The sequence below is a fragment of the Microtus pennsylvanicus genome, chromosome X (assembly GCF_037038515.1).
Source record: "Microtus pennsylvanicus isolate mMicPen1 chromosome X, mMicPen1.hap1, whole genome shotgun sequence".
Classification (NCBI taxonomy): domain Eukaryota; kingdom Metazoa; phylum Chordata; class Mammalia; order Rodentia; family Cricetidae; genus Microtus; species Microtus pennsylvanicus.
Genome location: NC_134601.1, coordinates 30134612 through 30205817, shown reverse-complemented (window position 1 = coordinate 30205817; position 71206 = coordinate 30134612). Strand labels below are relative to the sequence as shown.

Genomic DNA, 71206 nt, shown 5'->3' with positions numbered 1-71206 from the left:
GTACACTATTTCAGTTCAATGACATATTTTCATTGGCTCGATTATTTTTTGCATATTTCCTTTAAAAGATCTCATTTTCTACTTCTTTAAATAAATAAAGCAAATGATTTGAGAAAGTAAAAAAAAATTCTCATGAGTTTTTATCTCTTCACATAGACAATCTGTGGTAATAATCTGAACTGATTTTGGTAATTAACCAGTGCCACAGGAAGATATATATCAGTATCATGGGCAATTCTTCATATGTTTATTGGCTACATGTATGTATTCCTTTATTCAAGAATTGTCTGTTGAGAGCTATTCACTTGAAAACTGGGTCATTTGTTATCCTGCAACTGCGTTGTTTTTTTTTTTTCACTCTTGATTTTTTCAGACAGGGTTTCTTTGTGTAACAGCCCTGGTGTCCTGGAACTTAGAGAGACCCACCTGCCTCTGTCTCCCGAGTGCTGGGATAAAGGCATGCACCACCACTGCCCTGTGCAACTGGGTTCTTTATAGATTTTCCGCCCCGGTCTCTTAGGTGATGTGTGGCTTCCTCCTGACCCAGATGTTGTCTTTTTATCCTGCTTCGCTGTGCTCTAGGGTTGTTCCTTTGCTGCACTCCCATTTCTCTCTGCGACTTCTTGGTCAGCTTATTGGTTTTTTGGTTTTGTTTTTATTAAATCCTCCCCCTAAAATAACGTCATGCTTTTCTCCAACCATTTTAGGTCTCTTTTTTCAGTTCCTGGTATTTATTTGACTGTACTAGAGTGGAATTGTTTGTGATGTCCTTGTGTATGCTTGGATGGTAGAACAAAGCTGGTCTTCTTAGATGAAACAGAGGACTTTTCCTTCAGGTTTGCCTGTACCAGACAAGTTTTTTTTTTTTTTCTTTTCGAGACAGGGTTTCTCTGTGGTTTTGGAGCCTGTCCTGGAACTAGCTCTTGTAGACCAGGCTGGTCTCAAACTCACAGAGATCCGCCTGCCTCTGCCTCCCAAGTGCTGGGATTAAAGGCGTGCGCCACCACCGCCCGGCCCAGACAAGTTTAAGATGAGCAATTTTCCATTTTTAATTAAAATCCCTTTCTGGGTTGTCATTTACAGCGGGACTCGTTCCCATCAACAACATGAAATTTCTAATTTCGGGTAAATTATGTAGGAAAATAAATTTGTGACAGACTAATTGACGGAAAGGTTAATTATAAAAAGGAAGGATGGAGAAGTGTGGTAGGCAGTGTTTTTCCTACCTGCAGTAAACTCTCCCAGAAGATAGAATCATTTTTTTTTTTAACTCAGGGACACAGAATCAGAAATGCAATTGCAGCTGATCTTTATTTGGCATCTCCTTTCACAGATTGGCCTTCACCAGTTTCCTAGAAGGAGGCAGCGCACAATTACACCAGCCCCTGGAACCTTCCCACCAGGGGACATTTTCATTAATTGTAGACTTCCATCGGCTCCCTGCCAAATCTCTCCCCAGACAGATGGCGAAACAAATGAAACTCAGCCCCAAACACATCGATACACCAAAAACAAGCAAAGCAAAACAGCAACAACAGAAGAACATAAACCAGAACATCCAGACTGGCCTACGTACCTGTCCTGCCTCTGTCTACGGAGCAGGAAAATGCTAAGATTGAAGCCATGCCTCAAGAACTGAGAACCTCCCCGGAAATGCCAGGTTGGGAGTGAAAAACGCCCTGGTAGAAGAGCGCTGGTATTCGGCACTAGGAGAGGTATGGGTATTTTCCTCTTCAGGTAACTGGAGGCCTCTGGGCTAAATCTTCACTTGCATAGTTCCCGATGTTTGCTTCATCTTTTTTTTTCAGGTAATATATTTAATTTAGGGTCTCATACCTGCTATGTAACCACTTTACCACAAAGTTGTAGTGGTATGGTAAACCAACTATGGTTTAATCTCTTCTGTAAGTTGTAGTGGTATGGTAAACCAACTATGCTTTAATCTCTTCTGTAAGTTGTAGTGGTATGGTAAACCAACTATGCTTTAATCTCTTCTGTAAGTTGTAGTGGTATGGTAAACCAACTATGCTTTAATCTCTTCTGTAAGTTGTAGTGGTATGGTAGGTAAACCAACTATGCTTTAATCTCTTCTGTAAGTTGTAGTGGTATGGTAAAGCAACTATGCTTTAATCTCTTCTGTAAGTTGTAGCACAAGGGCAAGGCAAAGAAATTGAGAATTTCTTTCTCCTCAGCTTTGGTCAAAATTCCAAATAAATTAATTTGCTTGTTTTACATAGATTGATTTTTTTTTATTAATACAAGCAAGCATTTGGCCCCAAAGCCAGGCTTTATAGCTGAATGCATCATCTGGATGGACAGTAGCTTGGAGGGTTTAGATTCTAGTGTGCGGAATAAGCAGTCAGCAAGACAGACAGGCAGGCACGCACATGCGCGTGCACACGCACACATTTGAAAAGCGAGTGATTTCCCACGATGAGTGATTGCCCTTTTCCTCTGACATTGATCTCTCTCTGTCCTAGTCCTTGGCCTAGTGCACACCTACTCCATAGACTGTGAGGAGATAAAGCAAACTTGGGGCAAGTTTTGACTTTGCAACGCTTTCTTCTGAAAGTAGCTGTCAGGTAGGAATGATTGATTCTTACAGAAACATATGTCTCAGGGCACATATCTGTCATGACATTCGGCTCTTCAATTTTCTTTCGTCACGGTGCTCATTTGCTAGAAGTATATTTACTAGAAGACAAGGGAGTGTCTGCTTATTTTATCATTATTTGTGAGGAAAATATAATAATATAATAAAAGTTCCTATAGTGAGTATGGGAGTTTCATTCCTTTAATGTGGTAGAATTCAGATAGTGTGCGTGCGTGTGTGTGTGTGTGTGTGTGTGTGTGTGTGTGTGTGTTGGATATAAGATCTTTCAGAGTTTGATTGTGCATGTCTGATTTGGAGCCCTGAGTAGCTGACAAGCTCTCAGATGCTTCGGCTGCTACTGCTGCAAGTCCTTGGACATCATTTTCAGAGTGTATACTCAGGAGTGATGTGGAATCCTTGTAGCCCAGGCTGTCCCGAACTCACTATATTCCTGCTTCTGCCTCCCCTGTGCTGAAATTATAGGCATGTGCCACCATACTTGATTTCAGTTTCCTTTTATTTTATAATTTGTATTTATCAATAGCTTTTGTGGGTACATCATCATTTCTGTTAATAAGAAGGTTCCTAGTGCTGTTGTTGGAATTGTTTCGTTAATGAGCACTCAAAGATATCGGCTATAGAGTGCCACTACCAACTGACCTCGCCATGATGGGCCACAGTGGCTCTTGTTTCATTCATTGTAAAAGTCCGTGTCAGTTTCTAAGCTTACAGAGATTTACACTTGTACTTCCTTCTTTTCCAGGTAGATATCCTGTGCTGGCAGCATCTAGTTTCCACGGCTTATAAGGTTTTCAAGAGTGACCAGGAGATTGGAGTATTGGACTAAGGAATGGTAAAAGGCCATAAAGATCAGTGCTTTTTTAAAAATTGTTTTCTTGATTATTAGATTATTTTAATATTTTCCAGAACATTGAAAATGTTGATTTCAACACTTTTGCTAGTATTGTGACTGCTGAATGTGTGTGTGTGCGTGCACTCGTGTGGTGTGTGTATACACGTGCGCATGCACACAGTACTGAAAATTGGCTCAGCCCATAGTGCTTGCTTGGCAAGTGCTTCATTAGCAACATACACCTCCATACAGCTCAGTCATTGCTGTTTGGGGAGGTTGTTATTCTGCCATTCAGAAAGTTCCTATGCATAGGTTTTATTCTATTTAGGGTGCAGTCAGTCTCTGCATGCAATAATAATCTTGCTTTGCATAGATGTTTGAGTCAGAACTTCTTAGCAGTAGTAAGGATTTAAACTGATAAAAATGAACAGTATGGCTTCTTGTGTCTGGAAATGTCTACAGTACTGTTGTAGAGCAGCGGCTGAATTGTGTTCATGAGTAGGCTACAGGATGAGTATCATTGGCACTGAATGGGTCCATGAGGGTTTTGCTTTTAACAGATAATTTCTTTTTCCATGGATATGGAATAATAGCTAAGCCATTCCACAAACCCCATAAATAAAGAATTTCAACCCTCAATTATAAGTACCATTTTTGATCCTCAGAAAAACTCTGTAAGATATGAGGAAGTATATGATTGCCTTTAAAAGCCTCACTTAACATTTCACTCAGAGGCTTTATGCCCTTTCCAGATTTTTAACAACTAGAGTTCTCGGAACAGAATGTATAAAGCAACTCAATGCAATAATGCCAAGTAGCCACCAGGTGGCGAAATTGCTTACGGATTTAAGCAGCATAGGCTAAGAAGGGCCTTCTTCCAGCCTAGAGGCCATATTTGTGCCTACATCAGGTTTTCTGCCCTGGCTACAGAGATTCTAATGGTGATTTTATTTCTTTGTTTTCCGTTTGTTTTAGAATACTTCCATTCCTGTCTGAGACTGCTTTGGGAGCCCTGTGGTGCTGTACCTCCTGTGACATTACCAGGTAGAAGAGAGATGCGGTGCGCGGGATAGTTCTTCAGCTGTTGAGATTCTAGTTCCCACACCACTGGTCCTCCCTGGATTTGCCACCAGAGGGCTGGATGTTTACATCCTTTAGGATGGGGAGAAAAAGCAAAACTAACAGTTTTGAGACATTAGATGTTCTAATCAGAAATATATTGTAATTTAGCTAAATTGCTATGAAAATATGAGGCCCTGAAAGATCAATTTGTTGTTTTGTCTAAGTTTGATTTAGCAATGATTTACTAGGCATTGCCGGCATTGTTTCAAGTATGACTCCCCTAACTCCACAGCCTTGTGCAATTTTTCAGGCACCTTCATGGTGACATTCATTTTAGAATACTTTCTTCCACACCTCTAGAAGATCAGGAAGTTGAAAATGGCAGTACTGATAGGAAACCTAAAATCCAATCAGATATCTGGCCCACGTTCAGACTTACTTGGTTGTGTTATTTAAATCACAATCCAGACAAAGTTTATACATTGGATTCAATTGAAGTGTGCACTGTGAGACATTTTATGTACAGGGAAGCTCACGAGCAGAGAAGAGCATATGGTCAGGATTCAGGGAAAATTCTCTGCTGAATCAGTCCTGTTGGGGTTACATATTTTAGGAAGCCATAGTCTTTGTCCTCAAGGAGTTCCGTCTTCTGTTCCTATAACGCTCTATGAGTACATCCATCACAAGCCTTACATTATTAGTTTTTCTGCATCTGCCTCAGTTAAAGGCGGGGAGCATTTTGTCTTCAACATTGCATTTGTTATACACAGCTCAGTTACTGGTACGCAGTAGGAAGCGGTGTCCTTTGTCTAACTTTGCATTGGGAACCAATGAGATTTTTATAGCATGGCTGTGCCTTGATAAGGTTTTCATTGGAGGTAGATAAAGGTTGCTAGTTTTGGAAACATGGACGATTGGAAGCAGGGAGGAGTCTATTGCAGAGTTCATGCTAGAGAGGATGAAGATGAGAACTAGGGTGAAGACAGTAGGTATGAAGAAAAGACGAATGGAGAGTTGCTGAGAAGGCAAGTTAGCACGATTTGGGAACCTTTCCTTTGTGGAGAATGAAGAGCTTCAGGCTTGGGGAACAGTGATGCCCCTTGAAGATTCAGAGCAAAATGGGGAAGCTGGTTTGAGGGAGGGGAGATCGATTCAGTTTTGACCATGCTGAGGTTGAGGTGACTGCTAGGAATTTGCCGTCTGTCAGGATTTGGGAGGTCAAAATGTAAGAGAGAAGTCAGGAGTTAAAACCAGAGAGTCCTAAGTACATAGGTGGTGCTTAAAATTAGATGCCATCCTTCACGGACAGAATATGTAGTGAAACAGGAAGGGAAACGTTAAGAAACCCTTACAGATTTTAGCAAGTAATTAAAAAATGATAAACTCTGGAGGAAGATAGGAAAGGAATAGCTACAGAGATTAGAGGAAACCAAACAGCCAAAGGAGGAGAGACTTGAGGAAGGCCTGACCAGGAGCACCTTATACGCAGCTAGGGGGCGATGGTGAGGAAAAGTGCCATGTGGCCGAGATGTACAGTGTGTTGGCAGGAGGTGGGCCCAGAAAGACTAGTTAGGTCCTTGTACTGTCTGCTTGCGTGTGTCAACTTGACCTCATCTAGCGTCATCAAAGAGGAAGGTGCCTCAGTTGAGAAAATGCCCCGGTGAGATCCAGTTGTAAGGCATTTTCTCAATTAGTGATCAATAGGAGAGGGCCCAGCCTGTGGTAGGTGCTGCCATTCCTGGACTGGGTTCTGTAAGGAAGCAGGCTGAGCAAGCCATGTGAATCAAGCCAATAAACAGCACCCCTCCATGACCTCTGCATCAGCTCCTGCCTCTGGGTTCCTCTCCTGTTTGAGTTCCTGTCCTGGCTTCTTTCGATTATGAACAGAAATATAGAAGTCTAAGTCAAATAAAACCTTTCATCCCCAACTTGCTTTTTGGTCATGGTATTTTGTTTCAGCTGTAAACCCTAACTAAGACAGTCCTAATCCTAAAGGAGCTTGGTTATCAGGCCAGAGGACTCTGAACTTTTGTAAATGATGGAGAGTTATCAATAATTTTCAGATAAGAAGGACCTGTTCAGAGCAAGGGTTACAAAGATCAAGCTGAGGCAGCATAGGGACTCCTATGGAGGAATGGGACTGGAGACAGAAACCCATCAAAATGAAGTGAAGGGGCACTTAAGTTGTGGGGAACAGTACCGTCTTTGAAGATCCTTAGCAGATGAAATTTGCAAGCCCTAAAAGCAGTAGGAACGCCCTGAACCATAGAGTAAGCATTATTAATAACAATGTGAGTTATCTTGTTAAGTCCTCACAGCAAGCCTGAGATAGATAAGCATCATTAATGTCATTTCATGCATGATAAAACAGGAACATAGAGATAAAGACATTTGCTGAACAGAATTGGTAATTGGAAGAACCTATTTTCCAAACTCTGGTGGTTTGGCTAACCATCGCCTTCCCCCCTCTCCTGCTCCCCTCCGTAGATTAAACCTATGGCTTTCCACAAGCACTCTACTACTAACCATATCTAAATGATCCCATTACCTACCAAAGGCTGACCTCGAACCTAAGCAGGTCTTCAGCTTGCTCTCCTCCTGCCTCAGCCCTCCAAGTAGCTGAAATTACAGGCCTGTACTCCCAGGCCTGGCTCTAACATCCATTCTTAAGGATTTCATTGTTTTTTTTTTAATTAGAAAATGTGTGTTGTGGTACATTGGCCCCTAAACACTACTGCGGTGGTACCCAGTGGTGTTGGCATCAGCTGCCAGTGACAGAGTGGTGGTCACTCTTACCAGCAGTCTGCCAAGTGGGAAAGCACAAAGGGAACATCTTCAGTCCTGGGTGTGTCCTGGGCGGTCATTGGAGCTTACACAAATAAATGCTCCAAATACACGTGGAAGACATGGATGTAGTGCTACAGCACCCTGAGTAAGTAGCCCCTGAGGAGTGTTGCCACACTTCTGCTCTTGTTGACAACAGGGTTTTTTTCTGCTTTAGATGTCAGTTAATTGAACTTCTTTTAAATAATGTGGTTCTCTTCTCTGCTTTCACACATGTGACAGCGTTTACAGCAGAACTTAACAGCGGAGTTCATTGGTGACCCTTTTTTTAATTGATATTTATTGAGCTCTCCATTTTTCTCTGCTCCCTTCCCTTCCTCTCTCCTCCCCCCTTCCATCCTCCCCCAAGGTCCCCATGATCCCAATTTACTCAGGAGATCTTTTCTTTTTCTACTTTCTACTTCCCATGTAGATTATATCTCTGGAAGTCTTTCTTAGTGTCCTCATTGCTGTTTAAGATCTCTGGGATTGTGGTTTGTAGGCTGGCTTTCTTTGCTTTATGTTTAAAATCCACCTATGAGTGAGTACATGTGACATTTGTCTTCCTGTGTCTGGGTTACCTCACTCAAAACAATGTTTTCTAGCTCCATCCATTTCCTGCAAAATTCAAGCTGTCGTTATTTTTTTCTGCTGTGTAGTACTCCATTGTGTAAACGAACCACATTTTTCTTATCCATTCTTTGGTTGAGGGGCATTTAGGTTGTTTGCAGGTTCTGACTATGACAGACAAAGCTGCCATGAACATAGTTGAGCACATAAGGACTTCATTGTTTTGCTTGATTAGCTGTGGGAAATGAAAATGGCAAGAGTTAGCAAGCTCAGGTGGGAGTTTCCAGACATCCAAATAATCACAGTGGGTTGAACAGGATTGTACTTATTCCTAATGGTCCTCAGCATTTTAGAGACAACTGCAGCCTGCAAATTCATACTGTATGCATGAAAATGCAAGATGGAGACAAAGAACAGATATCAGGGACGGGGGTAGCTAGCTATCTCTGTTGTAAAAGACAATCCAGGACTCTGACATTATCTGGATGATTGCCTGGAGTATGTACTTGCTCCCAATTAAAGTTGACAACACAGGACGCCAGTTAGACTCCATTTTTTTTGCTATATTTTATTGATGTGGAGGTCAGAGTACATCTTGTGGAAGTTGGTGATTCCTTTTACCATTGCAGTTGTCTCTTTCCTTCCACCGTGTGGTCAGGCTTGGAGTAGGTACCTCTACCCACTGAGCTATCTCAGGGACTAGAAATCAGTTGTTCTGTTGGTTGTCCTGCCATTTTTCTCTCCAGCCATGCAGTTCTAGTGGGGTCTTCCATTCACAGTCTTACCTCCCAAGCCACGGTGGATTTGATTGTGTAATGTATGGCTATGTGACCTAGGTCAAATGGGCAGTCAGAATCTAGTGGGGTCTTCCATTCACAGTGTCTTACCTCCCAAGCCATGGTGAATTTGATTGCTTAATGTATGGCTATGTGACCTAGATCAAATGGGCAGTCAGAATCTAGTGGGGTCTTCCATTTACAGTGTCTTACCTCCCAAGCCACGGTGGATTTGATTGCTTAATGTATGGCTATGTGACCTAGGTTGGATGGGCAGTCAGAATTCTTCTTTTTCATTGTTTTTCTCTGGTTTAACTGGGGAGAAATAGTGTGTTCCAGTGTTATATTATAATCTAAGTAATCTCTCTCTCTCTCTCTCTCTCTCTCTCTCTCTCTCTCTCTCTCTCTCGCACACACACACATACACACACACACACACACACACCCAAGGCTGCTGTAGCTCTGGCTAGGTTTGCTGTGCCCACTCTTCTAAATATTTAAGCAGCTGCCCACATCTACAGGCTGGTCATATTTATGTTGTTGTTGCAGGATTACTGTTCACTATTCGAATGAGCATATTTTCCTTTCTGTCATTTGGCATAGTTACAAAGCTACTTAAAAACCCTTATCTGACCAACGGGGCAGCCTGGGTTCTTGTGGCCTGGGCTGCCTGAAGCATCCTCATGCAGATACTGGGCGGTTGGGTGGCAATATGATGAGCAAGTAGATGGTGGAGAAACGAGAGAGAAAGAGCAGAGTGGTTCATGTGCTATGGTAAGAGGCAGGTCTGAAGAGGGAGGGCAGTGAGGAATGAGCTGATGTTGGCAGCCTCCTTGCCACCTGGGACCAGGGTGATGCCCAGGCCTGAGCTGATGCCTACAGCCATATCTGCTTCTCTTACAGCCAGGGTCCATGTTGATGTTCATGACCCATGTTGCCACCAAAGCCATGGGGATGCCTGGGGTGTGGGATACCATCTGTGGTCATTTTGACGTCCAGGGGCTATGCTGCTACTGTGGCCACATTGATCTGTGTAGTCTGTGCTACTACTGGGAGTCACGATGACATCTGGGCCTGGGCTGCTGCTGGGGTGTGTGTGTGTGTGTGTGTGTCTATGACACTGTAACACCCAGGGTCTGTGTTAATGTCTATGGCTTTAGTAACCACTAAAGGCTGGGGAGATGACTGGGATCTGGTCAAACATGCAAGTCCATATTGGTCTTCTAGGGCCACGCTTCTATTGGGGCCTGTGCTGCCACCCTGGACCATGGTGACATCCAGGCCCAGGCTGTGATGAAGGGCCATGTTTGGGTTTGTGGCATTCCTACAGCCAGGGTCTGTGTTGATATCCATGGCTTCTGATACCACCAAAGGCCAAGCAAATGCCTGGGGTCTGGGCTGTCTCCTAAAGCCAGGTAAGAATCTGAGGCTATGGGGCCATACAGATCTGAGTGGCCTGAACTGCCACAGTGTGCCGTGGTGGCATGCAGACCCAGGCTGCAGCTGAGGGCCATGACTCGGTCTGTGGCCTTATAGCAGCAAGGGTCTGTGTGGATGTCTGTAGTTCATGATACCATTGAGGGCCTTGCTGATGCTAGGGGTCTGCCACCTGGAGTCATGTTGGTATCCAAGTGCTACATTGTCTCTGGAGTCTTACTGATCAGAGTGGCCTGCGCTGACACCTTGGGCCGAGGTGACATCTAAGTCCAGACCATTCTGGAACCTGAGAGCCTATGCTGCCACCTGGGGCCATGGTGACATCCAGGTCAGGATTGCTGCCAAGGGCCCTGTCTGTGCCTGTGGCCCTACTGCAGTCAGGGTCTAAGTCGATGGCCGTGGCTCCAGGTACTATCGAAGGCCATGCTGGTGTCAGGGTTCTGGGCTGCCACCTGGGGCCATGTTGGTGTCCTAGGGCTACTCTGCTGCAGGGGCCCTGATGATCTAGGTGGCCTACACTGCCTCCTGGGGCCACGGAGACATCTGAGCCTAGGCTGCTGCCTGGGACCAGAATCAGAGTCTGTGATGTCTGTAGCCCATGGTGCCACCAAAAGCCACATGGATGCCCAGAGTCTAGCCATATCCTGTGGCCATGTTGGCATCCAAGGGCTGTGCTGCCACTGTCATCTGAGCTGCCATGGTGTCATCTGGGCCAGAGCAGCTGCCGTTGTTGGCTGCTTTCGGGTCCCCAGCAGTCCTGGAGACTTGCAGCATCTGTGCCTCCAACCCACCGCCTGCCCACACCGCTCGCCAGGGGCCAGCCAGCTGCCACACGGCTGGGGATCAGCCACCTTCGTTTGGGGACCTGCCGCGCATGGTCTCAACCCAGCAGTCCCAGGCACCCACAGTAAATCCATTTCATTGGTGCCCTGATGAAACTCCTGAACCAGGTTTTTTTTCCCTACTGTTGTTCCTTTTGAAAACTACAGCTCCCAGCATCCCCCTGGACTGGAAGCCGCAAAGGCACAGGGCATTTCTCCCAGATGCCCTTGCATTCCCCATTAAAAGCGGGGGTCGCCACGAGCCCCCCTCTCTCCCTCTCTCTTTCCCTCTCTCCTTTTGTCTCTGCACACCCGTCCCTTACTTGTTACCCCTCCCCCATTAAAGTGCACCCACGTGGGACCGCCACGTGTCCATGTCTCCTTCCTAACCCCGCGTCGCCGTGTGTCTTGCGTAATGTCTTCACTCTCTAACCCGGCAGACAAGAAAGGCAGAAACAAGAATAACAATTGGTGCCGTTGTCGACTCGGGAACCTTTCCGTCCTGGTGCCTGAGGCCTTGACTCTGGGCTTTCTGGCGCCTCCTGGAGCTCGGGGCCTCACGAGGACAAGGTCAGGACCGACAACCTGCGACTGCCCCCATGTGTTCAACGTGGCCATCTGTAACCAACAGCAACTAATTCGTGAGTTCACCTGGGTTGGATCGCCTTCCTATTACGCCCAGAGATTGGCCGGCCGAGCTCCCGGCTCTCTTTGGCGCATCCTGGGTAAGGTTGCCGACTCCTCCCCCCTTCTCCCGGGCTTCCGCCCTCGGCTAGAACTTGTTTTGGTCCGCGCCTGGAAGTTTGGTGCTTCCAGTTCTCACTCCTCTTTTTCTGATCTTTTTCTGTCCTCTTTACGGGCTCATTACGGAGCCAGCACCTCTCGGCTGCATGGGCAGCCCCCCAAAAGCTTAACTGTCTCCTCCTAGCCGGGATTGGTTCCCGTTGGAAGCTAGGTTCGGGTCAGTTGGGCTAATAGCACGGCCCTCTCATTGCACGGACGCCTGTAATTAGAGCTGCTGTGTTCGAGGCACCTCAGGTGCCTTCTGCGAATAGTTTCACGGTTCTAGCCATGGGTGCTAAGCCTTCTAAAACAGTTACCCTGGCCTCCCCATTGGGGCAGCTTCTGGAAGCTCTGAAACCTCACACCCTGATTCCCTCCATAAAACTATCTACATTAATCTGTCTTTGCTCTAAAACTTGGCCAAAGTACAATTTATAGGAAAACCTCTAATGGCCTTCTCAGGGTTCATTCGACCCCGATATCTTGCGGGAATTAGCTAATTTCTGTCACCATTCAGCTAAATGGAACATTATGGCATTTTTTTACATGGCCATTAAGATTGACCCCTCCGTTGCCTCTCACTGTTCACCTGCACACATGTTCTTGTCAATGCCATCCCTCCAGGAACCCTCTGCTCCCGCCATGGATCCCGCGGACAAACCTTCACACACACACACACACACACACACACACACACACACACCCGGCCTCGAGGGGCCACTCGCTCTGCCCAGCCGAGCGACAGCGATGGCTCACCCATTCCTCTTTCCTCCAAGGTCTCTTCTAGGCACAGGAAGGACTCACCTAACGCCTCTAAACATTCCACTCCCAGATCCCCAAGAAAGTCCCGTTCCAGATCTGCGAGGACTTCGCCTAGCCCCTCCGACAGAGTCCCTCCCAGGTAGCGCAAGCAGCTGGAGACTTTCCCCCACCACAGGTCACACAGGCAGCTGGAAGTGTCTTGGGACTCCTCTCTGTCTCCTCCCCGCCCTACTCCACCCCCTCCATCTTCCAAAGCCCCTCTAGGCTCCCGCAGTAACTAATCACCATTCTCCCATTGTTAAAACACCCACATCTAAGGATATCAGGTTCCTAAAAGCCACAGCGGCCCCCTGTCAGATCTGCCAAAAGATAACGGCCCAGAGTTTACTTCCCAGATTTCTCAAAATCTGTCTAAAGTACTTGGAATCCCCTGGAACTTCCACATACTGTACCACCCTCAGTCTTCAGGTAAGGTAGAACGGGACTAACCACTCTTTAAAGGAAGCCCTGGTCAAAATGTCACAGGAACTCCACCTCGACTGGCTGCCAAGCTTGAAGGAATTCCTCATTGGATTCACCTGTCACATCTTAAACCGTTCATCTCCATGGCTCAAGATAATCCTTCATACACGGTAACTCAGAGAGGACCTTGTTCTCTTAAGTTCCAAAGGGCACCAGGTTCAGCCCCCTCTACTCCAGTCTAAGGAAAACAGTGGTCCCATCCATCGCTTAATCCTCCTGTGTTAACACACCCTCCCTCCTTTAAATTCCTAAATAACCATCCAGCTGTCATTACAGATATCATCAAATACGGAGTCAATGGCTCAGGCGGTAAGCAGATTCTTAACAAAGTTCCTTGACATAACAGGTCAGTCGCTGACTGCAGCAGTGACCCCTGAAATGTTAAGGAATATATGGTTAAAAATCTATTTTCTTTTAAGACACTTTCTTTAAGCTCCAGGACGCCAGCCCAACCCACCTAAACAAATCAAACACAAGCGGATCATTAACGGAATAAGTATCATTTAATTTTTTATCATTCTTAACCCCAGACCTCCTAAAACTCCCCCATCCCAAGTCTCCCCTTTAATTTTTTTCTCTCTACTAATGCAACTTTTGTCTTCCAGCATCTTAACGATGACCCAGCTACTCAAAAAAAGCCAGACAGATGCAATTTCTTCAATCAGCCACGGCCTCAAAACATCAGTGGACAGGACATAACCAACAGGACATCGCCAGAATAATCGGACACTGCCTGGATCCCTCGACGCCCAAAGCCAGCAGGAAGCAGTCATGAGAGACCTGGCTATGCCCCCATTCCCTACCCTTTAAGACCCCCCCCAATTTTTTTTTAATGAAACCAAAAGGGTGAAATGTTGTTCCTTTTGAAAACTACAGCTCCCAGCATCCCCCTGTACTGGAAGCCGCAAAGGCACAGGGCATTTCTCCCAGATGCCCTTGCATTCCCCGTTAAAAGTGGGGGTCGCCACGAGCCCCCCCTCTCTCCCTCTCTCTTTCTCTCTCTCCTTTTGACTCTGCACACCCGTCCCTTACTTGTTGTTACCCCTCCCCCATTAAAGTGCACCCACGTGGGACCGCCGCGTGTCCGTGTCTCCTTCCTAACCCTGCACCTCTGTGTGTCTTGCGTAAAGTCTCCACTCTCTAACCCCGCAGACAAGAAAGGCAGAAACAAGAATAACACCTACTCCCACCACTGGCTTCCCAGCTTCGATTGGTGAGTCTCCTCCAGTTCTTAACTAAAATTGTGTTTGGACTGACGTGGGGTTAGTCAGCCTGTTCTAGCACTGCAAACTCTGTGCGGTACATTCAACTGGGGACCCAGGGTCCCTCAGATTCTCTTTTTTTCTATTTCTTCTCTTCTCTTTTCTTTTTTTTAAATTCAATTAATTAATTTATTTATTAAAGATTTCTGCCTCCTCCCCGCCACCGCCTCCCATTTCCCTCCCCCTTCCCCATCAAGTCCCCCCTCCCTCATCTGTAAAAGGCCACTCAGAGCAGCCTCTGGCCTCTCTGGCTTCTAGTAGCCACTGGATCCAGCTGGGCCTTCCCTTCCCTGGGGGGACACTCCCCTATGAGTCTTGTGAAGGTTATGCGCTGATTCACACCTTGCCCACAGTCAAGAGACATCTCACGTCTCATGGTGTGCCTAGTTGTGTTTTGGGAGTTTTCACAATTTCAGCTGTGGGTAGCTTTTTCATTTCCAGCCATGGCATGATGCAGTTTTTTTCGGTTCCAGCTTTTTGCTCCCCTCTGCGGCTTGTGGCATGGCGGCTCAACCACAGGGCGGATCACACCTTTAGGTCTCTCTTACTAAGTTTAAAATCCCTGAAGCTTAAAAATGTAACTTTTTCATATACCATGTGACCACTGCCATTTTGATTGGGATCAGGTGACTTTGCTGCCATCTTGGTTGAGAGCCAGGTCAGGTGACCAAGTTCTCCCATCTTTACTGAGGTATTCCCTGCCTGGTTCTCCAGTGTTAGTTCTGTTACATGGGTGACCTTACTGCTGAGCCAGGTCAGGTGTCCAGGTTCTCCCATCTTTACTGAAGTGTACCCTGCCTTGTCTGTCCCCCGGTTTACTTATTTTTTTTCACTAAATTCCTCTTGTTGACTCTGTTACATGTCTGTTCTGCACAGTGGCATGCCTTTGGTAGGGCCCACCAAGAGCATCCACTTTCCCCAATTTCTGTTTACTCTGTGTGTGTGTGTTCCTACATGTAACTTAAATGCACCTATACTTAATGTTATAATTGTTCATTGCATTTCATTTCAGACTACAAAAACAATAAGTCTCGTGATTTAAACTGGAATGTATTTTTAAGTCTCTCACAAAAATACCTTATATTTAATCTAACCCTCGTTTAAAATATATTAAGCTGTTCTCTACTATTGTCAGTTCTGCCATTAACCTTCTATTGCAAGCAGTTTTTTCTTCTTTCTGTCTTTTTACGAGTGTAATTCTTACCTGTTAAGTTATGGAACTAGTGCAGTCAAGCTCACACTCAGCTCTCCAGACAGATTCTATACTGTAGTTATACCTAATAAACAGCCCTCAACTGCTCAGAGAGCTGGGGAATGTGATACTTAAATATTTGATTATTAAAAAACTTTTCATAACAAAAAGAGACAGGTTGGCTCCCAGCAGCAGCACTCTACTTCCTCCACAGAAGACAGAAGACAAATGGGCACAGAACAACGTCCATCTGCAGTTCGCTTCAACTGTCAAGTGCTGACCACTGGGCAAAACTGCCCTTCATCTAAGCTGATCTCCTGATGTGGACAGAATCTCTGGATTCGACAGCCTCACTGCTCAGGTCAAGGTAGGCTTGTCTTCCTACAGACTTCTTAGCCCACCGGATCTTCCGGAGCCTGGCAGGCCCTGTGCTAAACAGCAAAGGCAAATGCGACCTTCAGCGACCATGGAGCACCTGAGGAGTAGCTCTGGGTGCCAACCAAGTAAGTTCTCTGTTATTTTTTTAAATCAGTAACTCAAGTAAAATTTTATCCTTCTCAAAGATCTCTGATGCACTTTGACAGCTGAGAGGTTTTGTCAATTTAAAAGGACAACCTCACCAAACAAATTTCAGATCAAATTTCTCTCTCATGATGCCTTTCATAGTCTTAAAAATACTTTTCATTGTGCAAAAATATCTGTCACAGTCATCCTGACATAAGTATGCTACTGTTTATACAATGTATATGTCTAAAACTTCTGTTTTCACAAACCCAAAGAATTCTTATGAGTTCCCGGGACCCGAATTGAAGGATCCACCTTAAACAGGTCAGATACACCGCCCCCTCAGTTCCCTGGTCCTATTTTTTTTTCCTTAATTTAACTTTGTCCTCTGTTCTGCCAATACCTTAAACAGGTGTAAGAGACACCAGACATTTCCATACCACAAACACAGGACAGGAGCAAAGAGACCAGCTATGCCAGAATGTGGCCAGCGCCCAGCCTTCTCAGGTCCCCCCGAAAGACAACGCCAACAAAGAAGCCGGAAGCAGTCTTGAGAATCTGCTGCCCCAATTCCTTCAACCTGTGGTGGTAATCTCCCGCTTTTTATTATAAAAAAGAGATGGGAATGTAATGTTCTGTCTCTTTAAGAGACAAGCCATGCCCACTCCCTTCCTGTTTGCAGTCTCAGCCCCACTCTCTCTCTTCCTGTCCCCTCTCTCAGAGAGGCAGTCTTTCGCCTCCCCTCTCTCCCTCTTTCTCTCCCCCCTTTTCCTCTTTTCCTTCCCCTCCATAACACCAAATAAATGTCCAATTCCATTCTGTATGGTATGTCTATCTCTGTGCCCCCCAGCTGCTGCCTATCTGTTTATTGTCACCAGGGACCAGCCACCTTCCCTGCTGTGTGGTCTCTGTGACTGGCTGCTTTCGGGTCCCCAGCAGTCCCGGAGACTTGCAGCATCTGTGCCTCCCACCTGCCACCTGCTCGCACTGCTCGCCTGGGACCAGCCAGTCACCACATGACTGGGGACCAGCCACCTTCGTTTGGGGACCTGCCACATGGTCTCAACCCACAACAAGCAAGCTGCCGGGGACCGCAGCAAATCCATTTCAAATGCTAGGGGGCTCTAGGCCACTACCTTGTTATAGGAGGCTGCTTATTTGTTTCCTGGCCACCCTGACTCCAAAATAATCACACAGAAACTATAATATCACTGCTTGACCAATCATGTCAGTGTATTGCTGCTAGCTCTTATATCTTTGGTTAGCCTTTTCTATTATTTTATATTTTACCATGAGGTTGATGGCCTACCAGCAAGGTTCCAGCTGCCAGCTCACGTCGTTCCCCTCTGGCGGCTACATGACATCTCACTGACTCCACCTTCTTTCTCCCAGCATTCGGTTTAGTTTTCCCACCTAGCTCTACTCTGTCCTATCACTGGCCAAGCCAGCTTCTTTATTCATTAACCAGTAAGAGCAACACATATACAGAAGGACTTCCCACACCTGTGGCTATGTTGGTATCCATAGGCCTTGCTGCCATGGGAGCCATGCCAATTAGAGTGGCCTGCAAAGCCACATGGGCCTGGCCCAGGCTGTTGCTGTAGGCCATGTCTGGGTCTGTGGCCCCAACAGCAGCCAGGGTCTGGGCTAGTATCCACAGCTCATTTTCCTATAGGAAGTCATAGTAACCATACATGTTGAAATCTGAGGGCTGTGCTGATCCAGCCCTGTCCCTCACTGGCCCCGGGATAGCTGGCTCTGCTCCTTGCTAGACACTGCAGCAGGAGAGCTGGCCCCACCCCTGTCATGGGAGAGCTGACACCAGCACTCGGGAGAGATGGTCCCAATGCTCACCACAGGCATGGGAGAGCTGGTCCCATGGCATGGGCCTAGGAGAGCTGACTCTCCCCCTCACCTAAGGGGGTGGTCCCAAAGGCCCAGACCAACCAGCTCGGCTACCACCCAGACCCACGTCAAAGGCCTTGGGTTGGCCCACCCTAACATCTACCCCATCTGTGACCTGCTAGAGTTTGCGAAGGGACTGGTCCTATGGAACAATAACCACAGGACCTCCATGACTCAGGACAACAGCATATCCAAGAGGAGTTTCTATGAGGGCCCAGTGATGATGGTGCACCAGACTTCAGAGGCCTTGAACCAGACCAGTGACTCATTGCAATGGGGCTGATTGGACAAAGGGGTATACTGCATGGCACGTCAGAGCTCCTGGTGCCACCCAGAGGAAAGATAAAGGAGTTAGGTGTTTTTTTTTTGGTTTTGTTTTTTTTGGGGGGGGTCATGCTGCAGTGGTGAAGGATGGATAGAGAGGGACTTGGAGGTGAGCAGGATTGGGGTGCATGATGTGAAATTTCCAAAGAATCACGTTTAAAAAGAAAAATCATTCTCTGTAGTGGTGGTGGTGGTGCATGGCTTTTACCGCAGTACTCGGGAGGCAGAGACAGATGGATCTCCCTGAGTTCAAGGCCAGCCTGGTCTACAGAGGGAGTTGTAGGATAGCTAGGTCTACACAGAGAAACCCTGTCTTGAAAAACCAACACCCATCAAACAACCCTTGTCTGCTAATCTGGCATATTGCTTATTTTGGGATCAATCTTTTTGAGTGCCTTTTCAGTACAGGACACATTTTCCTGTTCCCTGTGTAAAGCCAATCATTCTGTCTTGTCTCGTGGACATTGTAAAAGCCCTTCTACAGTCTGTGGATACCATTCTTTTCCCATGAAGAATATTGATATTTTGTTTATGTTTTAGCAGGTAGTCAAGCAGACTGAACTCAGACAGCATCCTCAGCCTCTGCGGAGAACAAGTGGACTTGAGTTCGTTCAGCCTTATCTGGGCTGTTTAGAGATGGTGCTACAGCTGCATCATTCAAAGGTCAGCAAAAAACATGGGCAGTGTATGCAGAATTTGGGCCCTCCCTATGAGCGCCCCCCCAGGACAGACTTTTACCCTCCACTGGTATGATATGAAAATCCTGAACTCTCTCCTCTGATCTTCCAGCCAGCAAGGTTCAGTCACGACTTAGGCTCTGCTGTGTTAAAGACTTAAAACTAAGAGTCTCATCTAGTTCTGACCTCTTCTTTGAAATGCCAGTTTTCTTTCAGTTTCTTACTGCTTCAGGTTACTTGTCAGTTCTTGTATGCAGTTTTTAAAAAATATTTTTCTCCAGAGTACACAGTTGTTAGACAGTTTCCTAGGAGCTCCTTGGGCACTAACTGAAAACACAACCCGTGTGGGCTACGCTACAGCCTGTGGCACATACAGCGTGAACACTCCAGTACTGCAGCAAAAATGCTACCTAGGATCTACGTGTTTGACTCGGATGGTGGGACTTGTTATGACAGGCTTTGTAACCACGTAAGATAAAGGAGATGCAATCCCAGAGAACCTAGACAACAATGAGGACCCTAAGAGACATGCATGGATCTAATCTACATGGGAAGTAGAAAAAGACCAGATCTCCTGAGTAAATTAGGAGCATGGGGACCTTGGGTGAGGGTTGAAGGGGAGGGGAGAGGAAGGAAAGGGAGCAGAGAAAAATGTAGAGCTCAATAAAATCAATAAAAAGAAAAAAAAGATAAAGGTGATGGCATTTTCAACTGGCATGCTTGAAGAGCAGGAAGTTTGATAATTGTCCACTTGGGGATTTTCGTTAACTCAGATGGCCTCCCCATAATCAGGTGGCATTCCTCTGCAAGCTGAGTACCTGTCCCACGAGCAGCTTCAAGGATCAAATATTCCCTGTGCTAATATCTCGAAATTTTTTTTCTTTTTTCTTTTTTTTATTGAAAAAAAATTTCTGCCTCCTCCCAGCCTCCCATTTTCCTCCCCCTCCTTCTACTCCTCTCCCCCTCCCCCCACTCCTCTCCCCCTCCCTCTCCAGTCTGAAGAGCAGTCAGGGTTCCCTGCCCTGTGGAAAGTCCAAAGTCCTCCCCCCTCCATCCTGGTCTAGGAAGTTGAGCATCCAAACTGGCTAGGCTCCCACAAAGCCAGAACATGAAGTAGGATCAAAACCCAGTGCCATTGTCCTTGGCTTCTCAGCAGCCCTCATTGTCCGCCATATTCAGAGAGTCTGGTTTATCCCATGCTTTTTCAGTCACAGTCCAGCTGGCCTTGGTGAGCTCCCAATAGATCAGCCCCACTGTCTCCATGGGTGGGTGCACCCCTTGTGGTCCTGACTTCTTTGCTCATGTTCTCCCTCCTTCTGCTCCTCATTGGGACATTGGGAGCTCAGTCCCGTGCTCCAGTGTGGGTCTCTGTCTCTATCTCCATCCATCGCCAGATGAAGGTTCTATGGTGATATGCAAGATATTCATCAGTATGGCTATAGGATAGGGTCATTTCAGGTTCCCTATCCTCAGCTGCCCCAGGAACTAACTGGGGACATCGCCCCGGGCACCTGGGAGCCCCTCTAGGTCCATGTCTCTTGCCAACCCAAAGATGGCTCCCTTAATTAAGATATGTGCTTCCCTGCTCCCCTATCCAACCTTCCTTTATCCCAATCATCCCGTTTCCCCAAGTTCCCCCCATCTTCCCCTTCTCACTTTTCTCTCCCCATCTCCCCTTACCCCCATCCCACCCCACCCCCAAGATCCCAATTTTTTGCCCGGCAATCTTATCTACTTCCCATAACTAGGAGGATAGCTATATGTTTTTCTTTGGGTTCACCTTCTTATTTAGCTTCTTTAGGATATCAAATTATAGACTCACTGACCTTTATTTATGGCTAGAACCCAATTATGAGTGAGTACATCCCATGTTCATCTTTTGGGTCTGGGTTACCTCACTCAGGATAGTGTTTTCTATTTCCAACCATTTGTACGCAAAATTCGAGAAGTCATTGTTTTTTACCGCAGCATAGTACTCTAATGTGTATATATTTCACACTTTCTTCATCCATTCTTCCATTGAAGGACATCTAGGTTGTTTCCAGGATCTGGCTATTACAAATAATACTGCTATGAACGTAGTTGAACAAATGCTCTTGTCATATGATAGGGCATCTCTTGGGTATATTCCCAGGAGTGGTATTGCTGGGTCCAGGGGTAGGTTGATCCCGAATTTCCTGAGAAACCGAAACACTGATTTCCAAAGTGGTTGCACAAGATTGCATTCCCACCAGCAATGGATGAGGGTACCCCTTCCTCCACAGCCTCTCCAGCAAAGGCTATCCTTGGTGTTTTTGACTTTAGCCATTCTGACAGGTGTAAGATGATATCTCAAAGTTGTTTTGATTTGCATTTCCCTGATTGCTAAGGAGGTTGAGCATGACCTTAAGTGTCTTTTGGCCATTTGAACTTCTTCTGTTGAGAGTTCTCTGTTCAGTTCAGTGCCCCATTTTTTAATTGGGTTAATTAGCATTTTAAAGTCTAGTTTCTTGAGTTCTTTATATATTTTGGAGATCAGACCTTTGTCTGTTGCGGGGTTGGTGAAGATCTTCTCCCAGTCAGTAGGTTGCCTTTTTGTCTTAGTGACAGTGTCCTTTGCTTTACAGAAGCTTCTCAGTTTCAGTAGGTCCCATTTATTCAATGTTGCCCTTAATGTCTGTGCTGCTGGAATTATACCTAGGAAGCGATCTCCTGTGCCCATCTGTTGTAGGGTACTTCCCACTTTCTCTTCTATCAGGTTCAATGTGTTCTAACTGATATTGAGGTCTTTAATCCATTTGGACTTGAGTTTTGTGCATGGTGATAGATATGGGTCTATTTTCATTCTTCTACAGGTTGACATCCAGTTGTGCCAGCACCATTTGTTGAAGATGCTTTCTTTCTTCCATTGTATACTTTTAGCTCCTTTATCAAAAATGAGGTGTTCATAGGTTTGTGGGTTAAAATTCGCGTCTTCTATATGATTCCATTGGTCGACTTCTCTGTTTTTATGCCAGTACCACACTGTTTTCATTACTGTAGCTCTGTAATACAGTTTGAAGTCAGGGATGGTAATGCCTCCAGAAGATCCTTTATTGTATAGGATTGTTTTGGCTATCCTGGGTTTTTTGTTTTTCCATATAAAGTTGATTATTGTCCTCTCAAGATCTGTGAAGAATTTTGATGGGACCTTGATGGGGATTGCATTGAATCTATAAATTGCCTTTGGTAGAATTGCCAGTTTTACTATGTTGATCCTTCCAATCCAAGAGCAAGGGAGATCCTTTTATTTTCTGGTATCCTCCTCAATTTCTTTCTTCAATGCCTTAAAGTTTTTGTCAAATAGATCTTTCACTTCCTTGGTTAGAGTTACCCCAAGATATTTTATGCTGTTTGTGGCTATCGTGAAAGGTGAAGCTTCTCTGATTTCCCTCTCTGCTTCCATATCCTTTGTGTATAGGAGGGCGACTGATTTTTTGGAGTTGATCGTGTATCCTGCCACATTACTAAAGGTGTTTATCAGCTGTAGGAGTTCTTTGGTGGAGTTTTTGGGGTCGCTTATGTATACTATCATATCATTTGCAAAGAACGGAAGTTTCACTTCTTCCTTTCCAATTTGAATTCCCTTGATCCCCTCATGTTGTCTTATTGCTATTGCTAGAACTTCAAGCACTATATTGAACAGGTATGGCGAGAGTGGACAGCTTTGTCATGTTTCTGAATTTAGTGGGATGGCTTTGAGTTTTTCTCCGTTTAATTTGATGTTAGCTGTTGGCTTGTTGTATATAGCTTTTATTATATTTAGGTACGACCCTTGTATCCCTAATCTCTCCAATACTTTTATCATAAAGGGATGTTGAATTTTGTCAAATGCTTTTTCAGCATCTAATGAGATGATCATATGGTTTTTTTCTTTCAGTTTATTTATATGATGGATTACATTGATAGATTTTCATATGTTGAACCAGCCCTGCATCTCTGGGATGAAGTCTACTTGATCATAATGGATAATTTTTCTAATGTGTTCTTGGATTCTGTTTGCCAGTATTTTGTTGAGGATTTTTGTGTCGATGTTCATGAGTGAGATTGGCCTATAATTCTCTTTCTTGGTTGAGTCTTTGTGTGGTTTTGGTATCAGAGTAACTGTAGCTTCATAAAAGGAATTTGGCAATGCCTCTTCTGTTTCTATTTTGTGAAATACATTAAGGAGTATAGGTATTAGATCTTCTTGGAAGTTCTGGTAGAATTCCGCATTGAAACCATCTGATCCTGGGCTTTTTTTGGTAGGGAGGTTTTTGATAACAGCTTCTAATTCTTCGCGACTAACAGGTCTATTTAGATTGCTCACCTGGTCCTGGTTTAACTTTGGTATATGGTATTTATCTAAAAACGTGTCCATTTCTTTTACATTTTCCAGTTTTGTGGCATACAGGCTTTTGTAGTAAGATCTAATGATTCTCGGAATTTCCTCTGTGTCTGTGGTTATGGCCCCCTTTTCATTTCTGATGTTATTAATTTGCATATTCTTTCTCTGCCGTTTGATTAGTTTGGATAGGGGTTTATCAATCTTGTTGATTTTCTCCAGGAACCAGCTTTTTGTTTAATTGATTCTTTGGATTGTTTTCTGTGTTTCTATTTTGTTGATTTCAGCCCTCAGTTTGATTATTTCCAGTCTTCTACTCCTCCTAGGTGAGTCTGCTTCTTTTTTTTCTAGAGCTTTCAGGTGGGCTGTTAAGTCTCCAATGTGAGCTTTCTCTGTTTTCTTTAAGTGGGCACTTAGTGCTATGAACTTTCCTCTTAGGACTGCTTTCATAGTGTCCCATAAGTTTGAGTATGTTGTTTATTTTCATTGAATTCCAGGAAGACTTTAATTTCTTTTTTTATTCCTTTCTTGATCCAGGTGTGGTTCAGTAGTTGACTGTTCAGTTTCCATGAGTTTGTAGGCTTTCTGGGGGTAGCATTGTTGTTGAATTCTAACTTTAATCCATGGTGATCTGATAAGACACAGGTGGTTACTAATATTTTTTTGTAACTGTGGATGTTTGCTTTGTTACCGACTATGTGGTCGATTTTCGAGAAGGTTCCATGAGCTGCAGAGAAGAAGGTATATTCTTTCCTGTTTGGGTGGAATGTTCTATAGATGTCTGTTAAGTCCATTTGCTTCATTACCTCCATTAATTCTCTTATTTTTCTATTAGGTTTCTGTCTGATTGACCTGTCCATTGGTGAGAGAGGAGTGTTGAAGTCTCCTACTATTAGTGTGTGCGGTTTGATGGCTGCCTTGAGTTTTAGCAATGTTTCTTTTACGTACCTGGGTGCTTTTATATTAGGGGCATAGATATTCAGGATTGAGACTTCATCCTTATGAACTGTTCCTGTTATGAGTATAAAATGTCCCTCTCCATCTCTTCTGATTGATTTAAGTTTGAAGTCAACTTTGTTAGAAATTAGTATGACCACACCAGCTTGTTTCTTAGGTCCATTTGCTTGATAAGCCTTTTCCCAGCCCTTTACTCTGAGTAGGTGCCTGTCTTTGTGGTTGAGGTGTGTTTCTTGTAAACAGCAGAATGTTGGATCCTGTTTTCTTATCCAATCTCTTAGCCTGTGCCTTTTTATAGGTGAGTTGAGTCCATTGACATTAAGTGATATTAATGACCAGTGGTTGTTAACTCCGGTCACTTTTTTAGTCGTAGAGTTTGTGTGTTTCCCTTCTTTGAGTTGTGTTGGTGAAGGGTCTCTAGATGTCTGAGTGATTGTGGTCATTGTTGGACTCCTTGGTTTTTGATTTTGCTTCTATGACTTTCATGGCTGCATATTGTTTAAATTTGTTTTTATCCTGGAAAATTTTGTTTTCTCCATTTATAGTGAACGAAAGCTTGGCTGGGTATAGTAGTCTGGGCTTGCATCCATGGTCTCTTAGTTTCTGCAGTACATCTATCCAGGACCTTCTGGCTTTCATGGTTTCCATAGAGAAGTCAGGTGTAAGTCTGATAGGTTTACCTTTATAAGTGACTTGGCCTTTTTCCTTTGCAGCTCTTAATATTCTTTCCTTACTCTGTATGCTTTGTGTTTTGATTATTATATGGCGTGGAGATGTTATTTTTTGATCCAGCCTATTCGGTGTGTTTTCTTCATTACTTCCATTTCATTCTTCAAGTCTTGAACCGCTTCCCTTACCTGTTTGATTTTGTTTTCTTGTTTCTCTTGGTTTTCTTGGGTATCTTTGAGCGATTTATTCATTTCCTCAACCTTTTTGTTTGTAATCTCTAATTGTTTATGGCAGTTTTTCACCTCCTGTTTAAGGTCTTCTATTATTTTCATATAATTCACTTTTGAGTCGATTTCTTCTATTTCTTCTCTAGTAGGGTGTACAGTTATTCTTATTTCGGGATCCCTGGATTCTGGTGATGTCATGTTGCCTTTCAGGTTGTTGGAGGAATTCTTGCATTGGCGCCTTCCCATCTCTTCCTTCAAATGGAGCCAGGAGAGGCCTGGTGTCTTGGTCCAGTCTTTGCTGTGACTGACTCTCTGAGTATATCCCTTCAGTGAAGAAGCAGGAACCGTCCCGTCCAGATGGAACTCCTCAGCACCAAAATATGGACGCCTGGTAGTCCAATGACCCGCAGACAAAAGGGGAAACTTGGGGGGCAGGGCGGGGATGAGTAGAACACAGGACACCCTGCCGCACAAGCTGAAGGTACGCATGCTCCCTTTTGGGAGTCCTTGAGGCCTGCACTCACCGCTCTGGGTTGGTAGCCTTAGTGTAAGAGCAGAAAACTGTTCCTGAGCAAAGGACCTTGCAGAAAACGCAGGCTTTGGGGGGGGGGGGGGTCATGTGTAAGAAAGACAGCCCTGCAGAAGGAGCTGGGGGAGGGGGGTTTGTGCTCTCTTCCGGGACAATCCGCCCCTGGATAGCACACACTCACCCGTCCAGATGTAACTCCTCAGCCCCTAAACAGGGCCGCCTGGTAGCCCAATGATCTGGGGACAAAAGGAATAATGGGGCAGGCAGGGCGAGATCCAGGAGAGCACAGGAGATCCTGGAGCACAAGCTGCAGGTGCCCAGGCTCCCTTACGAGGGGACCTTGAGGCCTGCCTGGTAGGCAGGCACTCACTGCTTTGGGTGGGTCGCCTTAGTGTAGGAGCTTAAAACTGTTCTTGAGCACTGGTCCTAGCATACAGCAGGGCAGGGTTGGGAGGGGATGCTGGGGGGCTGGGTCGTGCTTAAGAAAGACAGCCCTGCAGAAGGAGCTGGGGGAGGGGGGTTTGTGCTCTCTTCCGGGACAATCTGCCCCTGGATAGCACACACTCACCCGTCCAGATGTAACTCCTCAGCACCTAAACAGGGCCGCCTGGTAGCCCAATGATCCGGGGACAAAAGGAATAATGGGGCAGGCATGGCGGGATCCAGGAGAGCACAGGAGACCCTGGAGCACAAGCTGATGGTGCCCGGGCTCCCTTACAGGGGACCTTGAGGCCTGCCCGGTAGGCAGGCACTCACAGCTCTGGGTGGGTAGCCTTAGTGTAGGAGCTTAAAACTGTTCTTGAGCACTGGTCCTAGCATACAGCAGGGCAGGGTTGGGGGGGGGTGCTGGGGGGCTGGGTCGTGCTTAAGAAAGACAGCCCTGCAGAAGGAGCTGGGGGAGGGGGGTTTGTGCTCTCTTCCAGGACAATCTGCCCCTGGATAGCACACACTCACCCGTCCAAATGGAACTCCTCAGCACCTAAACAGGGCTGCCTGGTAGCCCAATGATCCGGGGACAAAAGGAAGAATGGGGCAGGCAGGGCGAGATCCAGGAGAGCACAGGAGACCCTGGAGCACAAGCTGAAGGTACCTGGGCTCCCTTACAGGGGAACTTGAGGCCTGCCCAGTAGGCAGGCACTCACCGTTCTGGGTGGGTAGCCTTAGTGTAGGAGCTTAAAACTCTATCTCGGAATTTTTAAAGGTAATGGTAAGCTTGTAGTAAACTGTGATTTCTCTGCAGCCTGTAGGTCAAATGGACAGAGCAAGACTCCCACACAACCCTCTCCCGGCTATGGTGTCTATGATAGGAAGGAGTGGATAAACAGACAAGCTTGAAGACGGATGAGTGACCTGAACACAACCAGCATAATGACAACAGCTGGCATGCTGCCGTGAATAGGGCATATCCTACCTGGTCCTACCCCTAGATCACAAGCTACAAGTCGTCAAGGCTGCTGAGATAGGGTGACGCAGTTTGCTCTAGGGATGAGCTTTCACAGAGGTTGTCCAAACCCAAGTGGTCAATCTTAGACACATGCAAATCAATAAAGATAAATGTACTTAGGGCATATAAACATGTGTGTACCCACATACAGATGAATATACATATAGTAAGAGCAGTTAAAGCACAGGCTGTGAATTGGGAGGGGGAACAGAAGGGGAAGAGGGGAGTGATGTACATGCAGTACTCATGTACAAAAATATCCAAAAACGTAAATAAACAGTATGTTGTAAGATGCCTTCCAACTTTTGCTTTGGCCTTTTGGTGCCATGAACACCAATGTAAAGCTAACTACCTTGCTAATCAGGACAAGTGGAGGGGCCCTGAGATGACAGGCATTTGAAGGAGGCCATCTGAGTTCCTCCAGGCCACTTAGCCAACTAGCTGGGTATCCTAGAGTGACCCAGCAGATGGGAAGCTGAGTCATTTTACAGTAAGTCTCACCCAGATTTCTCACCTACACAGACAGTCATGAGTACAATAAGTTGTTTTAAGACCCAACTTAGGGAGTGCTTTATTCATCAACAATGTAGAACTAGGACATTGGATGTTGCAGTAGCAGCTCGAAGGTCACTTACAACTAAGAGAGCAATTTTCTTTCTTTTTTAAATTCTCCCATAATTATATCCTGAGCACAGTTTCCCCTCCCTCCACTGCTCCCCACAACTCTCTGCCCAAGATCTATACCCCCTTCATTTCCCTTCAGAAAAGAGCAGGTCTCCCAGGGATAGCAGCTGAAAACAGCATAACCATTGCTGGTGGGATTGTTTTTCTTAATAGCAGTTTGGCAAAATAGTTGGTTTGCCTCCATGTGTACCACAATGCATGCCTGGTGCCTGCAGAGCCAAAAAAAAAAGGTATTAGAGTTACAGATACTTGTGAACTATCATGTGGGTGCTAGGAATTGAATCTGGGTCCTCTGGAAGAGCAGATGATGCTCTTAACTGTTGAGCCATCTCTCCAGCCCCCAAGGGAACTTTTTTAGAATGATGAAAGATACTTGGGAATGTGTCCATATGAATAGGGAGCTTCTCTGTGATGATGGTAGGTCTTTGGAAATGTATATATGTTAATAGGGAAAAGCTAGGAGAAAGAAGCCTAGAGATGTAGAGGAGGGAGGAGAGGGCTGATGTATGAGGTATCTAAGAAGGGAAGATGAGAACCACACTCTGGGCATACGAAGCTTCTAAAGAAAGATGCTTTCTCTCCCATGGATCTATAAAATTATGAGGCTGCCCCATGTAGTAAAGAGCATATACAAAGGTTAGATAGAAATTGATTAGTACCCCAGGAATGGTCAACATGTTCCTTAACAGGATTACTTACAAGCCAGAAAGTAACTGATATATATCAGTTTTGTGTGTGTATGTGTGTGTGTATTTGGACTAGCAACTGGGTCACCTTCTGCTAAAGTCATTTGTGAACATTAAAGCCACACCTCCACATAGTTGAGCTGGTCTGGACTCAATCAGCTTTCAGAATAATAGAGGTTTTTAGTTTGGGTTGTGGTATATAACTGTATCATATAAACACTTTGGCTTTGCCTTTGATAGTCACAGACTTCACATGCTAATAAGAAAATGATGTGTCCAGGGAAAGTGGAAAAGCAACTTTGTTTAATAACAACCTCTTTTAAATCACCTATTTTAGAAAATTATAACCATATATAAAATTAGACAAACTAACACAATGAACCTGCATATATCTACCATCCACCTTCAATAATTATTAATTTCTTAAAAACAACAAAGAAGTCCTAAAGTAAGACTTATAAATTCAGTATTAGGGAGGGTGAGACAGGATAATTGCAAGGCCAGCCTGGACTACATGATGAGTTTCAGGTAAGTCTGAGATATAAGGAGAACCTGTCTATAAAAACATAAAGATAAGAAATAATTAGCAATTTTTGCCATTAATTTAAATGATACACATATCTTATATCCATAGATGATCCTCATTATTCAAAACTTTTATATTTATGCCTTGGCCTGTTTGCTAGAATTTGTCTCTGCTCCCATAGTTAGTACTTGTGGTACTCTCACGGTAGTTCATGGACCTACACAGAGAGAGGGCCAGGCACTCGATGTTCTGAGCTGAGGTTGAATAGGGAACACACTGCTTTTCTCCTATTTGGTATTTCACTGTGTCCTTTTCATGGTCTTTTTAATGCTATGTTTTATGCCTTTTGTTGGTGACTTCATTGCTTAAAGAAGCCACTGATAATAATGCTAACCCCAGAGAGGTGTGCTGTATCTTATGGAGACTATGTATGATTAGATAATTTTCACTCGGGCACGAGCTATCATGTTTTTGGCTATGATTTTGTAAGTTGTGAATCAGCAATCATGTACTTCTAGAAAAAGAAAGAAGAAAGTTGCCAGCCTATGCATGAGACTGCTCAGATAAGTGAAAATGGTTTTTTGGGGAGAATAGTGTGTGTGTGTGTGTGTGTGTGTGTGTGTACATACGTGTGTGTAGGCCAGAGGTCGACATTGAGTGTCTTAGTTACTGCTCTATTTCTGTGAAGAGGTACGATGAACAAGGCAGCATGTAAAATAGATCATTTAATTGGGGACTTGCTTATAGTTTAAGAGGGTGAGTCCCTAACCATCATGGTGGGGAGCATGGTAGCTGGCAGGAACGTGTGGTACTGGAGCAGTAGCTGAGAGTTTACTTATTATGCACAAGAATCAGGAAGGGAGGAAGGAGGGGGGGAGGGAGAGAGAGAGAGAGAGACTGAAACTGGGCTTGCTGTAGCCTTTTGAAACCTCAAAGCCTGTCCCCAGTGACAAACTTCCTCCAATAGGGCCACACTTCCTAATTCCTCCCCAGACTGTTCCACTAACTAGGGATCAAGCATTTGAATATATGAGCCTGTGAAGGCCATTCTCATTCAAACTATTGTAGGGCCATATTATACAGGTCCATATTTTTACATTGTATGGCGGCCAGACTTTTAGTCCACAGTGTGCACCTGGCCACACAGAAGGTGGTCACCTAGCCTTTCCAGGCAAACTGATGCCATCCTAAACAAAGGGTCAGGATATGCTAATGTTGCTCTGCTCCTTTGCGATTCTGGGAGATCACCTGGGGAAGAGGTGTGAATTCACTCTACCTGACAGAGCAGGCATAGTTAGGAAGATGTGACACCGTGGGCATAGAAAGGTGTGGACGTGACCAAAGTCATTCACCTGGATACCTAGGAAACAAAATGCTAATAAATTTCCCCCTCACTTTACATTTTGGTAAAAAAGCTGTTTGAAAAATAAACGTGGGTGGGACTGGAGAGATGGCTCAGAGGTTAAGAGCATTGCCTGCTCTTCCAAAGGTCCTGAGTTCAATCATGGTGGCTCACAACCATCTGTAATGGGGTCTGGTGCCCTCTTCCGGCCTTCAGGCATACACACAGACAGAATACTGTATACATAATAAATATTTTAAAAAAAGAAAAATAAATGCAGGTAAGTTTTTGGGATGGAAACTCAGGATTTCATGAGGAATCACTAAAATCTTCGTCTTGATAAAAAGATGTGAGTTGTGTCTTTAGTCTCACGCCTCCCCACTGGTTTGAGAAATAATTTATGGCCTGGGCTGGTCCCGGATCCCGACAAACTACCATACTTTCCATCTTATTTTTTGAGATGGGAACTCTCAGTGAACCTTCAGCTCTCAGTGGGACCCCAGTGACCCTTGTATTTTTGCCTCCACAGAGCTCTGGTTGTTTGGTATGGGTCCTAGGGAGCTCAGGTTGTCGCATTCACTTTGCTGACTGAACTGTATTACCCCAGCCTCACTAAAGTTCTAATTTGCATTTCTAATGGCTAAGGATATTGAACTTTTCAGCCAATTAATTTTTAAAATATATTTATTGAGCCAGGTGGCAGTGGCACACGCCTTTAATCCCAGCCCTCGGGAGGCAGAGGCAGGCAGATCTCTGTGAGTTCGAGGCCAGCCTGGTCTACAGAGGGAGTTCTGGGACAGCCAGCGCTGTTACACAGAGAAACCGTGTCTCAGAAAACAATGTATTCAAACTCACAGAGATCCGCCTGGTCTACAAGAGCTAGTTCCAGGACAGGAACCAAAAGCTACGGAGAAACCCTGTCTCGAAAGTCCAAAAAAAAAAAAAACAAACAAACAAACAAAAAAAAAACCAATGTATTTGTTAGTTTATTTGAGTACTGTGTGTCAGTGAGGCTGTGTGTGTGTGTGCATGTATGTATTGCATGTGTGTATTACATGCATGTGGAGGTCAGAGGATAACTTATGGGACTGAATTCAGATCATTAGGTTTGGCAGCAGGTGCCTTTACCTGCTGAGCCATCTTTCTAGCCCCTTAATTTAGTTTTTTAATTCGTGTATAAAGTAACAGTTCCATTGGGGCATTTTAGAACAGCTTGTTTTTGTTGACTTTCCTTGCCCAGTCTCTTCCTCATCCCCAGCTTGTACCTTCCATCTGGTCTTCCGGTTTTAGCTCTCATGCCATGTATTCTAATATCGTCCTCATTTTCCTTCCTTCAAACCTTTTTTCTCATTAATGGACTCTTTAAAGTGTTATTATTATATGCTATTTATACATAATAATGGGTCTCATGAGCATTTTTATAATGTACCTAATGTGTTGATCATATTTACCCTGTATGCTCTTTTGTCCACTCTACTCCAGCCTCCTCTCCACTTTCATATTTCATCTGGGACTCGATGAGTGGGATTGGGGTTGTTGATAGGAACACTGGTGAGAGTTTGTTTACAGGAGCATGGCTACATGACTGAAAAAAACCTCTCCCTCCTCTGTCAACATTAACTACATTTAAGTCCTCAGGAAGGGGTAAAGTCATGGTCCTGTTTCTAGTTTCATGACCTGTACCCATAGTCCCACAGAAATGTTATTTTCTTCTTCTGCTGTCTGTTCAAGTCATTTGCCCTGTATTTCTAGAGTTGGAGTTCTAGGTAATCAGCCTTCTTTTCTATGTATAGCTGGCAACGATTTTTCTCCCATCCCGTAGGCTATCTCTGTTGAGTTTTTCCCTTGTGTAAAAGCTTTATAATTTCATGATGTCTCACTTGCGAATTCTTGGGATTATTTCCTGTGATACTTGAATCTCTTTCAGAAAGTTTCTGCCTATGCCTATATCTTAAAGGAACACAGAACAACAAACACCTTTATTCCATGAACTCCAGAGATGGTTTATTTGGCTTTCTGGGCTTTGATCTTCCTCAGCTGCTCCTTGCCCTGAACTGCATAGCCATTTGCTCTATCACACTGAGCCCAGTCTTGATGCAATATAGCCAAGAAGCTTACCCTGCTGGAATTTATGGATATCTCTTGAAATGTGACCCCTATGTTTTTCTCCAGCACCTTCGTAATTTGATCCAGCTGAATTGATTTTGGTTCAGTGTGAGAGTCACAAATCTACTTTATTTAATTTACAGTTTCCCCAGCACTATCTGTGTGTGTTTTCCTCTTTTGTTGACAATCAAGTGGTTGTAGCTGCATGGCTTTATTTATGGGTTTCCTCTTCTAGTCCACGTCTGTTGTACTGCTTTTGTTGCTTTTGTAGCAGAATTTGAAATTAGATATTGGGATACTTCTAGCAATGTGCGTTCTGCTTAACAATGCTTTGGCTAATTCAAGGTCTTTGGTGCTTTCTTAAGAATTTTAGGGTATTTTTTTCTACTGTGGAGAACATTGTTGGAATTTTTATGGGAATTGTATTGACTCTTTATTAAGTGTAATAATTTAAATACCAATATGATGTTGTAGATTTGATTTTCAGATATGTTCTCCCGGTCTATAGCTTAGATTTTTGTTCTAAATCTTTTCTAGAACAAGGAGTTAATTCTGTTTAACTCTAATTTAAAAAATCATGACCTCATTCTGCCCATGTTCAGAGAACCTGATTGAAGCTGAATTCAAAAGTAATAAACAATGAACTAATTTGTTCAGCAGAGAGAGTTTCAAGACAGGATAGCACTGAGGCTGGAGCACCCTTGTAGTGAGAAGAAGCAACAAGTCAAGCAGAAAAATAGGACAAACGTGCAGTTTGATGAGGAAACGAGTACCTAAACCTAGCATGCATCACAGTGCTTCCTTGCTCCAGAATGGATGCAGAGGGAAATGTTTCCCCGGGGTCACCATCAAAGGCACACATAAGCCACTCAAACTGTGTCTGCATAATCATTCACTGGAGTTCTGCTTTTGCAGGCATAGAAGAAGCAAGTGCAACTGAGTCATGAAGACTTGCTGCTCCAAGGTTCTGGAAAGCACCTGAATCCTGGCACTGTGTGGTATGGTTGAATTCTGTGGAAAGAGACCCAGGGAAGCCATTTCATGGAGCTGGGAAGGTGAAGTCTAAATGATAGCAGAGACCAGGATGTTGGGAATTCTAGAACCGTGCTTATCCGCTGAGGAAATCTTGCAAGCAGAAAGTGGAACAGGCCCAAGACAACAGTCCCCTGTGCTGTAGGCGACAGAACTGGTGCTGGTGTCAGACGACTCTATCATGAGTTCTACATGCTAGACATGGAGCTGTAGGATTAGGGAGTTTTTCTGCTGCATTTTTGTTTAGCTCTAGTCCAACCTTCTCTTGCTATTCTCCCATTATTTCCCCTTTAGGATAGGGATGTTTATTTCTTTGTTATTATATATTAGAAGTATTCAACTTGTACTTTGATTCTATAGGTGCTCAAAGTTAAAGGGTAGGCTTGAGTCTCAGAAGAGAATTTGAGTTTTTGAGCAGAGCTGGAGCAGTGAAAGGCTGTGGGAGATAGACCAAATGCATTCTGACACTAGCATGAGACTTTAGGAACGGGGCTGAGGTAATATGTTTGCTTGTTGGGTTGACAGGAGTGGAATTGCAATGATTAATTTTCATTGCCAATTTAATAGAATTTACAATTACCTATGAGACATCTCTGTGCTTGTGTGTAAATGCAATTCTAAAGAGATTTACCTTAGAAGGAAAAATTTTCCTTAAATAAAGTCTAATATGTTCTCTAGTTTGTTCTTAGTCTTTTCTAGAACAAGGAGTTAATTCTGTTAACTCTAATTTAAAAAATCATGACCTCATTCTTCCCATGTTCAGAGAACCTGACTGAAGCTGAATTCAAATGTAATAAACAAAAAAATATGAACTATGAGCTGGAGTCCCAGACCAAATAAAAAGGAGAAACTGAGAGGAGCACCAGCATCCGTCTCTTTGTTTCCTTCTTCTATTTACATCAGGTAGGTGCATTTCTGTTTGTCTGTTTATTGGTTTTCTATTCATTTCTAGTTTGTGTCTTATGCAACCCCAGTAGCACAATCTCAATAGATGCTGTCTATATAATAAATAGTAATATCTGCTAGAGTGATTATCCCTAGTTTATTCATTCGAATATGTTTTGTCTTTTCTCATGTCTTTACTTTTCCTTATATGTTGTGGAATAAACTTGGATATATCTATGAGAGATCTCATGAATTTTTGATAGTAATTATATTATACTATATATACTTATATAGAGATCATTTTGAGAAAAAATGCACCTTTACTATGTTAACTATTCTCTGTTGAGTCACATTCTCACTATATACTTCAGACAGTCTTCTAATGTGCTGTGTAACACAGAGTGACCTTGAGCTAATGGCAGACCTGTCTTCGTCTTCTGACTTCTGGAGGTGTGTGCCACCATGCTATGCAAAAGCAGGGTACAAATGTGGCATCTTTTCTGTCATTTTGTATCTGTCTCCTTTACTTTGAGTTATTGAGTATTCTTGTGAATGAATAATATGTCTCTCCATTAAAAATAATCATTGCTTATTTACTTTTATCAGGATTTTATAGGAATGATTACACTTAGAAACAATGAGGACTACTGAGAACTCAAGAACAATGGCAATGGGTTTTTGATCCTACTGCACATACTGGCTTTGTGGGAGCCTAGGCAGTTTGGATGCTCACCTAATTAGACCTGGATGGAGGTGGGCGGTCCTTGGACTTCCCACAGGGCAGGAGACCCTGATTGCTCTTCGAGCTGATGACAGAGAGGGACTTGATCAGGGGAGGGGGAGGGAAATAGGAGGCGGTGGCGGGGAGGAGACAGAAATCCTTAATAAATAAATAAATTTAAAAAAATAAAATAAATAAAATAATTTAAAAAAAGAAAAAAAAGAAAAACTAAGTAACTTCATCTCAGAATAGAGTAGAAATGCTGCTTGGTCTTTGAATGCTGCAGCCCTCCCTTTGCTCATTTGTGATGATAGCTAACTTATTAGGTCATTGTGAAGATTTAAAGAAACAATGCAGGTTTGAGCCCTGTCTCTGACATGTTTACTTCACTCTTAACTTTTCACCCATACTTCCTTGTTGTGCTCTTGAGTCCTCATCTGTGAACCCGTATGCAATAATAGTTAAGAGAACTGGTTGCTCTTCCAGACGACCTGGGTTCAATTCCTAGCACTCACAGGGCAGCTCACAATTGTCTATAACTCCAATTCTATGGGATATAGCATCCTCAACACAGACATCCTTGCAGGCAAAACAATCATGCACATAAAATAAAAATAAATTATTTCCAAGCAAAATTAATCCAACACAGTTGGAGAGATTATAGGTGAAGGAGATTATTTAAGACCGAACAATTTCTTTTTGTTGTTGCTTGGGGGTTCCTTGAGACTATGTCTCACTATGTAGCTCTGGCTGGCCTAGAATTCATAATACAGACTAGATTGGCCTCAAACTCTCAGAGATGCACCTGCCTCTGCCTCCCAAGTGCTGGGATTATAGCTGTATACCACAGTGTTAAAACATGAACAGAGACAAATCTGGTCTACAGAGTGAGTTCCAGGACATCCAAGGCTACACAGAGAAACCCTGTTTTAAAAAACAAAGTAATTAATTAATTAGTTAATTGATAAATAAATAAAATAAAACATGACAAGTCTTGAAGCTGGTTGATGAGTAGATGAAGTTTCCTTACACTATTCTCTAAACTTTTGTGTGCTTGAATATAAAAAGCAATTTGTATAATCATTTGAAAACTTGAAATTTGGAGGATTTCATAAAGCTGAATTAATTCTTACATATTAATGTCTGTGGCGGACTTCTAGACCGATGAGGAAGAACAAGCACCACACCAGGATTCCACTCAGATCACGCTTTACTGGAGTGCCCTTGATTGATGGGAAGCAGGAAACGAGAGGGCAGGAAAACGAGGGAGAGGAAGCGGAGGGGCAGGAAGCGAAGGGGAGAGAGAGCAGGAAGCGAAGGGGAAGAGGGCACTTAGGCAGCCGCTTAAATAGGGAATTGGCACACGGGTCGCCCTGTGATTGGCTGCCACCAACAGCTGACACCAGACTGCATCGGGATAGGCTCAAGGATCCTCATCCACTGTGCATGCGGGAAGCGGGGACACGCAGCTCTCAAAGGCATAGCCAAATATGGAGTTGTTTATTACCAACAAGACAGGATGTCGGCGCCATCTTGTAATGGCGATCCTGTCCGGCTCGCTACAAATGTCTCTAGTAGCTCAGAGGTAAAAGAATATTAAAGACAAGTTAGGAAATGAGAAAGAGGCCTAAATGTGAAGCAGTGCTATCTAAGTAGGTCATGCCAAGGACTGCCCCCCTCTCCTCTCTACTAGAACAGATGATGTATATTTTACCTGCTCAAACATAAAACAAAAAATCATCTTTAACTGACTTGTGCATACCACATATTCCATACTTGTATTAATACAGATATGTATGTTACTTTTAAAAGTTTGTGTGTTTTCAGAACAAGGGTATCAAACATTGATGAAAATGGATAGCCCAGGTGATCCAACATCTCAGAGCATCTCTGTTGCAATTTCCTCATAGTTCTGCAACCAGAACAGTTTCAGAGCTGCTGACTGAGATGGCCCAGCCTCACAGATTACTCCAGCCAGGACTCCAAATAAGCCTTACACTTTCCCATTACATAGAGATTGGACAAGTAATACAGCTAACTCTCCCAGGACTTGACCATTATCACACTTTCCCCAGAGTACTCTATAAAGATATCAGTGCCCCCAGACAACAGGAAACAGTCTAGAAAACATGACACCAACATTCTCAGGAGATGGGATGGGTGATTTTTGGTCATTCAGTAGGTTATGGATGTTATTCACAGAAAAGTCTGTCAGATATTCTAGGCTTATAGGCTAATGATAGATACCCCATGTTGTAGAGGAACCTTGGATGATTGCCCAGGCAGCCAACTATTTCTATCATTTCTTATAGTTTGGAAGTTGTTTTCAATGCACTTCCTGTTTACTCAGGTAATATAAAGACTCCTTCTGGAGTCTTTGATGGAATTGAAGTTTAGATAGTCATAGTTATAGTTTTCCTTAGTTATGATAGAAGGTAAATTAGATACAGAACTTTGGACTAAATACTGGAGTATTTTCTCCAAAATTGCCAAATACAAATGAATTGAACATTGCAAATATAATTCTTACCTGATAATTGTTCTTATTGTGTATAGTTTTATCATGTTAAAATAAAATTTTTCCTTTTTATTTAGACAAAAATGAGGAAATGTTGTGGAATAGTCTTTTTGCACACTGTGAACATGTGTCTTTACCAAGGTGCCTTCTGATTGATTTAATAAAGAGCTAAATAGTCATTATGAGGCAGGAGATATAGGTGGAAAAGTGAGAGAGAGAACTCTGGGAAGAAAAAGGGCAGAATCACCAGCGGACAAGAGGAAACAGACATGAGAGAAAGGACATAAAAATCACAAGTCACTCTAGGGTCAAGTCTCCTGCCCACCCTAAAGTGGGTCCCTTAACTAAGAATTGTGGTTCCGTGCTCCCCTATCCAACCTTCCTTTATCCTGATCCTCCTGTTTCCCCAAGTCCCCCCTCCTTCCCTTCTACCTTTTCTCTCCCCATCTCCCCTAACCCCCATCCCACCCCACCCCCAAGATCCCACTTTTCTCCCCGGCAATTTTGTCTACTTCCCTTATCCAAGAGGATAACTATATATTTTTCCTTGGGTTCACCTTCTTACTTAGCTTCTTTAGATTCGCCTATTGTAGACTCCGTGAACCCTATTTATGGCTAGAAACCAATTATGAGTGAGTACATCCCATGTTCATCTTTTTGGGTCTGGGATACCTCACTCAGGATAGTGTTTTCTATTTCCATCCATTTGCATGCGAAATTCGAGAAGTCATTGTTTTTTACCGCAGCGTAGTACTCTAGTGTGTATATATTCCATACTTTCTTCATCCATTCTTCCATTGAAGGGCATCTAGGTTGTTTCCAGGTTCTGGCTATTACAAATAATACTGCTATGAATATAGTTGAACAAATGCTTTTGACATGTGATAGAGCATCTCTTGGGTAAATTCCCAAGAGTGGTATTGCTGGGTCCAGGGGTAGGTTGATCCCGAATTTCCTGAGAAACCGAAACACTGACTTCCACAGTGGTTGCACAAGATTGCATTCTCCCAGGTGCCCAAGCTGAGGTCCCCAGTTAGTTCCCTGGGCAGCTGAGGATAGGGAACCTGAAATGACCCTACCCAAGAGCAATACTGACGAATATATTGCATATCATCCTAGAACTTGCATCTGGCGATGGATGGAGATAGAGACAGAGACCCACACTGGAGCACTGGACTGAGCTCCCAAGGTCCCAATGAGGAGCAGAAGGAGTGAGAACATGAGCAAAGATGTCGGGACCACGAGGAGTGCACCCACCCACTGAGACAGTGGAGATGATCTACTGGGAGCTCACCAAGGCCAGCTGGACTGTTACCAAAAAAAGCATGGGATAAAACTGGACTCTCGGAACATGGCGAACAATGAGGGCTGATGAGGGAGGGGGAGAGGAATGGGGGGAAGGGGAGAGGGGTGGGAGGAGGGGGAGAAGAGTGGGAGGAGGGGGAGAAGAGTGGGAGGAGGGGGAGGGAAATGGGAGGCTGGTGGGAGGAGGTGGAAATTTGTTTTTTTTCTTTTCTTTATTCTCCTTTTATCAATAAAAAAATTTAAAAAAAAAATCACAAGTCATGTGACAATGCATAGATGAATAGAAATGGGTTAATTTAAGTTATGAGAGCTAGTTAGAAAACAAACCTAAGCTATAGATATAGACTGAGCTTTTATACTTAATTAGAAATCTCTGTGTCATGATTTGAGAGCTGGCAGGAGAGACAGAAAAATCTGCCTACATACATTTGTAAAAAATAATAAAAATAAAAAGCAGCAGCAACAACAAAAAACTATTTGTTCTGTAACCATAAAGACTCCATGAAATTACTTCCACATTAGAACATGGATTTGAGGCCTCCTAAATCCTTTTTTCTAGGCCATAGTTACTCAAATTTGGCTCCAAATAAACTACCTATTTCTGTTTGAGAACTGTATTTTTTTCAACACACAAACACCACACGCATACACATATACATATTTCATCCATAGTTCATAATTCTTTCCCCATATCATGCCTAGAAAACTAAAATTTCTCATTTCCAAATTGGTTCATAGAAGCACCAATCTTTTCCTGGCTTTCTGTCAAGAATGATGTGTGAAGTCCTGTATGTATGTTGCTTTTATTGGTTGATGAGTAAAGTTGTTTTGGCCTATGGCAGTACAGAATATAGTCAAGTTGGAAGAAATATATAGAGTAGGCAGAATCAGATGCCATGTAGCTGCCTAAGGAGAAAGATGCCTTCTGAACCCTTACCAGTAAGCCACAGCCTTGTGCTGATACACGGATTAATAGAAATGGGTTAATTTAAGAGTTAGCCAGGCATATGCCTAAGCTATTTACCAAACAGTGTTGTAATTAATACAGTTTCTGTGTTATTATTCATGTCCAGGCAATTGGGAAATGAACAGTCTCTACCTACAGAAAAAACTCTCATTCCAGAGGGATCCGTGCTGCTCAGAGGAATCTGAACAGGACAGGCATTGCTGGATTTTCTCAACAGGGTAGGCCATCTATCCCTAAAATACTAATTAGACATGTAATAGTAAAATGCAGAGAGATTTATTCAATGTGACCATATTGAGAAGAGGAATAGATATCCTCAAGTCTATCTATCTCTTTGGCACTCACCTGAGTTTTAGGTTTAAATAGAGGAGGAATGGGGCAAGGGGCAGGAGGTGTACATAATAAAGCAGGTCTTCTCTAAATGTGGCCTAGTTTACCATATTGCCTCAATTCTGCTTCCACAGGGCGTTTTGAAGAAGTCCTTACTGCTGTAACTGCTTGAGAAATTCAATCTGGTTCACTGGAGTTGGTTATTTCTGTACTAGCATATATCTTTGCTCTCATGGAGAATTCCCTCATCTAAGGAATCATCTTTCCTGTGAAGTTCTGCTGTTCTTAGAATCCATGGTGACTTTATGTTTAGGGTGCTGACTTGTCTCTGTGCATTTAGCCTTGAAGAGGGGTGAGTGCATAGAGGCACTCCTTGAGTGATTAACATGCCTATGTGAAGAGGTTAATAGGTAACCTAAAGGAAAAGGGGACAGGCATAAAATGAAGGCAGAAACTCCAGGTTTTCTCCTCTTGGTATCTTCCTGTTAAAGAAGGTACATATTTTTCTTTTAATTATTTTGAGATATGTAGCCCATGTAACTATGTAGCCCTATGTAACTGTCCTGGAATTCTCTATATAGACCAGGCTGCCCTTGAACTTGCCTGTCTCTGCCTCTAGAGTGCTGGGATAAAAGCACACCCCACTACACTCAGAACACATTTCTTAAATAAAGGATAATTCAGTGTCCCACAAAGTAAAATGAAAATGATCAGCTTTGCAAAATGAAAATTCACACACTTTCAGATTTGTATAGTTAAAAGGATGGGGAAGTAAGACAAGATGAGTTACAGAGTAGATTTTCAAATCAGTGATCTACACTGAATCTCCCAGGTAACTGCAAAGAAAAGAATGACAGTAGTGGCAATAGAAAAAATAGCGTGTATTTCTTTCTAAAATTATCTACTTTCTGAGTGAAATTATGTCTGCATATAGTTTAAACCTGAGAAACTCACCCAAAAACATAGCATAAGACTGAGAAAAAGGTGAACAGCTGGTATGGTAAGTCCTTCTGTCTATGTGTTGCTTTTATTGGTTAATGGATAAATCTGTTTTAGCCAGTGGCTTAATAAAATAGAACAAGGTAGGAATTCCATGCAGATAGAGGAGGAAAGAAGATGGAGTCAGGGAGAAGCCATGTAGCTGCCTTAGGAGACAGACACCTCTGCTGGAGCCTGCTGAAACTTTACAAGTAGGCCACAACCTCGTGGATTAATGGAAATGGATTATCTTAGAATATAAGAAAATATGCTTAAGCTATTGGCCAAACAGTATCGCAAATAATATAGTTTCTGTGTAATTATTTCAGGTCTGAGTGGCCAGGAATGAACAAGGAGCGTCTGGCAACAGATTGGCATCCAATGTGGCCAACTAAATCCACTTAAAACCTGAGGCAGCTTGGGAAGGAATTCTAGACACACACACACACACACACAAAGTTTAGAGCAGCTTCTTGCTCTGTTTGCTGGCGGTAAGCAGAGATACTGCTCCTTTAAGAGGTTTCCTGACTCAGTTTTAGTGTCAAGAACTGTGCTGCTTCTTTAAGGGAAGGCCTCCTGATTCATGCTGGTTACAGGAACAGTTCTGGCTCTTTTGGCAGGGGGGGCTGGTGCTCACCACTCACTTCGGGTCCAGATGCTTATGTGCTTATGTGGGGTTGGGAGGAAAGTGGCTGAGACCATGGCCAGGGCTCAGCACTTTCTGACTGGGCAGGCGGTGGGATTGAGTCTGTTAGGCGTGCACAGGCAGTAGAGCATGGTAGATTCCCGCAGACATACACAGGGATATTTCTAGGCCACACAGTGTACTGCATAGCAGATTTTGCTTTTACTCAGATAAAAAGGGTTTATATGCTGCACAGTGCTTCCCAGAGTTGAGGTGGTGAGGATGGCTCCCACTCAGCAGTCTCAGAGGCAGTGAACATGCTTCTGTCATGTTGGACTAGGAGGAGCCAACAGGCAGAGCCAAGTTGTTCCTAGCCATGCCCACTTAGCACTAAGGGGGGGGGCTTCTGGTCAAAAAATAATTACAGATATGCAGTAAAGACAGATTCAGATAAAAAAGACCTCTAAATGGGTCACAGGGTTGGATAACTGAATGTAGGCTTGGGAGAGAGAAGAAAAAGAATATGGACAATTATAAATGGAAAATAATAGGTTTTTTTTATTAAAAAAAAAGTCTTTAAAGAGACAGCATACAGACAGCCATAGATTAAAGGAATAAAGAAAAATAAACCACTTAAAGATGGAAAATATACAGAGTCTGGATTATGTATACTATTGTGTTTTCTTTAAATTTTGACTGTGAAGGATCTAAGTATAGAGAGAGATATTTCATTGTATGTGCTGCTAAGCGAAACCAACATATGTATTTTAAAGGTATCTTGAATTTAAAACTTGGGTCTAAGGATTTATTGCTTTGGAAAAGAGGTTCTTCTTGTGTCTCCACAGAGGATGAGAACCTGTTGGATTCCTTCCAGTCTAATATGGTTTGATGGACCAAGACCACCCGAAAGGTCTCTGTGAAAACTCCCCAAAAGAAAATACTTCACCCAACAAAAAGCAGGAAGCAGTTTGGAGAGAACTATGCCCAAATTCCCAAATATTGTTTATAAATGTTTGTTTACAATTAAAGGGGGATATGCTATAGAGATTTGCATTGGTGTGGATCTTAGTTTATTGATACAAATTTAAAGTCAATTTTGTTATATGTATATTTCTGTTCTTGATTAAGCTATTGTGTTTGTGTATCTCATTTAAAAATGAAATGTATAATTAAGAAATACAGATTAATAGTCATCTATAATAGTCAAGTTTGTAGTCATAGTTAGAGTTTCTAGATATATAGAGATATATTTCAGTTAGAAGATAATCTTCAAACCTTTCCAAGACCCATGGAATATGGCATTTAAAATGTTTTAAGAACTTAGGACTTTTCATGACATGAGACACATCTGCTCCTGGTAACACCAATTACTTCAAGAGGATGATGGGCAATAAAGAGGCTCCTTATGGAGTTTGTTAGCCATTTGGACAAGAAACTACTCTTACCTGGACTGCTTGATGTTATGCTATATGAACTGGACATGCAGGACTCACAGGAAAATGACTGCTGAATTTGCCTAAAGGTGAGATGGTCCTTCGGGGTTCCTGCTTCATGAAAGAGTCTGCCAGACATTCTTCAGGACACAGAAGAAAGTGACTGACAAACTGCCAATATAGACTAAACTGTCTTTGAAATTTCCTGCTTTGTGAAAAAGTCTACTGGATAATATGGGCCTGTAGGCTGAAGATGAATGCTCCAATGATACAGAAGAACTTTGGGAACTATCCAGGAAGTGAGATGGCTCTGTCATTTCTAGAGTGCTGGAAGTTGCTTACAATGTACTTCCTGTTTACTTAGGTAATATATCCTTCTGGAGTCTTTGATGGAGTTGAAGAATAGATAGTTATAGTTTTTCTTAGTTATGCTAAAAGATCAAGTAGATATAAATATTGTAACTATAATTCTTGTTTGATAACTGTTTTCTTGTATGTAATCTTGCTGTGTTAAAGTTAAAGCCTTCCATTTTATTTGAACATAAAAGGGGAAATGGTGTGGGAAGAACTTCTGTATATTTGTTGTTTTTATTTTAATGAATAAATATTTTAATATTTATTAAATATTTAATATTCATATTTTAATGAATAAATCTGTTTTGGTCAGTGGCTTAGCCAAATAGGGCAGGGTGGGAATTCCAAGCAGAGAGAAGAGGAAAGCAGGTGGAGTCAGGGAGAAACCATGTAGCCACCACAGGAGACAAATGCCTCTAGTGTAACCCACCAAAACTTTGCTGGTAGGCCACGACCTCATGGTGATGGGTTTAGGACATAAGAGCTACCTAAAAAATACACTTAAGCTATTGACCAAACAATATTGCAAATAATATAGTTTCTGTATGATTATTCTGGGTCTGAGCAGTGGGGGATGAAAAAGCACCCTCCAGCAACAAGCAGCCAAGGCAGAAATGATCTTATAACCTGAGATCCTGGATAGATTTGAGAGTGACAGAGAAGAGGAAAAAGTTATAAACTTGGAAGAGGGTTGAAGATTTTGTAGCTTTGGAGGTCTGAGATACCAAGTCAGGAAGAGATAGGGGAGGACCCCCTTTAGCTCCTGAGATATGGAAGTGAATGTGAGAAGCCCAGAATTATTCCAGAAGGATGTAAGAAATGGCTCCCTTGAACCTTTGCCCCTGATGAGTACTTAGCCTCAGGATCCCAGGAACACAAGCACTTCTACTGTCCTTCTGCTCTTAAGGTTAAGGAGGCTGAGGCTTTAGGATAACATTGAGTGCTAGGAGCAGGGGAGGTGGTAATGGGCAGAGCATAGAAACTGACCACCCACATTGCCAAGAAATGAGTGTGACTTCAGAAAAGGGGATGCTGCAAAATGATATGGGAGGATACGGGGAGGGATGGAACAGAACAGGACCAGAGGCCAGGCCCAAGCAGAGTCACGTAGGGTGATTCTAGGCCACGCAGTGCACTGCATAGCAGATTTAGCTTTTACTCAGATAAAAAGGGTTTATATGCCACACAGTGCTTCCCAGAGTTGAGGTGGTGAGGATGGCTCCCACTCAGCAGTCTCAGAGGCAGTGAACATGCTTCAGAAGCGCTGTAAGGCAAGTTGTGAGTGCAGCATCCCAGAGAAGCCTGTTGTGAGTGCAGCATCCCAGAGAAGCCTGTTGTGAGTGCAGCATCCCAGAGAAGCCTGCATAGGCTGCATGCAGCTCCTGACCTCTACTCCTCACCCAGGGCCTCAGCCTGAGCTCCCATTGTCCCTATCGAGTGGGCCATAGAGTCTGTTACTGTAACCAGAGTCTCAACCACAGAACACAGTGTCCCAGGTTCTGTGTGAAACTTGCTGTCTACAGTTGTTGCCAGACTTCCTGTTTCTGCCTGCCTTCCACCCTGGTCAGGATGTGCTCGCTCCATCGTTGTTTGTACCTGGCCAGCTGTATGCTTCCTCTCCGACATGCCTGCTGCCACTGCTGCAGCTCTCTTAGACCTCTGCAAACCCTATTATATTGGGGTAAAATGATCCAGATTGGGGTTGCACAGATATCTCGGCAGTTAAGAGCACTTTATGCCCTTGAAGATTTACATTTATTTACCGGTACCTACCCCTTAGAAACTCCAGTTTCAGGGGCTCTGACACCCTCCTCTGGCCTCTGTAGGCTCATAATACACGCAGGCAAAAAGTTCTACATGTTAAGTAAAAATAAATCTTTTACAAATGCTTCAGATCTTTGGATCAGCATTCATTCCACTCTATCAGCCTTATATGAAATCGCCCTCCATTAGCCTTCTTCGTATAAAGACTAATGTACCCATAGGGAAGATGCTCAAAGACATCAGATATCTTCAGCCTCTGATCACAGGCCAAGAGGTGACGCAGAAAGAGATGGACAGGAATGGCCTCTTTGGCCCATGGTCAGATTTCACATGATACATTTGAGGCCATGGAGACATTAACTAGTTGGTGCAGATGGCCCTATGAGCTAGGAGGCAGGCCAGTTACAAGAGGCTTTGAAGAGACTTGTAGCTTATCTCAGCTTCCCTTTAAGGAAAATACCTCTACTATAGCTGTTACAATTAGTTTCAGTTTTTATCTTCCCCAAAGATGTAACATGCATGACATTAAGTTAGATGCTTATATATTTATTTATTTAGAAGTCCACAATATATGCTGCTTGATGAAAAAATACAGATAGAACAGCACTTATATTTGATCACTTTTGTCTATACATATATATCTAGGCACACAGGTACAGGGAAATATACAGAAGGACGTTCACCAAAGGGCTGACAAAGATTATATCAGGGTGAGAATTTCGGGTTTTTTCAGATTTCATTTGGAAGGTACAGAAAGATCCCACTTCACGAACAGATTAAAGTCACCAGAGAAAGACACACAGAGAAACAACCACTAAGCTGTCAGATGATGCTTAAGCAATGAATGATGTGTGTGTGGGGGGGTCATCCCTCTCCATTATGTGGCGTACAAATCTGCTTTTTCTTCCCCCCCCCAAAAAAAACTGGTTTTGAATTAATTCCTTCTGAAGCCCATCCCAACTTTGTTTCCTCCAGATTAAACATTGATCTGGGGCTGAATCTCACACCTTAGTATGGTGCTGCAGAGATTTGAGTCATCTCCTGCAGAGTGACTATCAGATTCTCAAAAAGAGGGCCCTTCCTGGTATTGTGGCCACAGGTTTCTCTTGCATGGCCCTCTGCACCACACTGGAGACAGCGGATTGGGCATCTTCGCTTTCTGGGTCTATAAAGATTCTCGGGCCCATGACCCCCTCTCCCAGAACCACTGCTAGTGTAAGGAGCCTCATCATCACTGTTGGAGGATTCAATAACTAGCACTTCATCCTGAGAAGTGGCTCTGCCTCTGAAGGATGGGACACTTGGGGATGGCAGTGGAGGGTCCTCAGGTTCCACCAGGATCACATCTTCATCTGAGTCATCTGGGGAATCATCTATCTCTATTACATTGCTCTCATCACTGCCAATCACTATAGGAAGGGAGCCCTGAAATACTACAGGGCTGGCAGCCCTCTCCATCATTGTCTCTGCTCTTCTGACCCTCTTATGTTGAAACAAAATGTCATCCCAGTTTTCTTCCTCCTTTACCATCCCCATTAACTCCAGAAAGTCAGGAAGGGCTTCCTGCTCGTGCTCATGCATTTGGAGGAGCTGGTGCAGGCGAATTGCGTTTGCATCTCTCTCAGCAAGGACCCCTGCCTGGATAGCATCTTGCAGCTCCATCTCTAAACGGATCATATACATAGATGGTTTCTTTCCATATGTCTGCGAGGTGTTTAAAAATCTATCATGTACTGTTACACTGCTCTCAGACTCCCCAAACACCAACTTCATGGCCCGCAGGAATTCTGCCACATTTAGATTGGGATTGGCAGCCTGGAGCAAATGCATGGCCTCCCTGGCAGGGCCCCTAAGGGTTCCCATCAGGCGTTTCAGCTTTTCCTCCTCAGACATATGCCAGTCTGGCAGGACCTCGTGGACTTGGCTTAGCCAGTTCTCAAAGGTTTCGTCCCCCTGGATCAGCTCCGCCCTCCCAGAAAACAACTTCGTGTTTCTCTCTGCTGCTATGTTGGCCATCAAAGGACCAAGACCCCTCCCCAGGACCTTAACCATGGGATTGGCCAAAGGCAGAAAAGCTGCATTCTGCCTTCCGCTGTTACTCAGCCGAACAAGGATGCTAGTCATGGCGGAGAACAGCTGGGTATCTGAATACAAGATGCTTCGTCTTTCTGGGGCCCAATCGGCAGAAACCTCCAAAGAACCTTCGTTCCTGGGCAGTATCTTCCTCGCGTTTGGGTAGGAACTGTCAAAGAAAAAAGGAAGGTCAAAAACGCAGTGGACTTGGAAAGAAGCCTCTAATCACATTTTCTACAGGCTTGTCTATTTGCCCAGCGCCCTACTCAGCAGGAGACTGGCACCTTACAATCTTGAGGAGCAAAACGATTTCTCTGTGCCAGTGAGGGCTTTGTCGGGCTCACATTTACTCCCTCCCCACTGTACCCCGCCTCATTTCCTGCCTGTTCTCCAGGAGAGGCTGCCTGTTGCTTGGAATTCTAGTTGCAAAAGCCTTTGGGTCCCATACTAGGCTCTCAAAATAGAGAGCAATAGAATAAACCTCATAGACATGTTAATGAGTAAAGGCCTGAAAGATATTAGGTCACAACGTCTCCCTCCTTTTTTTATTTTCTCCTCCCCCCCCCCGCGCCTTATTCTTACCAGAGCTCAGAAACTGGCCTTCGCCTTTATTAAATCCAGCCTCTGCAACAGGGGCTTGCCGTCAGAGTTCAGGTCTTGGGTAGGGTTGATCTCTGTCCACCAGACTTCTCACATCCGGGTGCTCCGAACCGCTAATTTAAACTGCGCCACAGCAAAGGGAAGGGGAGAGAAGGGTCTGAGCCGCCAGAAGCAGTCTCATCGTTCCTTCACCAGCCCCACTGTGGCCAGGAGGAAAAACCCTACCTTCAGAATAAAAGCCAAAGGGCCCACCCCTCCCCCAATACTCTTCACCCGGGAAACCACCGGCCTACCAGCTCCACAAGCAGTCATACAGATTTCAAGTTTGGAATCGGCTTCGATGGGCTGTCATAAAGAAAAAGAAGAGAAGTCGGCCACCCTCCCACCTCCATTACTATCCACGAAAAATATGAGAGAAAAGGGACATCAGGACAGCGCGACTGTGATTTTTCCCTCTGCCCTTTGCTACGTTCCTGGGGGTGGGGGTGGGGAATGGTCCCTCTCCAAGCCAGTGAAGTCATACTCTTAAGAAACATCCAGGTTAAGCTCACCCCCTCCCACCATGTAGCCCAATCACTGGGGTATTCGCATCTTTGCCTCAAAATTCCCAGTTCTGAAGCCCCAAATGGTAAGGTTTCATCCTTCCATCTCCGCGTTATGCGGTTGCACCTCCCTTTCTTTACCTGGCCTTCGTAGTGGACAGCGGATGGATGGTCGGGAGCCGCGAATAGCTGTCTTGTCTGTCAGGGCCTGCAGGGAAAGGATGGCGCCTCAGCTGTCTGGGCTATCCAACAGAGCTGGGCTGCCCAGCCAGGGGTAGCGCAGTCTCTGCAGTGGTTTCCAAGGCAGCTTCAGCTTCCCCCGCCCTCCAGTTCAGCCTGCAGAGCAGTGGCGACTGCCTTCAGCCTCTGCCCACTGAGACAAAAGAGCGTGACGAGAGGAGTGGCGTGGCCAATCAGCGGTGCGCGGGGGCGGCCTCCCTGCAAAGCCTGGGCCAGGATGATAATGCCTGCCAGAGGGGGGGAACCTGCTTGGAGGGGGCTGCGGCAGACTGGTGCGGGAGCGGGCGCGGCGTCAAGTGCAGCTCGGACTCACGGACCTGGCCCATTTACATTTCACTCGTGAGTTTGCAGCTTCCCCTCTCTTCCCTTCTTCTTATCACCTTCTACTTTGGCTCCTTGGCTGCCGCTTTGCAACCGGATGCCTTAAACACGAGGTGGGACCGAAAGCAAGTGAACAATGAGAGTTCTTCACCTTTGTATAGGGGGAAGGGGGGAGCATTTGCTGAGCGCTTTCTGTGTGCCAGTGCGCTTGCACAGACATCCCACTTATTCTTCTCTCCAGTCTTGTGATAAAACGTAGCAGCGTGCCCATTTAACAGAGAGGGGGATGTAAGCACCTAGGCAGTATGGGTAGGAAGCACAGAATTCACAGCTCACACTCCAGCCCTGGCGTCTAACCTCAAATAGTCCTTTTAAATACCCCTCTCTAGTGTCAGATTAAGAGTTAGTGGAGAAACAAAAACAAAATGAGGATGAGAGGAACAGTTTAGGGCTCTATAAAATTAACGAACTGCTGTTTGCAACGTACCGATGAGAAAATTGAGCCACCATGAGCTTGGGCATCTTGTCCTGTATCATACAGCAAATAAGCTAATAGCATCGGATTTTGCACCCCGGTCTGTTGTTCTGTTGATGCCAGCGTTTTCCTCTGTGTTGATGCCAACACTTTGCTCTGCCTGGCTGCCCGGAGAAAGCATATTCACTTACATACACATCCACAAACTATCTCAGCAGCTTTGCTAAGGTGACGGCTGTGCTGAGGAGGGGAGTGAAGAGAGAGATGACAAAGAAGAGGAGGAAGGCGACCCTCGTGGTCTGCACTATAACAAGGGGGAAGCCGAGGCTCTTTACTGCTCACATTTTTACACGAAAATAAACCACCTGTTTATAAAAATATCAGCATTTCCCTATGGCCCCAAAGGAAACCAGACACAGAGATGACGTGTCTAAAATTACAGGGTGATGCCAGAGCTTTCAATCCAGAATTCATGCTACAAACTAAAGTAAACTGGTGCCCAGCTGCCTATCACATTGATATTTGAGGGCTTGTTCGAAATGCACCTTCCCAGGCTCCAGCTCTGGGGATCCGGCTTTACTGGGGCTGGGGATGGAAACTGTCATTTGTATTTTACCTGTTGCTACAACTGATTCTGGGTTGTGGAGATCTGTGAACCACTGTTTGAAACACCACACCATGCTGAAGGCTGTCAGCAAATGGGCCTGCCACTTAGATGTTCGTCCACAGCCTATCTGTCACAAAATCCCAGAGCAGAAGTTTCTACCTCAAGTCCTTCTTGAAATTGCATGCAAAAGATTAGAACACTTCTTTCTGATACCGTTGCTCTGTGAATTTTCAGATGGGCCCATGACCTCAAAACAGTTAAGAATCGCTACCCTATAATCTTCAAAACATCCTCCTCTTTCAACACCTGCCTGAAGGAAGAAGTGTTAGAAACAAAACACCATTTGACCTAGCCCACACCACAGCTCTCGGCAGCTGATATAGCTCTTTCATTTCCTGGCTCAAGGATAGGTTGCTAGGCTGCCCTCTGCAAGCTCTTCAGGGGACTTCTTCTTTGCTGGCTTTGGCATCACTAGCCCCAGAGAAGGAGCAACTCCATGGAAACGGCATGCAAGGCTTTCCAGATCGAATGGGCCGTGAAGCCAGAGGCTAGAAAACCTGCTCCATTTCCCCTGCCTTCGGTTCTTAGACAGCAGGTATCACTTCCCTGTGTAGATAGATGGTGGGTGGCTAGGAGGCCCCTAGTCAGGGCTTGCTGTGGACTTCTGATGCTTGAAAGCACAGGAACGATTTGAAATCCTGCAACTGCTGTTGGCTTCTTCCACCTGCTAAGGTATTCAACCTATTCTGGTCTGCCTTCTTATTTACAACTGCAGTTACTGGACTTGTATAAGCAATCCAAATTTGGAGGAAGCACCCGCTGTGTAGCAAACCTCCACTGTTGTCCTCTTGGGGATGGAACAGGGAGGTAGAGGTGGTGGAAGGTAAGAGTGGCTAGAGGCACGTAAGAGGCAGGTGGCTGACCTTGTAGAGTTAGGGGTGGGTCTGGGGGTACCTGGTGGGTTTTCACATACTCTTGCTTCTGTTCCCTAGTACCATCATGTTAGACCACAACCCCACAGCAGACACCTGGTCTGTGCTTCCACTGGCTTCATCACCAAAGCAGATATTATGTTCGACCTGCTGGATAGGATCAAGGAACTGAGGCTAGACCTGACCGTTCCAATTTAAAAAAAATGAAAAGAGTTGATTGTGTTTAAAGGTTGAAGCAAGAACATTTTAGAGCGAAGTTACCAGCAAGGTCCGTTGGGATTCAGAAGACCTCTTATCTCTGGCCACATGTGTGAGAGTGCACACCAAAGGATGGCTCTAATGAGGTCACATTCTCCAATTTTGACAAATGAACCTTAAAAGCTTGCAGGTTTAGGAGGTAACGCGTTCAGATGGAATGATAGTGGCTCCTTTTGGCAGCAGGCCTCCTTTGTGCCAGGAACTTTCCATCCATTATTTCATTTAAACTTCTCGGCAGCCCTGCATCGCAGACCTTTTTTTTTTGTTTGTTTTAGAGAAGAAAACTACGAGTTTCAAGGAGGTGAAGTAGCTCTGTAAGGCCACATACTTCTTGGGTTAGAACCACTGGGATGCTAGCCCAGGGCTACCAAACTCTAGAGCCCATGAATACATTTCTTTTCCATTTTGAAGAGGAAAACTTAAATGCTTCTTGCAGGGCTGGTTATGCAGTTCGATGAAAAAGTATTTTGTTAGTATCTAAAAAAACTGATTTTTCCAGGGCACTGGTGGCGCATGCCTTTAATCTCAGCACCCAGGAGGCAGAAACAGGCAGATCTCTGTGAATTTGAGGCCAGCCTGGTCTACAGAATGAGTTCTAGGACTGGCTCCATAGCTACTGAGAAACCCTGTCTCGAAAGACCAAAAACCATAAACAAAACAGAACAAAAAACAACAAAAAGAAAAAACAAACAAACAAACAAAAAAACCTGATTTTGATTTTGATCCCTAATACTTAAAAAAAAAAGAGGATAAAGGCAGCCACTCCAGTAGAAGATCCCAATGCAACCATTGGAACAAGGTAGCAATTTTGTCATAATTTGACCTTAGCTGCTACCACATCCCCCCAAAATAATAAAGAAATATAAAGCAATAATGATAGTAAGGTTCAGAGTGTTGAAGAGAATTAGTCATAAAGCTAAGGAATGGCGGAGCAGGATTGGGGCGTTGTCTGATTCCAGTGTTTTGTTCTCTATGACATCCATCAGTGGAGAAAACAATCATGGCCATCATTATGACTCCGTTTGGTTAGTTTCTGCTATGTCTGTTTTTTCTTTGTTTATTTGCTTTGTGTTTTTTCCACTACTACCACCACCATGGACTGTTCTGTCTCTACAGAGTATATATTCCAGAAGATCAGTCAGAACCAGATGAGGTGGCATGCAGGAATATATCCAGCGTTCTTATGGGAGCCAGGGAAAGTCTTTCTTCTATGAATGCAAAGCCTAAACTAGACACCATGTTCTAGGAGGACCTGCCCCCTCAACATTAATTCCTCTCCTTTAAGTCTCTTCCTCAGCCTAAAATGCCTGTTTCGACTCCTCCACCTAACAAGAGGTGACTTACTTAAGGACGGTGCCACATTTTCCCTGAGAAAATCTTTATTAGCACATAGTAATTGCACATTTCAGTGTTCTGGGAAGTCTTGAAACACGCTGTGGAGAGAGTGACTCCTGGCTTGTGCAGATCTCTAGCATTTGAGTGCTGTTCACTGTAATGTCGCATTCAACATGATCAATACAGCAGGCATCTATCATATGGAGCCATCCTTCTTAGAGCCCCATACCTGCCCACTCCCTAACAATTGCTCTTCTACTTACAGGTCTACAGTTTTTAAGCTTCCACGTATAAAAAGAGCTTTGACTTCCTGTTCCTGACGAATTTCACTTAACAGTAGCATCCAGTTCTTCCCAATCTGCTGTAAATGAGAGGTTTCATAATTTGTGGCCGAATAATGCTCCACTGTTCTAATCTACATGCCTCATTTTCATGATCTACTCATTTGTTAGCGAGCACTTTGACCGAGTCTGTAATAATCATTGTGCATAGCGTGGCAACAAATGGACAATTCGGGTGTCTCTTTTGTAGGCCTATCTTATGTTTTCCAGGTGTATATCAGGAGTGGGACAGCTGAACCATTGGGCTTTATCTATTTTGACTCTTTTGATGAGCCTTCATACTGATATCCATAGTTTCTATGCTAACTCATATTCGCATCAAACAGTGTATAATGGCTGTCTTTTCTCCATAATCTTGCCAACACTGAGTTTTCCCTGTCCTGGGCAAAATAAATAGTTCTTGTCTTACTTCTTTGACTATGATTATTTTTATTTTTTTTTCCAGTGTGGTTTAGTCCACCGATGACTGTCTACCCCACGGAACTCCCATGCCTTTGAAGACAGCCACCAAATCCTATTTATCTTTAGCTCCATGGTGATTTAACAGTGATTTTGAAAGATGATCAATATGTGTTTTTAGCTGAACAAAGAACTGGCTGAGAATTCCCCCAAATGAACAGACGTATGTAGGACTGGTGAGACCCATTTTCACTAGACTAGCCTGGAAAGACTGTGTTCCCATATGCTCATTTGATTAGGTTTGTAGACATAGGAGCCAGATCATAGGGCTTAGATGATAACTGCTCAAGGCAGGCTCCAAACCCATTCTCCATCCCATACTTTGAATTAGTGTTAGGGTGCCAGGTTCTCCTGGAGGATGATATCAAGCCTTTGAATTGATAGAGCATCTTTCCTGGCTCCCATAGGACCAGTGAATATGTTCCAGCATGCCATTTCGTCTGACTCTAGCTGCTCTTCAGAAACATGTGCTCTGTGAAGACAGATAATGAGGCTCAGAATAATCTTTTCTGATATTTGAAACATTGAAGCCACAAAGTCATAGATTCTCAGCAACTTTATCTTATTTTATATTCCTAATCTTTACGACAGCCTTCTGTGTTAGGCCTTATTATCACCACTTTGTAGCAGAAAAATGGGAGGCAGTGCAATTCCTTCCTCTCTTCTGATCACACAGCTAAGAAAGTGGTGGGGACAGAATCGAGTTCTACAGCTATTTGTCCCCCAAAGTTTTCTTCAAAGAAAAATCCACAAGAAAAACTTGAATTTTCTTCCCTGTACAAAATACAGGCAAATAGATTTATAAAATGATGTATGAAGATACTTAAGGTAAGGTGCTTCTAAATTACTGTTCACTTTTAATCCCGCAAAAGTGTTTGTGGAAATGGTAAAAGGAGTAAGTGGTACAAAAGTGCGACCTCATTATCAGCCAGAGGTTAAAAAATATCACCAATACCCATGCCCTTGTGATATAATACAGCTTTGGGGATGACTACAGAACAATGTTCCCTGCCTGATAATTGTATAACAAAAGTAAGAAAGACTCCAAGAGGTCATTAAATTTCTGAAGTCATATAAAATGTTAATAACAGAACCAAGGCTTAAAATATGATTGTGCCAAACCATTTCCCTTCTACTAAGCCGGACTACCTTATGCAGTTGATGAACAGATTTTTATAAAAAGGTGGGCAGGAACTGGAATGTTATTGAACTGAGCCTTAGAAAATATGAAAACCCTTTATCTCATCACTTATCCTTGTTAAGGCCAAGGTAGGATTTGGAAGGAAGAGCTGTGGAATGTTCAAGACTCCAGTAGCTTTGGAGGTCTGAGAGACCAAGTCAGGAAGAGATAGGGGAGGACCCCCTTTAGCTCCTGAGATATGGAAGTGAATGTGAGAAGCCCAGAATTATTCCAGAAGGATGTAAGAAATGGCTCCCTTGAACCTTTGCCCCTGATGAGTACTTAGCCTCAGGATCCCAGGAACATAAGCACTTCTACTGTCCTTCTGCTCTTAAGGTTAAGGAGGCTGAGGCTTTAGGATAACATTGAGTGCTAGGAGCAGGGGAGGTGGTAATGGGCAGAGCATAGAAACTGACCACCCACATTGCCAAGAAACGAGTGTGACTTCAGAAAAGGGGATGCTGCAAAATGACATGGGAGGATACGGGGAGGGATGGAACAGAACAGGACCAGAGGCCAGGCCCAAGCAGAGTCACGTAGGGTGATTCTAGGCCACGCAGTGTACTGCATAGCAGATTTAGCTTTTACTCAGATAAAAAGGGTTTATATGCCACACAGTGCTTCCCGGAGTTGAGGTGGTGAGGATGGCTCCCACTCAGCAGTCTCAGAGGCAGTGAACATGCTTCAGAAGCGCTGTAAGGCAAGTTGTGAGTGCAGCATCCCAGAGAAGCCTGCATAGGCTGCATGCAGCTCCTGACCCTCTACTCCTCAGCCAGGGCCTCAGCCTGAGCTCCCATTGTCCCTATCGAGTGGGCCATAGAGTCTGTTACTGTAACCAGAGTCTCAACCACAGAACACACTGTCCCAGGTTCTGTGTGAAACTTGCTGTCTACAGTTGTTGCCAGACTTCCTGTTTCTGCCTGCTTTCTACCCTGGTCAGGATGTGCTCTCTCCATCCTTGTTTGTACCTGGCCAGCTGTATGCTTCCTCTCCCTGACATGCCTGCTGCCACTGCCACTTTTCAGAAGCGTAGGAACCTATCCTCCCTCCCTCCCTCCCACCCCGTCCTTCCCTCCTTTCCTTCTTTCCTTCCACACTCTTTCTTTCTCCATGACAGGGTTTCACTTGTTGCTGAGGCAGCTTTTGAAATTCAGATCCACTTGAACCTCCTCCCTCCTCCTCCCATGTAGCTCAGACTACAGGAATGTGCTACTGCATCTAGTTCTTGTTTCGTTCTTGATTGTGAAGTTCCTTCTGTGTCTTGGTACCCAAATTGCTTCTAATACTACTTCTTCATGCTTTAAAATTTCCTAAGTCAGGTCTTATGTTTCCTTGGCTGACCTTGAACTTGATAAGTAGTTGAGGATGGTCTTGAACTCCTCATCCTCCTGACTTTACGTCCTAAGTGATGGGTTACACATATGCACCATTACATGTCTGTGTCGTGATGGGGATCAAACACAGGCCTTCATGAAGAGTAGTAAAGCACCTGCCAACTGAGCTACATCCCCTTTGGGTGCTATTTTGATCATCAGCATATGTGCATCATGGCTGGCGCCAGAAGCCAGGCACACTGATAAACGTCTTTCAGTAGCTAAAACAGACAGTAATATAAAAAATTCTCTTCTCCCAAATATCAGTGGAGCACAAAATGAGAAACTCTGCTGTATTATGTAGCTATACATATAAAAGAAAAAGCCTGAAAATTGCCAGGCACTGAACCTCATCGCATGGAACTTCCAGGAGCAGCTGCGCGTTGCTTCTTCCTATTAGCGAGGAGTAGGGTGTTGTCATGAGACAGCTATTGTTCGGGCAGGAATCTACAGAGGTAGGTGGCAGGAGGTTCTCACCTCCAAATTTCCAATTTTGTGTGTCTCTGTGTGGTATGTTAGTGCATGCATACACACATAAAAATGAACACTAACATGCCACACACAGACGCACAGAATTGTGGGGTGGAGCCTGTGAATATGGTTGTACACTTGCCTGGCATCCGTGCGCTTACCTGATTTCAACCTGTAGCATAGCAAAAAGTAGTTTTGGAAAGAGAGAAACAACTTACTTATCTAGTAGGTAATAAAATGCAAAGTTTGGGGTGAATCAGCAGCTCAGCAGAGGACCACGGTTCAGGTCCTTGCCCTATATCAGGTGACTCAAACTCCAGAAGATCCAGTGTCCTCCTCTGGCCTCTGGGTGCATGTACATGCGCGCACACACACAAATGCACATTTTTTAAAATTTTACATACTAGCCCCAGTTCCCCTTTCCTGCCCTTCTCCTGCTCACCCCATCACTCTTCAGAGGAGGGAAGGCCTCCCATGGGGAGTCAACAAGCCTGGCTCTAAGTCCCTCTACTCTATCAAGGCTGAGCAAGGTATCCGTCCATAGGGAATAGGCTCCAAAGAGCCAGTTTACAAATGTGCATTTTTAAAACACGAAGTTTTGTGCTAAGAATTGAATACAATAGGTTTTTAAGCCCTTTCCCCCATTTCTATGATTTTTACTCATAATATTTCTGAATGTTTGAATTTTATGGTGTCATCAAAGTACCATAGAGGTGACTATCAAGGGAAATATATTAAAATTTGATTTAAATTTGAAAAATTATTAACTACCTAAGGGCATGTCTGTTCTTAGAAACTGTCAAATGTGTTTCCTGACATGTAACTTTGTCTTGGTTCTATGTCAGGCAAAGCCAGGAAAACGCTTGCTGAGCCATGGAAATGGTTAGTCTAACTTCTTGTCTTCTTTTGCTAGTTTCTTCCATCTGCATCCAGTTGTGCTCAGCATGGAGGAGCAGAACAACTCTGCCGGGAAGGAGCTTCAGCACAGGACACGAGCAGAAGTTCCAGGAAAGAAAAGCTGGCACTCACAGGCCTACACCCTGGGGGCCATTTCCAACTTCCTGTCTACTTTTCTGACCTTTCCTATCTATAAGGTTGTGTTCCGGCAGCAGATCCATGCTATGGCCGTGTCAGAAGCCGTGAGACAGCTTTGGCATGAAGGCCCTCAGTACTTCTACCGGGGTATCTACCCGCCTCTTCTCTCCAAGACCCTGCAAGGGACTCTGTTGTTTGGCACTTATGATAGTCTGCTGGGCTTTCTCTCCCCTGTTGGGCCACACTCCCTTGGACAGCGCTGGACAGCAGGGCTCATGTCCGGTGTGGTAGAAGCTGTGGCACTCAGCCCCTTTGAAAGAGTACAAAACGTGCTTCAGGATGCTCGCAAGCAAGCTTGTTTCCCTAGCACCTTCAGCATCCTCAAGGAATTCAATTCTTATGGGCTTTGGGGGCGGCTGTCACTGGGCTATTATCGCGGTTTCTGGCCAGTTCTTGTCAGAAACAGCCTGGGCAGTGCTCTCTATTTTTCCTTCAAGGATCCTATCCAGGATGGCTTAGCAAGGCAAGGCCTGCCCCATTGGGTTCCTGCTTTGGTGTCCGGTAGTGTGAATGGGACGATTACCTGCCTGGTTCTGTATCCTCTGATTGTGCTGGTTGCCAATATGCAGTCTCATATTGGCTGGCAGAGAATGCCAAGCCTGTGGGCCTCTGCTCAAGATGTGTGGGACACTAGAGGTCGAAAAATACTCCTGATTTATAGAGGGGGGTCTCTAATCATTCTCAGGTCCAGTGTGACATGGGGCCTCACTACTGCTATCCATGACTTCTTGCAGAGAAAGGCTCACACCAAGAAAGAGATGAAAGACTGACGAAATGCCGTGTGGCCATGGCATCTTTGTTCAATGTCGTCACACGTTGGTTGTGTATAGTATATTTCTTTGGCTTGGTTACCTAAAACAACCATCATTTAGTATTTGTAAACTGTCGCTGCATGGGAGACGCTCCTAACTTTTCACCTGTTAGTCACAGGCAAAGCCTATCAGGATTCCGTAGTCAAAGAAAGAACGTCTCCCTAGTCTATACACAGCTTCAGTAGCCTCAGAACCTGGAGCCGTTAAATAAGCTGTAGCCCAGATTAAATAAAATTCCTTTAAGGAATCGTTTTAGTAAGAAGAAACTTTAGAAGAAGACCCTACTCGGGTACTGTGAGTCTGAGATCCTTCTACGTGTCCTCCTGACCAAACCGAGTAGAACTCCATTTTCAACGAACTGTACTAGACGTTAAGGAAAACTTTAGAGTTGCCTGTTATTTTCCTGACATTGCTCACTGCCTCTACCACAGCTGCTCTCACTTCAAGGTACGTGTCCCACTTTCAGGGCACCTGCTCTGTTTTCAAATCCTAGATTAGGCTCACTTCAACCCATCGGGTACCACAAGAACTGATGATGATGTTGGAAATGGGAGTGAGAAGAGATTTGGTGCCTGGATTAAAAGAATAAAGGCTTTGAAGCAAGAGATTTAATTAATTTAATTACATGCCAAATAGAGGAGAACTTTAGCTATAGGTGGTTTGTTGTTATCCATTAGGACTATTTTTTATACATATAGTAAAGTGATTACATTGCTGACAAACCATTTATGTTTCCGTAAGGAACCTGGAACTAACATGACCATATTTCTTCACAATTAATTGCTAATTTTGTTGATGCAGACAACTATAGAGTAACTACAGCGTAATGATCTTAGCCTGTCATTCGGAGCCATTGCCAGTTTGGTCCCCATATAACTCTCTGCGTATTATTACACCATGTGCATGGACTGCATAGGCCAGTCAAATGCAGTGCTTTTCTCTCTGCAAACATTCCACGATCTTACTCAAGACCATTCTCTGGCCCACACTGTCTCCCCACTTGCACTGCTCTCCACCACACTCAAAGGCCCCCAGTTTCCAAAAGTCCAGCTCCAATGCCACTACTGTCTGCATGGAGCCCCTTCCCTATATTCCTCCACCTGAATGTGGCATTAGTTTTGTGATACCCCCCTCCAACAGTTCGTCAACATGCACTGATTCCATTATGTCACAGACCCCATGTGGCCCCATGTTCTTGCTGTTCTTCCATACCTCCTACTAGAGTGTAAACGTCTTGAAAGCAGGGATTCTTGTATGCATTTTTAAATCCTCCATTGTGCCTAGGTGCTCAATAAAGTTGGTGAATTATTGAATTGATTATCAAGCTGTGATACGGTCTATAGCCTCAGGGTGCTATCCCTATTACATGAAGATAATGTTACTGACTCATTGTCAACAAGACACATGCCTTTGCAATGTGTTTGTGTTCTTTTGATAGTGGATTTAGTTTTGTGCTAATGATGATGCCAATGATAACAATAACAATAAAATTACGTTCAACTAGAATATTTGGTGCGTTTGTGTTTTTTACAGCATGCTATAACATTTTATATTTATTATAACATTTATTATAACAACTTTAGCACCAAAATTTCACAAACAGAATCACATTGCACAGCTGTCCTCCTTTCGTCTCTAGAATGTTTAGTATTTCCAAGGTGACATGTGTTGCAGTTCTTGTTTTATACATGATATCATGATAAATTCCTCCACCTGCACCCCCTCACTGAATCAAAGATGTCCTTTATAATGACACTTTTGTCTGGGGATGAAATTTATCAGGCTACAGGCGTTAAAGACAAGGCCATAAGAATGCTTTGCCAAGAAGGTCAACAGAAAATGGCCTTTCTGAAGTGCTGTAGAAGAACTTCCACACAGCAGATGTGAGTGGATTGGGACACTGTTGCTAGAATTTCTTACCTGCAGATTCTGCACCCTTGCGTTCAACATTTATGGCCAAAACTATTTTTTGGAGGGGTTATGTATATATTGGACATGTGCAACTTTTTGGCTTGTTATTATTCATTCAAACAACACAGTATAGCTATCATTTACAGAACACTTAACCTTGTATTAAGCATTATAAATTAACTATAAATGATTTAAGATATATGGAACAGAGCATGGTGACACATATCTGTAATCCTTACTAGGGATGTGAGGAGGGGTGTAGGAGAATAAGGGCACCCTAGGCTACATAGTTCAGAAGAGCCTGGGATGCCTAAGATTGTGCTAAGTCCTCCTCCCTCCCCACAAAGTAAAAAAATGAGCTTAAATAAAAAATAAAACAATAAAATGTATTGGGTTAAAAGTTTCATGCAAATAGAATTATAAAGTTTTTGAAAATACAGGACTTCAGCCATGGCTAGTTTTGCTATTCCCAGACTGTCCTGAAACCGAATCTCCATGGATACTGATAACATCAATGCTGTCCACTTGAAGGACAATCCATACTCAGACAAAGAAAGGAAAATTTGAATAGCAGCTAGTTATGAAAATTTGTTCACAAAGACCTGTGACTGCCTGAAGAGCAATAGTGAGCACTATTCTCCCGTATTTTCATCCAAAAGATGCATTTACCGCCAAGCACACTGTGAATTCACCGGTCACTGTGTCAGTCTGTACCCCCTTTTTCTCTCTAACAATTTATTAGAAATAAATTTGGGCTTTAGATAATTTTCGTGAATAATTATTAAAGAGCACCTATATACCCTTTACTCAGATCAACATATTAACACTTTATCTCATTTGCTATATTTTATGAGCATGCATTCCGTCTATACACAGAGAAATATTTTTTCTAGGCTGAGAACTGCATGTATTTACTTTTTTTTGTTTTTTTGAGACAGGGTTTCTCTGTGTAGCCCCGGCTGTCCTGAAACTAGCTCTATAGATCAGGTTGGCCTTGAACTCAGGAGATCAGTCCGCCTATGCTCCCCAAGTGCTGGGATTAAGGGACTGCACCGCAATGCCCAGCCTATAATTCATTTTCGATGTTTCTGGATATTATATTCATGTATCAAATTTTAAAAAGACCATCTATTATCTCTATGCATGTCTACAGAGATATAGCTCTGTGGTAAAGCCCTTACCTAACATCCTCAAGGAATCTCCAGTACCACAAAATAAATAAATACATAAAAATGCAGTTATTGACAAATAATTTTTGACCTAGGATCTCTAGCCCAGGCCAGGATTGAACTCCTTCTATTGACAAGGATGACCTTAAACTTCTGATCTTCCTGCCTCCATCTCCCAAATTCTGGATTGCAGGTATGCAGCAGCATGCACCATTTATGTGGTGCTGGAGACAAAACCCAAAGCCTTAAATGTGCTTAGCAAGCACTTTAACTGAGCTACAGCCCCAGTCCTGATTGCAAAATATTTTAAGATGAAAACTCACACAATATGTAATTGTTTACATTTACTCCAATCGTTTGACACATACTTAAGTTTTAAATGTATACTGAAACTTGAAGTTATGGAAGTTTAAACAAAGATTTCCAACCAGAGCGTAACATAATTGATATACTTTAAAATTTGGTTCACATAAAACCTAGGCAGTAAAATGACATGGACCTATCAATTTTTCCCAAAAATCTTTTCAGTGAAATTTAAGACTGCAATTAATGTGTTGTGAATTTAAATGCCAACACTAAATATTTCTTTTTGTGATAACAATCTAGTTGTTTTCTATGATATTTGGAAAATTACTTTTAGGACTTTGATCAACAAAATAAGGAGTTAAGAAACATGGGTGAGTTTAAAGACTTATCGAATCTAGAGTTTAACAGCAACATACAAATGGGCTAAAAATAGGCAAAAATATACAAAATATGATTTGGTCATAAAGAATTACAACATGTGTACATAAACACAGGTGTCTCTGGCATATCTTTCTAAGAATGGAATTACTGATTTGTGGAATGAGCACACATTCAATGTAACTGAATGCTGCCTAACATTGTCTAACAGTAACTGAGTTTCTAACCTTACAATCCACGTTCAACAGTTTCTGTTGCGCCACCTGCAGGCCAGTACTTGGTATTACCTGACATTATTTTTCCAGCCCAGAGAAGGTAAAAATGACGTCACCTCCTTTGACAATTCCGATTATTAATACTGTTGAGCATGTTTTCAAATGCCTGTTGGACATTAGGATTTATTCTTTTGTTGATCATTTATTCAAGGAATTTGGCAATTCCTCCTGTTGGATTTTGTCAGTTTTTCAAATTTATTAATGAGAGTTATTTGTTCTAACTTCAGTCCTTTGTCTTGTAAGTATGTTGTATATAACCTTCTTCACTGGGTCACTTACTTTTCCGTTACCATGACACTTGGAATTATTTGTGTGTAAAATGTAAGGATACTGGCTGGAGATAGAGCGCTTTCCTAACATGTTCAAGGCCTAGCATGGAAACACTATGAGGCTAGAAGCCCATCTTCATATTTTCTTGATAAATGTGCAGGTATCCTAATATCATATGTTGAAAAGCCTTTCTCTCCAGACTCATTTACGATGAAATCCTATTAAACACAAAGCAGTTGTATATCCTTAGGGCAGCTTCCAGGCTTGCTGTTCTCTTCCACTGCTTTGCATGTCTAAGTTTGGGCCCCCAGGCCATTGCCTTATTATTGCAGCTTTGAAAAGGTTTGGGGTCTAATAGGGAAAGTCTTCCCACATTATTCTTGTTCCCCCCCGAGTAACTAGTCTCACCATCTACAAAAACAGGCACAGAGGTTTCCTTTTCTCCAAAAGATGCTGAGACTTTAATTTTACCTTAAGTAGCTATATTTAAGGGCTCTGATACAGTTCAGTGGAAGACATCCATCATGTAGCGCTCGATAAGACCCCCATTCAATGTTCAATGTCATGACAAAGAACCAGAAAAGTATTATTTTAATGTAAATATGTTTGAGGATCTAATTTTAATGTTTCTCATAGTTTCCTATTATATGTGTGTGCATGACACACCTAGTAAAATATAGCTGAATGTGTGCATGTGTTATGCGCACGTGCATGTGTGGAGGCCAGAGGACAGCAAATGCCATCCACCTTGCTTTTGTTTCTAAGACAAAGGCTCGTGTTGCTCCAGCACTTACCAAGTAGCCTAGGCTGGCTGGCTGGCTGGCCAGGGAGCCTGAGGGATCGCCTGCCTTGGGGCCAAGATGAAAGGTGTGTGCCACAGCAACTGGCTTTTCTATATGTAGCTTTTGGGAATTAAACTCAGGTCCTCGTGCTTGTCCAGCAAGGAGCATCGCCTCACAATAAACAATGCTTTTATCAGTTGTTTATGTTTTTCCTCTCCTCTGCCCCCTCTGTGGTGTGTGCATGACGGGTGGTTAAGGCTGAATGTCTTCCTTATTGATCCCCACCCTACTTTTTGAGACAGAATTTCTCACTAAACCTGGAACTGTCCGATTTGAAGGGAGTGGCTTTCCTAACAAACCTTCAGGATTGTACTGTATCTGCTAGCAACCCCGGTATTACCGATGTGAATTGCCCCATATGACCTTTTAAGTATTTTTTTTCGTTTTTTATTTTATTTAAATAGCATTTTCATTTATTTTACATTTCTACCGCAGCTTCCCCTTCCCCCCCTTCCAGATGGTGCCCGGGACCTGAACTCAGCTCTTCAGTGTAGGAGAGACTCAGCCAGTCACCTTACTTGTATGGCGGGGTCCCCCGAGGATATTTTTTACTTATAAAGATTGTGGGCATGCTCCTGGCCGCCCCTTCTGCTTTCCTGTTCTCCGCGGGAACCTCTGGTTCTGTAAGTCTATTTCCCAATTAAAGCTGTATAGATTTATTACAATTTCTGTCTGCATTCATTTACGCCATTACACTTCAGGCTTGCACAGCAAGAACTTTCCCCAGGGAGAGCAGTGAGAGATCTCCTCAGCCATAGCTGCTTGTGTTTTTTTTTTAAAAACAATTTATTAACAACAAATGACATTCTCATGAAAGAATTATGTTTCTTACAAATAAAGAGTTACATTTCTTACAAATAAAGCATTTCTCTTTCACTTTAAGAAAAGAATATGCGTCACAGAATCAAAAGTAACCAAAGCAATACATGTGACATAATAATAAGTCAGTCAGCATAGAAACTTTGACCTTTTCCCTGCCCTTTAGATCCAGTGACGACAGCTCTTACCAGCCTACACGAGTGAGCTAGGATGTACAGAGCCACACCAAAGAGGAGCTTACTTCTTTAAAGCATGAGATAACAGACACACCTGCCAGTCTGGGACCCCACCCAGTTCTGTAACTGAATGCAAATCAGACATCTAAGGTCTCCCTGTATAGCCCAAGCTGGTCTGGAGCTCATCATCCACGTATATCAGCCTCCTGGATACTGGGATTCCAGATGTGAGCCATGGCAGACAACACCGCAAGCCTTTACCTAATAGTGCATGGATGAAAGTGTGATGGGCTCTTAGAAGCTGCTCATGCCAAGCAAGCATTGACGTCTCACTGAGGCCCATGAGGGAACTAAAAGCAGGATGAGAGCCCAATATTTCTGCCTTCATTTGGTTTATCTGCCTCCTTTATGCTGCTGAAGGCACAGAAAGAAATGCTGTCCTTCGCCTTGACTTTGAATTTCCAGAAGAGCGTAGGCACCCATGACAAACCACCTTGATGAGAGAAATTATCCCTCTCTGGGCCCCCTGCTTGTGAGTCAGATATAAGCTCTCATCTACTTCTCCCGCACCATACCTCTCTGACTCTTGGCACGCTGCCCACCGTGATGGTCACAGACAAAACTGCAAGCAAGCTCCTAATTAGACATGTTCTTTTATACGTTGCCTTGGTAACGGTGTCTCTTCACAGCAATAGAACGGTAACCAAGGCAACAAGCTCCTCTCCTCCAAAGCAACGAGGACATTTTAAAACCACCTTGTGAGAAAAGGGCTAAGATAATTATAGGCAGGTTTATGCCTTGTCCAGGAGAGTGAAATCCCAATGTTCCCTCCATTTAAACCTAAAACGCACTGCCCTCGCTAGTTTTATGTCAACTTGACACACACTGGTCTCCTTCACTTGTTCCTCTTCTCAATGTCGCCACATTCTCTGCTTTGCACCAAAAGACAAAACAAAGGAGAGAGTGAAAAATAAAATTAACCAGCGGCTTTCATTACAAGAAAGTAGTGGTAATTCTGAAAATTCTGCTGCCTTTATAGAAAATAAAAACACCCTTTGTCTGGATGATGTTTTTCGTCCTTCGGGGTTGCTTACTGAAAATATGACCATAGGAAATAGTCAAGGTAAAGACTCATCGATGCCCTACATTTTTGGCATACACAGTAATAAGATGGAGGGATGCTTGGTGCCCATAGCAGGCTGTCATTCTCCACAATACTTCATTATGAACTGAATACATGACGAGGAGTGTGCCATGACAATAAGTTGTCAACCTTTCTCAAATTAATCCACAAACCAAGTAGGATTCTAACAAACACTATCAACAGGCCTATTTCTTTAACACCTTTCTTAATTGATAGTTTGGGAATTTCACATCATGGTCCCCGATCCCATCCATTTCTCAGTCCCTCTGTATCTGTACTCCATCCTTGTTACATCCTCTCCTAAAGGAAACACTTAAAAAGAGACAACAAAAAGTAAGAAATAAAAATACAAACGAAGATATTAATGAAAAAGTAAACAAAAACCAAAACAAATAAAAAAGCAAAAAACCATTACTTTGCCCCCCAACTTTCCCACCACTCCATTGCCTCGTCATTCATCTCAGTACCATTGCAGCTGCTGTATATTGTGCGGTATATTCCCTTTGGCAAATGTTCATTATGGAGTGTGCTGTTGGTCAGGTTCAAGGCCTCTGGCTTCTGCTACACCATCAATACTGGACCCTCACCTAATCTCTCAGATATCCTGCTGTTGCTCCAAGTCTTGGAGATCCTACAGGTATGGTTCTTTAGAACCAGTCTCTTCATGCACCCCAGCAGGTCATAGATGGAGCTGATGCTGAGGAGTGCCAACTCAAAGTCCTAGATATGTGCCTGTGTGGTAGCTGAGTTGGTCAGTCCAGTCATTGGTACCACCTCCCTCAGGTGAGGGATGGAGCCAGTTTTCCCAAGTGCAAGGGCCAGCTCTCCTATGAAGGGTAGGACCAACTCTCCCGTGACGAGGTCATCAGGATCTCACTTCCTTCGGAGTATAGCTTGGGCACTTACACAGGGCTAAGATGATTAAAATTTTCCCAAGGGAGGTCCAAGGAGTCACTGCCGTGGCTGCTCATTTTGCTTCCATGTCCACCCTTTGATAGCCTGTGGTTACAGGATCTCAGACTGCTTCCTTAAGGCATAGGATCTAGGATTGATTCTTAATGGACTTTCCTCCTTAGGTGAGGAGTCCTCTTTCTATATATAGAGGGCCCTATGTATAAGAAGGGCAGTGAAGGCACACCCCAATTTTGTACAGACATCCATCTTCTGTCATTTGCTTAATTCCAGGATCCTGATTAAGGCCAGCAGCCCTGCTTGTTGTGCTGACTACCACATTGGAAGGGTCCCTGATTGAAATATTTCTTTTTCGTGTGTGTGTGTGTGTGTATGTGTGTGTGTGTGTGTGTGTGTGTGTATGTGACTGCATATTCTGCCAGATACCTCCTATCCAACATGAAGCTACTTCCCCAGAGGGTGTAGTACAGGAAGGCCAAAAGCTAAACTGTGAGGTCTGGGAAGCTCAAGTAAATCCTGTTTGTTGTTTCAATGTAGTCATGGCAAGGAGGTCCTGACTCAATAGAGGGAAAAGTAGCCAGGCTTAATGCTCTGACAATTTCCAGATATACCCAGGGGATTCTTCAATGGATTCTCTGGCAATAGCTCATACATGGGTTGGTGAGACAATGGCTCTCTTCAGTGGTCCATAAGGGTTGTGACTACATGAGGAATTTAAGCTATTTTTATACTGTGTGAAGATGTATTTGCTGTGATAGTATGGGAGGTCCTTCTGTCTATGTGTTGCTTTTATTGGTTAATGAATAAAGAAACTGCCTTGGCCCGTTGATAGTGCAGAACTTAGGTAGGTGGAGAAAACTGGACTGAATGCTGGGAGAAGGGAGACGGAGTCAGAGAGACGCCATAGAGCTGCCATTGGAAATAGACATGCTGAAACTTTGCTGGTAGGTCACGACCTCATGGTGATATACAGATTAATAGAAATGGGTTAAATTAATATGTACTAGTTAGCCAATAAGAAGCTAGAGATAATGGGACAATCAGTGATTTAATTAATAGAGTTTCTGTGTGATTATTTTGGGTCTGAGCTAGCCAGGCAGCTGGGAACCAACAAGCGGGCCTTCCTCCAACACTGTGATTGGTTTAAGAAAAAGCTGAACACCCAATAGCTAGGCAAGAGGTAAAGGTGGGACTTCTGTGCAGAGAGAGAGGAAGGAAGTAGTAGATGAATCTAGGCACTTGAGAGATATCAGGGACATGGAGTAGTATGAATAGTATGGAGAGATGAGGTAACGAGTCCGTGACAGAATGTAGATTAAAATAAATGAGTTAATTTAAATTATAAGAGCTAGTGGCACAAACCTAAGCTAAGGCTGAGCTTTCATAATTAATAAGTCCCTGTGTAGTTATTTGGGAGCTGGTGGTCCAAAGAAAACTCTGTCTACAACTCCATAATCAGTTTGCTTGCTTCCTCCACCAAGACAACAGTGGTATCCAGAAACCACAGGCATGGTAGCTATCCAATTGTCACTGTGCCTAACTATTTGGGTAGATGTGCCACAAGTAATCATCAGGGCCAATCATTTCTTTTCGTGGATGAGCATATTGATTTGACGGGTTACATCTGGGAGTCTCAAAGCATTTACTATCAATGAGTCATGTAGGATACAAATCTTAAAAAAGCTGGTTGCCCCTGGGAAGTCTTTGAATTTGTCTTTGGATCCTTGGGGCTGGAAGGGCTGGATGGTTTTCTTTCATTTAGGCCACAAAGCCCAGTGTCCTTTGAGACCTGAAATCCCAAGGAGTTAACTAACCTCTTTTTGACAGAGTTGGGCCTTCTTGGGGATATCCTGTATCTAGCCCTTTATATCAGATATAACAGGGCCTCCGTTTCCCCACTGCAGCTCTTCAAGGTGGTGCTTGCCAGGAGCAGATCATCCACCTATTGAATGAGTGAACATTTTACATCTGCTCTCGGAGTGCATGCAGATCATTTTTAAGGATTTCTCTAAATCTTTCAGGGGAGTTTTTGAACACCTGGGGCAATCAGCTCCAAGTCAATTGCTCTGTCTGGCCAGTGACTGGGCCTTTCTATTCAAAAGCAAATATTGGCTGACTTATTATGGGTGCCATTTGAAAGCAAAAGAAGAAGACATCCTTCAGACCTAGACAGATGAACCATTGGACCTCTGCAGATATAAGGCCCAGTAATGTGTAGTTATGGACCACTGGTAGGATGGCTGTTGTGGCTTTGTTGATGGCTCACAAGCCCTGGGTAGGTCAGTAGTTTTTGTGCCTGCTTTCTTCACAGGTAACAGAGGAGTATTCTATGAAGATTGGTGATTTTGGAGCAGCCCAATCACTAATAGACTCTTAAGATAAGCCTGAATACCAATCTTGACCTCCTGAGGTAAAAAATACTGTCATAATATTACCAGGTGGGTCCCAGGCAGTAGTTCATCCAGACTAGGTGAATGGCTGATGGCTAGTCCAGGTGGACTCCTTTCAGCCCACATCTTGGGAAAGTGAGAGCTCCACGTTTTCATAACCGAATCGTTCCTGCAGGCTTTGAATGGATTCTTCATTATTTCTCATGATGGACAGAATCATGGAGGTGTTTCTCCTGGCTCGCTTCAAGCCAAGGCAGTCAGTACCATCAACAGAGGAGATGCAGACCCCTAATTTGGACAGCAGGTCTCTTCCTAACAAGGGTATCAGGCATTTGATTAGGTAAAAAAAAAATCCTGTTTCAGCCAGTGCCCTGCCCCTGTGCAAGTGTGAGATTCACAGAAGAAATGCTTGGTTTGGGCCCTGGTAGCTCCCATTATTATTTTTATTTAATTATAATTTTATTTTACGTGTGTCAGTGTTCTGCACACATGTATATCTGTGCACCTCTTTGGTGCCTTATGCTTGCAGAGATCAGAAGAGGGCATCAGGTCCCCTAGAACAGCTTGTAGATGACTGTGAGCCACTATGTGGGTGCTGGGAAGAGCACCCCAGTGTTCTTTAGCACTGAGCCATCTCTCTAGCACCAGGAATTACCATGATCTTGCCCCTTTTCCATGGGACCTGTAGGCCTAGGAACAACAAAATATTCAGCACCAGTGGCCAACACAAAGTTAAATTAGGTAGCCCTTGACTCTCATTTTGACCATAGGCTTCAATGGAGGCCAGTCTGCTTCAATCTGAGTGAGTTTGGCCAGCCCAGTGACGTTTGCTGTGGGGAAGAGGGTGACACTCAATCTGGTATGGAGAATGGTTCTTCTTTGGCCTCTTGTCCTTTGCTTTTACCCATAATGTAAGTTATTGGAGAATTAATTCTTCAAGTATTTATTTCCTTGCAATAAACACACGGGTACTTCTGTAAGGGACTGTGGGGCTTTGACCTTGCTCTGCTTTGCCCTGGTCTGGGTTCAGATGTGCCTGTCACCAGGAGGGCTTCTTTGTTTCATCCTTTGGTCTGTTTTTTTTTTGTAGTTTGTTCCCAGTTTATTAACACCTTATTGGCTACCTCCAGTAGTTGGATGGTATTCATATCAGCAAATCACTAAGTTTTTGCAGTTTTCTTAGAATATTACCTTGTGCTAGGCCCAGTAAAGCAGTGTTCATCATTCATTTAATTTCAGAAGCCTCGGGGTCAAAGCAAATGTGTAGGCAGGTTGCCTCACATCGTCTCTCATAGAAATCAGATCGGATCTCTTCTGGATTTTGAAGGATCTCAGTGATTTTTTCCCTCACTTTTTAATTTTATTTTTTAATAAAGAAAACAAGCCATCTTTTTTCATTTGACATACTAATCTCAGTTCGCACTCCCTTCCCTCCTCTTATCCCTTCCACCTTTATCCCACCCCACCCCCATCTACTCCTCAGAAAGGATAAGACACATGGCTCTGAGGAAGGACCAAAGCCCTTTCCACTATATCTAGGCTGAGCAAGGTATCCATCCAAAGAGAATGGGTTCCCAAAAAGCCAGTAGAGATAAGTCCTGGTGCCACTTCCAGTGGCCCTGCAGTCTGCCCCAGCCATAAAACTGTCACCCACATTCAGAGGACCTAGCTTGATCCTATGCTGGTTCCTTACCTGTCTGGCCAGAGTTGCTCAGCTCCCATTAACTCAGGTAAACTGTTTCAGTGAATGTCTCAATCATGGTCTTGACCTCTTTGCTCATATTCTCACTCCTTCCACTCTTCAACAATCTCAATAATTTTTGACAAGTTAATAGGCTTCTTTTTCAGTTCTTTTGGGTGAGTATATTTATATCTTTCCAAGCTGGCTCTATAATAATCTGAATTTGTTTGTTATTGGGGGATCTTGTGCTGGAAAGGGGGCTCTGACCCATGACTCTGTCCTTAACTTTCCTAACAGAACACAAGCCACCACCATTTCCAAGTCTCAGTTATTATTGTTTGCCACTCTTTGGTGTTGAAAGAGTTAATGGGAACTGGTGGCAGCCACTCTGGATTGGGAAATATATAGGTGGGGGAAAGATGAACTCTACTAGGTCAGTCATAGTGTAAAGTTCCATAAAGTATGAGGGGGTATGGTGCTTCCAATTGAGCAGGTTGGTAGTAGAGAAAGGCTGGTCAGACATAACCTG

At 43.7% G+C, this 71206-nt stretch overlaps 2 protein-coding genes and 2 long non-coding RNA genes across 8 annotated transcripts; 3 read left to right on the top strand and 1 right to left on the bottom strand.

The window, feature by feature from the left end:
- Positions 1-12456: 12456 nt before the first annotated feature.
- LOC142841428 (uncharacterized) lies at positions 12457-25648 on the top strand. 3 transcript variants are annotated; one of them, XR_012909054.1, is made up of 4 exons: positions 12457-14215; positions 15671-16548; positions 18733-18852; positions 25272-25648. It is a non-coding gene; the product is annotated as an uncharacterized LOC142841428 (long non-coding RNA). The 3 variants fall into 3 exon arrangements; XR_012909052.1 differs by having other exon boundaries at positions 18730-18852; XR_012909053.1 differs by lacking the exon at positions 12457-14215 and having other exon boundaries at positions 14374-16548; positions 18730-18852.
- Positions 25649-31635: 5987 nt separating this feature from the next.
- Positions 31636-38895, top strand: LOC142841370 (uncharacterized). The gene is made up of 3 exons (XR_012909051.1): positions 31636-33433; positions 34174-34313; positions 38654-38895. It is a non-coding gene; the product is annotated as an uncharacterized LOC142841370 (long non-coding RNA).
- Positions 38896-45820: 6925 nt separating this feature from the next.
- Positions 45821-49214, bottom strand: Zcchc18 (zinc finger CCHC-type containing 18). Its single transcript, XM_075956794.1, has 4 exons — positions 48647-49214; positions 48257-48308; positions 47946-48086; positions 45821-47532 (listed from the first exon to the last, which is right to left on the bottom strand). Exon 4 carries the CDS (start codon positions 47412-47414, stop codon positions 46299-46301), a length of 1116 nt encoding a protein of 371 aa, XP_075812909.1. The 5' UTR covers positions 47415-47532; positions 47946-48086; positions 48257-48308; positions 48647-49214; the 3' UTR covers positions 45821-46298.
- Positions 48937-59908, top strand: Slc25a53 (solute carrier family 25 member 53). 3 transcript variants are annotated; one of them, XM_075956795.1, is made up of 2 exons: positions 48937-49084; positions 57411-59908. In XM_075956795.1, the coding sequence occupies exons 1-2, from the start codon at positions 48963-48965 to the stop codon at positions 58360-58362; spliced, it is 1074 nt and encodes a 357-aa protein (XP_075812910.1). In that variant the 5' UTR covers positions 48937-48962; the 3' UTR covers positions 58363-59908. The 3 variants fall into 3 exon arrangements, with proteins under 3 accessions (XP_075812910.1, XP_075812911.1, XP_075812912.1); XM_075956796.1 differs by lacking the exon at positions 48937-49084 and adding an exon at positions 49807-50743 and having other exon boundaries at positions 57411-59900; XM_075956797.1 differs by lacking the exon at positions 48937-49084 and adding an exon at positions 50754-50880 and having other exon boundaries at positions 57411-59900.
- Positions 59909-71206: the final 11298 nt, after the last annotated feature.

Coding starts and splice junctions, on each gene's coding strand:
- Zcchc18 (XM_075956794.1), bottom strand. CDS start 47,414: ATGACTAGCATCCTTGTTCGGCTGAGTAACAGCGGAAGGCAGAATGCA.
- Slc25a53 (XM_075956795.1), top strand. CDS start 48,963: ATGATAATGCCTGCCAGAGGGGGGGAACCTGCTTGGAGGGGGCTGCGG. Junction 49,085..57,410: donor GGCCCATTTACATTTCACTC/GTGAGTTTGCAG, acceptor TTCTTTTGCTAG/TTTCTTCCATCTGCATCCAG.